This window comes from Nothobranchius furzeri, chromosome 2, assembly GCF_043380555.1.
Source record: "Nothobranchius furzeri strain GRZ-AD chromosome 2, NfurGRZ-RIMD1, whole genome shotgun sequence".
NCBI lineage: Eukaryota > Metazoa > Chordata > Actinopteri > Cyprinodontiformes > Nothobranchiidae > Nothobranchius > Nothobranchius furzeri.
Genome location: NC_091742.1, coordinates 62,827,993 through 62,882,536, shown reverse-complemented (window position 1 = coordinate 62,882,536; position 54,544 = coordinate 62,827,993). Strand labels below are relative to the sequence as shown.

The 54,544-nt window shown below is 42.3% G+C and overlaps 2 protein-coding genes across 2 annotated transcripts; one reads left to right on the top strand and one right to left on the bottom strand.

Moving 5' to 3' along the window:
- Positions 1-4,108: 4,108 nt before the first annotated feature.
- On the top strand, positions 4,109-36,084 carry igfbp2a (insulin-like growth factor binding protein 2a). Its single transcript, XM_015946687.3, has 4 exons — positions 4,109-4,679; positions 29,737-29,918; positions 35,352-35,492; positions 35,565-36,084. The coding sequence occupies exons 1-4, from the start codon at positions 4,124-4,126 to the stop codon at positions 35,721-35,723; spliced, it is 1,038 nt and encodes a 345-aa protein (XP_015802173.2). The 5' UTR covers positions 4,109-4,123; the 3' UTR covers positions 35,724-36,084.
- A 3,268-nt stretch (positions 36,085-39,352) lies between these two features.
- On the bottom strand, positions 39,353-46,926 carry igfbp5a (insulin-like growth factor binding protein 5a). Its single transcript, XM_015946688.3, has 4 exons — positions 46,365-46,926; positions 40,004-40,167; positions 39,807-39,926; positions 39,353-39,722 (listed from the first exon to the last, which is right to left on the bottom strand). Exons 1-4 carry the CDS (start codon positions 46,699-46,701, stop codon positions 39,585-39,587), a joined length of 759 nt encoding a protein of 252 aa, XP_015802174.3. The 5' UTR covers positions 46,702-46,926; the 3' UTR covers positions 39,353-39,584.
- Between the last annotated feature and the right edge of the window lie 7,618 nt (positions 46,927-54,544).

Here is a 54,544-nt window from a genome sequence, read left to right as displayed (position 1 = left end):
GGGATGTGTGCACTGTCATTTGGTAAACATTTCCATTCAGTAAGATGCTGCAGAATGCACTCGCCGTATAAAAACTCCTTTGCATCTCAGGTTCACCGTGCGAGCTTTAAAATGGTTTCTGACAGCTTGTTAGTTACAAAATGAGGTCATGGTCCAGCTGTGAGTGCTGTAAGTGTGACATGGTTTTATCCAGGCTCACTGATCACGTAATATATTTAACTTTTCCTCTGCTTGTGAAGACTCAAATCCCAACATCCACACAGTGGAACGTAATCATTGTTAGATAATATAGATGTATTTTTAAAGTGTTTCAGGGCACAAATGTTTCAGTTTTATGCAAAGTCAGATGTGGTTTAGATTTGTTCCAAATTTCAATGCAGGTGAAACTTGAAAAGTTAGAATATCGCACAAATCAGGCTCAATTGTTTAAAGTATGGCCAAAGATGAAATTAATAGAATAGAATATTCTTTATTAATCCCACAGTGGGGAAATTCACTTGTTATAGCAGCACAAACACTTGGAGAAGAGGAAAAAGAAAAAAATAACAAGATTGCAGGTAAAAACACAAAGGCAGTAAGCTACTGTTGAAACTTTCAACCACTAAAAACACCAAATAAAGGGAACAATGCAGCATAATGAACACAGACGTACTTAATGAACACATGAAACAAATATTAAACACACACTGAATATTGGTGTCGAATGGAGTCAGACAAGGCGGGATTCTGTCTCCTGTCCTTTCTAACCTGTACCTTGACAAGCTGTCTGTTACTTTGAATGATAGTAAGACTGGATGCTTGGTGGGTGACCGCCTTGTAAATCATTTAATATATGCAGATGACCTAGTCCTCATGTCTCCCTATAGCGCAGACCTGCAGCAGCTGCTCAGGGCATGTGCGAAGTATGGTGAGCAATTTGACATCCTGTTTAACCCTAAAAAGAGTGTGGTTATGATTGCTGCTACTAAAGGGGACCTGAAGCTTAATTTTCCATCTTTTAACTAAACAAATCAGGTCCTTGAAGTGGTAAGCAAAGTAAAATATTTGGGGCACATTTTAAGAAGTGACCTCTGTGATGACGAGGACATTAAGAGGCAATGCGGTAAGCTGTACATGCAGGCTAACACTCTGGCACGTAACTTTGGCAAGTGCTCAGATCCTGTTAAAGTGTCCCTCTTTCGTTCCTTTTGTACTCCTCTCTGTACAGCCCACTTGTGGTGCAACTATAGTAAGGTAGTAATGAAGAAGCTTCAAGTGGCTTATCAGGATGCTTTTAGAATCCTCATGAAGCTCCCTAGATGGACCTCGGCAAGTCATATGTTTGTTGTGAGTAACATCCCTACTTTTCATGCGCTTCTGAGGCTCTTCATGTATAAATTCATCTGCCGACTGAGTTTGTCAGCTAACGCTGTTGTTAGAGCACTGTCTTATTTAACTTACAGTGACACGAGTTACTCCTCAGTCCTTTTTAAACATTGGAACAACTGCCTATACGGTTTTTAATTAGAATGTGTTTTTTACTTGTTTTCTATTTTTTTATTCCTGTTATAGACATATCCCTTGTCTGAAATAAAGTTTGAATGAATTGCGTTGATGTTTTGTATAACAGGATAACGCCAGTACCAGTTAAACGGAGGAGTTATACACTCTTACTGCAGAGGGGAGGCATGACCAACGACATGTTTGGCGTTTGTGATAGAGATGCCTTCCAGCTACCAACACGATAGATTTTGATTGAATTACAGTAAATTTATCTGAGTCCAACCACATTTGCGCTGCAGCCGTGTTGATTTGGATAGATTCTTGCATTTCACTAGTTGGAGATGAGCTCCTTATCATATAAAACTCCACATGAACTACTCTGCACTCATCAGTGATCCCATACCGTCCTCTATCAATGCAGAGTTTATCCAGAGTTTGTGTTTGCTCAACGGCTCCAAGCGGAGGAATGTAAGGAACTGACCTTGGTGAGGATTACTTTGCACACATGGGCAGATCCCGCGGCCCGTTTGGACCATTAGCTAGTGACCATCCCAGACACGAATCCTTGCCCTCAGGGCTTTTATTTATAAAATGGCAGGCCTCCTCTCCTGCTTCGTTTCCATCCATGGTTTCACAAAATGACTCATGAGGTTCTATGTGCAAACAGCCCTCTGGGCATCCTCCTGACTCACGCCTCAGAGATGCAGCCCGCCTGCAAATGTGCCCATTCTCCATTTGTGCACCCCCCAAAGGTGAGCTGTGAATACGGCCAAATAATGTTAAATCAGGGTGCACCCACTAAACAAAATAATCTGCATTTATATCTGCGGAGTTAGGTTTCACATGCTGCATCTATTTCTGGTCCCCCTTGGATAAACACCTATTAGTCTACTGCACTGGACGGGGTTAATGGGAGCTTGTTTTGTGGCCAAGCACGACACCTCAAGTCTTGGCCTCACCGATCGATAGGAAAAATGGCCGTGAATGTGCACAGTAGCATACTGTACAAAAGTGCACAAGACGGTGGAAGCTGGCAAGTTTTTATTGAGTGTTAATGGACATTTGGACCACAGCGGGGAAGCGTTTCCATGTAAGGAATGGTCTGGACATAGACCTTTTACTTGTTTGTTTGTTTATGCATTCTCAAAGTCGGGGGGAGACAGTGCTGATTGAAATGAACAAGCTTCGCCATGGATGATATTACACTCTTGGAGAAAGTGGCTCGTATTCGCTGCAGTCATTTTGAGCACAAACATGTGTCCATTTGAAAGAAAAAACTTTAAGGGAAAAAAGATTTCTAAGATTCATTAAGCTTAATTCCTCCAGAAAAGGTCTGGTTAGGAGTGTGCTGGAAAGTGGCAGTCCAAATTACGTAGAGAAGAAAACGTGTGGACGACTGTGAAAGTTATGTGTTCATTTCTCATTTGGGATCTATTAGGATTGACAAAGTAAAAGAAAAACTCATCCAATTTGGAATGGGGCCAAGAGAGTCTCCTCAAAGAAAGGAAACAGCTAATTGTCAACTATCAAAATAACTGATAGGGGGCGCTAACTTTTGACCATCTCTCTAACAGCGTCCATAGTGGAACGCAGAACTTGGTCTGCTCCTTTACATAAGAGTTGAGTGTTTTCAGACAGCTGGATCAACAAACTTCATTATAACGTTTGAATCATTTGAGGTGCATGTGTGTTTTTGAGACTCTTATTGTGTAGGACTGCGTTTTGAGTTCCACTGTGGATGCTTCTAGGGAAGAAGCTAAAACACAGCTCGTCTTACTGATAAAAATGCTTCATTATTATTTCAGTATGACTTTCTTCTTCACTTTTTCTACTCTATTCAGGAAATTCCACTTTGAAATTCACCCAGACAATTAGACTTTGTCTTTCATTAAACTTTATTCTGGAGATCGCATTTTCATTAGACTCTCGAAATTTTTTGACATGTCTCATTCGACATTTCGTCTTTAATGTGGAAATGATATTTTGACATTTTATCAGACATTAGGACTTTAATCTCAACATTATCTTGGCTTTTCACCTTTTGTCGATGTGGCACTAATGTTCCTTTTGGTTCCCAAACTTTTTTCCTTGAAGACTCCCTTGCTTGTGTCCAAGACAAGCCAGGGCCTCCCAACCCCAACTCCACGCACATACACCATGGATTGTTATTGTTTACAAACTTTGTGCAGAGTTAAGGCATTTGTATGGAGTTTTGAGTGCATTATTAGGATATTATACATGTAATTTTTTCAAATACAATTTAGCCTCAGCACAGACAAAATTGTGAGGACCCCCTTGCGAGTCCTGGACCCCAATTTGGGAACCACTGCTTTATCCAATACAAACCTGGTTCCCCTGTGAGATCATCTGATCTCATTTTAGAAACAACTAAAAGTTGGCTTCACTTAGACTGCATTTCCAACCCAGCCTGAAACAAACAAAAACTAAGAATAATTGTTGAAATTATATATTCAGTCAGTGGGTTAGATGGCAACGTTTCCATGACAACCACTTAAAACAATTAGCTTGCGGCTGCAGCACTGAAACAATTTTAAATGCATCCTAAAAAAAATGTTAACACATTTCTTTTTTCATCAATCAAATGAAATAAAAACGTGCTGGAGTTCTGCCTCATATCTCAATGTCCAACTTCACCTCTTCTCCCCAATTAACTCCCATGTGCGACTCTATCCTAAATCTGGGATTTTGTAGGACCCAGCAGACCTCTCAGCCCCCGGCTTCACCTGTTCGCGTGCACATTTCTTCCCTTTTTTTCCCACTTGGGATTGCCTTCGATCGCCCCATGATAATGACCGACACCCTGAAGCCTAGAACGATGCTGTGGTTCTGCAGCCTGCTGCTCCTCTCCCCGGCTCTGACCGGTGCCTCCCTGGCCGAGATGGTGTTCCGTTGCCCGGGCTGCACCGCCGAGCGCCAGGCGCTGTGCCCGAAGCTTGCAGAGACGTGCGCGGAAATGGTGCGCGAGCCGGGCTGCGGGTGTTGCCCCGTCTGCGCCCGGCAGGAGGGGGAGACGTGCGGCGTGTACACCCCGAGGTGCTCCACCGGTCTGCGGTGCTACCCGACGCCCGACTCGGAGCTGCCGCTGGAGCAGCTGGTGCAGGGCCAGGGCCAGTGCCGGCGCAAAGTGGAGACCGAGGCGGCCACTTCCAGCCAGGAGCAGCGGGAGCAAAGCAGCGGTCAGTCGGTTCACTGGAAACCTGCCTTTCCTCAATCAATTTTTAATGACACTGTCTAGACTGGAGAACACCGTAGACATACAGTAGGGCTCAATAAGGGACTCTAGAATATTCCCTAAACTAGGCTTTTTTTATTTTTTTGCTGATTTAAAGGGTCACGACTGGTGCAGATGGTGTTCTGTGTTGTACTCGTTCTGACTCATGCAGGGAAGGAAAAGAAAGGGAATAACCAGCAGTTTAGATCAGCTGTGCACCAAACAGCTGGATCTCTACAGTTTCCCAATACCTCCCCAAAGGAAAAAAAGTCTTTGAGTCACTGCAACAGAGCAGAAACATTGTGACGTTTCTGTAGAGAAGGACACAAGCAGGGACCATTAATGCTGTACTGACTGGGGAGAAGGGGTATCAAGCAGCATCAATCTTAGGCAAGAAGAAGCTAAATATTGATGTTGACATTCCCTAGGAAATAATGCTTTTTCACTAATCTGCAGCAGAGTATGTGGCCTAAAATAGGCCTAAAGTTTTCTTGTTCTCCTGACACAAACAGATTGGGAGAATCAATGCGGCATGCCTCATAATGTCATATCTTGACTGCATGCTAGCTATGCTATTAATGAGTCCTCATTAGAAAAATAAAAACAACAAAAATGACTTTGTCGTGATGTAAAGTAATTTTTTGCAAAATAAACTGTTGTCACACAGGTGAAAAAAGCATTTGGAGATAATGTAAGGTTTTTAATCAATGCACAAAACAACAGCAAATATCTACTTTGCAAGTTACAAAACAATGAAACTATATTCAGCATAAGGCAATATGCGCCGTTCTCAGTCTCTCTGACAGATACAATGCAACATTTCAAAATATCTCTCAGATTTAGGAGATTGCCAATACATTTTCACACTTACATGAGCTAATTAAATTAAACTATTTAATTCAATATTTATCGAGACATTTAACTAGTTGCTTAACCATTACTTGTGTAATTAGTGTTTTTTATTCTAGAAATAAGACATTTTAAATGAAGTATTTTAAGGAATAATAAAAAAAACACAACCAATGTCATTGTCCCTGAACAGCTTGTGTTTCGCAGAAACAGAGTTTACATCCTTTAACCCTCTGGGGGCAGGCGTTGCAAATTTGCAACGTTAAAACCTACCTACCTGGTTACTCCACATACGTATTTCATGAGCATTTTTTTAACACAGAAGTACCCCTGAAGGACTTAGTTGTTCGTCCTTTTATCAAAACTTATTTTGAGCCTGAGAGGGTTAAGGGTGATGCAGTAAAGGCTAGTCTGAGCCCACTAAATATTAAAATGCACTGTTATTACTGTTACTGTTCTGAACTACAGTGGCACAGGAGTTAAGTCCTCACCCGTAATCGAAAGGTTGCAGGTTCGAACCCTGTTCAGTCTGTTGCTGTCGTTGTGTCCTTGGGCAATACTCTTAGCTCACCTTGCCAGCTGGTGGTGTTTGGAGGGACCGGTGGCGCCTGTGCAGACTCACCTCTGTCAGTGTGCTCATCACTACCATGGTGTGAATGCGTGTGTGTGAATGGGTGAATGACTGACTGTGTTGTAAAGCTCCTTGGGGGTTCCAGGACTCTAGAAAGCGCTACATCAAATACAAGCCTTTTACCTTTTACCGTTACGGATAAGTATAACTATAACATTTATTTGCCACTAGAGAAGATATTTGTTGATTTTCCAAATAAACAAACGTGGGGTAAGCACTCATCCCTGAGGAACACCCGTGGCTGGCAATGGGAATTAGGCTATTTTTAACAGGCTCTCATATTTTATTGAAACTTGTGATTTTATTTTGTTCTATTTATGTTTTAAATGCTATCCATACATGAAAACATTGGTGAATAATATACTGGCATAAAAAAATCAAAAATTTAAACACGAAATTTAATTGGAAATTATTTTTTATGTTAAAATTTAAGTAAGGTATCATTGGTAGAAAGAAAATCTTCTTTCAAACACCTGAAAGTTTCCCACAACTGTATTTTCCAATAATGGAAACCTAAATATATGTGTATTTAACTGTACCAAGTGGCTTTTTAGTTGCTTCCCTCATAACTACATCATAAATGATCACGAAGGTGAACAAATGAAACAAAAACTTTATGTGCCATCTGTTTTTTTAGGGAGTCACATTGTTAGCTAACAGTGATCATTTCTGTGTACCTGCAGGGATGCCTAGACAGATCCCACAGGACTGAAATAGCTCCGAGATAATCCCCCAACCCATTCTAGGCTGCTCCTCTAAAATCGGGTATTTGTGCCATATTATCCTGAGGCATCAACTTCGGACGCATGCGTGCCAAGAATTTCCTCAAATAACTTTCCACCCTACATTTGGGTCAATGATGGTTTAAGACTATGACAACATGAATAGGCTGCTGACACATGGGCATAGCTTTAATAAAGAAAAGTGTTATTAAAGTTTTTATTCTTGAAAAAATACTTTTAGAATATAAATGTATTTGGGGCATTTTATGTGTCTTAGTTAAAAAAAATGTACAACTTCACTTGTAGGCTGTAGCTGTGCTTCTTGTCTGTGAGGCTCTCTGGGGGAGATTGCAGAAACACTGCTGCTCTTTGAGATCATTTTAAAATCGTTTAACCGTGTTCCTCTCACTAAAAGTGCCCGAAAACTCCCCGTTAGCTTGAGTTAGCATGTAGCTAATCTCCTGCTTATCTCTGACCGAGGCGAAGCATGACCTCCCATTAGCAGCCTGGGTCCAATTGCAAATAATTGTATTTTAACAGCTCCACAGGTGACCAGCATAACTACAGCCTCGCATGGAAGCCAAGCGGCCGCGTGGTTTGCTGTCTCGTAACCCCTTCTTAGCTTCTTGGGTTAGCTAAGTTAGCTAGTAGCTACATTGGTTCATTTGTTCCAACCCTGTTGCAACCAGCCTCCCCCTCAGCTCCACCTTTTTTTCCTATTTTTGGATTGTCTGGGTGTGACAAGACGTGTGACATGGTCAAAATGGCATTGGTGAGAACTTTCCATTTTGTCTAAAAAACATATAACTCGAGCCTAAGAACATTATTTGTCCAGTATATAAGTCAATAGTTGTAACTGCAGAGTACAAGGTAAAGCTGCTGTTTGGTTTAATGACTCAGACTACCAACATTATTACACTCACAGTGTCATCAGAACCTAACAGAGGCATAACTTCTTTAAAAAAACCTTCACAATAAGAGTACTTAGCGAATGAATGTCCCAATACAGCTAGCTAAGATTGATTTGCAGCCTAAATTTGCATAAAAAAAAACTTAAAAACATATTTTAAAAGAACATAAGCTAAAGTAAGACAACATAATCAAATTGACGGTGTGTATTTTTTCTGGCGATAGGGGGCAGAACATACGTAAGTCATTGCAAGCAAGCAGTATTTTTATGTTCAAGTAAGACCTTACCAACGGATGGCAATGAGGGTCAAAAATCCCTGGGAGCGCAATTTACGTGTATTTCGTCAGATCATCATCATCATCATCTTCAACCTTTATTTATAGATCCCCTTAAAGGCATGAGGCATGCCACCAAATTGCTGCTCAGTAACAAATTAAATGAAAAAAAAAATCTGCAAAAACAATTCAAAACCAACACGTAACATTTTAATAAAATCATGTAAAAGATCAACACCGTCTAACCCACAGAGTTGAGAGCCAAACCATAAAAGTGGGCATTCAGCATTGTTTTATAAACTGCTACTGAAGAAGAGCGCTTAACAGATAAGGGAAGCGTGTTCCACAGTTTTAATTCTTTATGGACAACGCCCTATCCCTTCTTGTCTTTAGCCGAGCTCTGGAAGCCACCAGCGGCAACTGGCTCTCGGAATGGAGCATTTGTGCGGTTGCAACGACTCCGCTAAATATGCTGGAGCCAGTACATTTAGAGCCTTGAAAACCATTAAAAGGAGTTTAAAACAAATTCTAAAATCAACAAGAAATCAGTGAAGAGTAGCCAGAACAGGTGTCACATTATCAGACAACCAAGAATCTTGTTGCAGCATTCTGAACGAGCTGCAGACAAGCTACCTTGATTTTATGCCAACTAAGACAGAGTTATAGTAGTCTAGACGTGATGTTATGAAGGCATGAACCACAGTCCCAAGATCCTGTCTAGATTAAAATGGCATCACTTTAGCCAAGATTGAGACTTGGACTAAATTTTTTTTGGCTAAATGTTATGAAGCTGCCAATAGTTTTTTTTTTAACAATGGGCATCATTTAATTCATTTTCAACAATATTTTGATGGATTTTTCCAGAGATTAATGGTAAAAAACTACTCATTGTCAGTTTAATATAAAGTAAAAAACTGCAACTCTTAAAAATGGAGGAAAGAAAAGTATCGATTTATTATAATCTTCAACAACAATCAAGGGTAGAAACTTTACATTTTCTAGTATTTTGGTTAACATCTTCATCCCCCAATACTTCCTCCTCCAAGCAGCTGCCTGATTGTTGGAAACTTCCTATTGTCTTATGTCACATCATTTCCTCTTTATTGAGGCTATTTTCAATGACCAGTGGTGGCTCATCCATAGGGGGCACTAGGGCGCCGCCCCACCAGTCTCACAGGAAGGGGAAGAAGAATCACAAAATATAAAAAATAGACCATGAAAATTAAACCAAACAATTTCTACATCATACAGACTTTTAGTGTTGTGTATAATCTGCATTTAAGTATAGTTTAAAAATGTTATTTAGACTTCAACACTACCAAATCATCTTGTTACGTACCTGTTACTTTTGGGCGCAGCAATCTCTACCCTAGACCTATGCTAATTGGCACATACGCACTGGCACCCCCTCTCCAAAACAAAGAATAGGAGAGCCTTTGAGCGCAGGTTAAAGCGCCCGTGAAGACATCCAGGAGACCATCAGTCTCAGCTCAGGTCAGGACAGAACCGGATATTTTCCATGGTTCACCATCGTTGTAGAGCTGCTGAGTAAACTTTGTGGAGTTTAGCTTTTATGAAGAACCAGAAAATGATGGAATGTGGCATCAGAGGCTTTTGAACACTCTCTTGCATGTAAAAAAGTTGATTTTTTACTAAAACTATTACAACCTTAAACCAGCAAAGGTAAGACTGAGTTGATGCTTGTAACTTCATGAAATTAGTTTTCTAGGTTTTTTAAGATGAATCAGCATATATTGGTGAATATTAAGCACGTTTGTAGAAAGATTTTGCTGTTACCAGTCTGTCGGTGTCGCAAAAGAATGGTGATTTGGCGTTCCCTGATGGTGATGTGTGGATAACGCATCTGAATTTAGCTCAGTCGTCCCAAATGCAAATTTCAGACTTAATTATTAGAATTATGAGTGATGAGGCTTTTAAAAATACATTCTTAATGTGAACACTTTTCTAATCTGTGTTTCTCTTGAAAACCTTTTGTTTTTGACTAGAAATACGATGAAACAATAATATTTCCATTTTTGACATGTTTTATGTAAACACGTTAGAGACTAATGTTTAGTGAGTATATTTATATTATTTTTGTTCTGCCTGCTTGAATTTTGCTTTTGGTTTAAAAAACCAGGAATGTGACTCGCAATTACACATTTTTAAAAGATTTTTATTATAATTTTTTTCTAATAAACCATCATTTTTTTAATTTATCTGCCCATAAACCATCATTTTCTAAGAAAGCAAATTAATAAGAAACATGTTAATAGTATATATTTATTTAAAACCATCATTATTCTTATGCACCTTCTCATAACTTCTCATAAGTGGCTTTTCCGCACACCACTTGTTAAATTTTGTCCCACCCAAAAATTAATTCACCAGCCGCCACCGTCAATGACCACTAGATGGAAGTAAAAGACTACAAAATGGAACAAAACAGCAACATTGTTTAAAGGTTTTCATAACACTGTCAAACAAAATTTACATTAGCAACTTCGCTTGTCATTTAGAATCTTCTGGCGCTAAGCTACAGCTGGGAGCGACCTTCAAACTCACGAATAGGAAAAGTGAAAGTCACTTGTTTGTTTAGAAACAGGGACCGCATTACCCAAATCTGACCACAGGATGTCATTCTTACTTCATATACCTTTGAAACTGAAATAAGATCTTTTGGAGTTTAGCTGAAGTGTTAGAAAGTGCTACTGGTTGAGCAGTGCACCAGGCTAATAGCCTGGCCTGCCTGACTCGTCCTCTGTTTAATTCTGCACAGAGAAAGAATCTGGATACTCACAGGCAGAGAGGCACATGAGGGGCGGGACTAGCCAGCTCAAAAATAACCAATCAGAAAAAAGGCAGAAATGCCAACTGTACCGTGCAATGCTGTCATTTTTTTTTAGCGGTTGTCAAAAATTACGTCTGGCGACTGCATAAACCTCATTTAATTTATTTATTTTTAGAAGAAAGGCTTTTAGTGCTTCTACTTGTTGTGGTTTTAAAGACATGATCAAGTCATTTAGAACAGAGGAAAGAGTTGCAGTGAACTCCACCGCTGTCTTCGTTGTTTATGAGAAATTGAGCATTGCTGTGTGTGACGTCCACAACACTACTTTTTTTAGCTGTAGTCAAAAATGGCATATGGCGGCAGCGCAAACATCTTTCTTTAGAAGAAAGGCTTTGAGTGCTTGTGGTTTTAAAGACGTGTTCAAGTCATTGAGAACAAAGGAAAGAGCTGCAGCGAACTCCGCTTTAGTCGCCATGTTTTTGAGAAACTCAGCATTGTGGTGTGTGACATACGCTGCTCATTGATTGGCTCAGTTAGAATTCTCAGGGGGTGGGGCAATTTTAATAGGAGAGCTCTCAGCCCCATGCTTAGCATGGAGCTGGCTGGTCAGGCTACCAGGCTAAAGACAGAAGGTGACAGATAGTTTGCTGCTGTGGCCCCCAGACTCTGGAACTCAGTGGACTCAGTGGTCTCCTTTAAAAAGCAGCTGAAAACTCACCTGTTCAAGCTGGGTTTTGCGTAGCCTTCATCATCACCCTTTATTTATTCTGCTCTGTTCCGCCTTTCCCAAGATCCACAGATTTCCCTCTTTCTTATTTATTTTCATTCTCCCTTTCCTTATAATTAATGCTAATGGTGTCATGGAATTTTACAAATATTAGACTAAAGTAACAATGTTACTTACTTCATCGCTCAACACGGTGCCTTGTTCGAGCCGCACTCTGGCCCTACATCACTGTAACTTTTTTTTTCTAGTGAAGAGTTTGTGCGCGCTCTCGTGCCAGGCTGCTGTTACTCACAGCGCCGAGTGCGTTGCTAAAGAGTTTCGTTTCTTCATCCTGCCCCATGCTCCTTTAAATTGACTTTTTTATTTTTTTGTCAGTTTAAACACAATTTTTAATCATTAGAAAAATTTATTTTTATATTTTAAATTTTTTGTTTTGTGAAGCGCCTCATAATTTTTATCTTGAGAGGCACTATATAAAAGATCATTTTCTTTTGTAACATTTAGTAAGTGATTAATTTTAATAAATTGTTAATAAAATATTCAATAAAATGTTTTCCATAAAACATGGATTGTCAATATAATTGAACTTTTAATATTTGATTGATGATATAAATAGGTACTTTGCGTATGCCAAGGAACCAACACTATAATAATTTGACACAGAAGCAAAAATATAGTTTATAAAAATGTATTTAATACTATATTCCTAATATTAATGATGATGTAGAACAAATGATTATGAATGATGATTTAAATATTAACTGAGACAATGAATAAACTCTGATGAAACCTGATTTTAGATGTTAAAGGCCTAATTAAATGACTCAGAAAGATGTGATGTCTGGGTTTGTAAAATAAATCAGGTTGAATTTTATTTTGATTTATTTAGTTATCAAATTAATCTTAACCCTAACCACCCAATGCCATTGTGAAGAGCTTACGTTACCAGTGTAGTGGATGTTTTCGGAGATCTGGTCAGCAAGCAAAGCTGTCTCGGCAAAGCGAGCGAGTGGGCCTCTGATGTATCTGAAGGTCATAGGCCCCCTCAGGGGGCAAAAATCACCGGCCCACTTCACAGCAGAACTTCAGATTCCTGATATTTGGACTTCTTGTCTCAGATTGGATAACAGAAACGCGACTCTACCACTGACTTGCAACACTGATGTTTTACCGGAGGACCTTCTGCCACGTGTTGAAGTCGCTAATGCTAACGGTTAGCCTTGATTATTCTAGGTATTAGATGCCTTTTTTCTGGACGTTAAAACAACAATACTCCACCGTCGTGAGTGAAGATGATTGAGTCCATGAATGTTAAGTGACCGAATGGCATAGATCTGTCAGGGTTTTCATACCCCAGAGTTTCACCTTCCATTTTCTATCAAAAGCTAATGCAGGAGATAGGTGTAGGAGACATAATAATTCCGTTGAAGCATGGTTGAAAAACAATGTCTGACATTCATTGGTCACATTTCATTTCAAAAGGCTTCAAATTTTGCATTTCGTAGAATTTTTATTTACACTATTATTACATTCGTCAGAGTCAAGTGTTTTCTGTGACCATTGTGGGTTTTTCTTTATATAGATATACAGTATATTTCCATCTCCCAGTCCCTTGGCAGGCTAATTCTAGCCACACATCAATTCAAAACAATTATTAAGCATTGTTCCAAATATAGCAGCATAAGATAAAATAGCAGTAAGTTTATACCATGGGTATACACGATAGCCGAGCAAGATAATATTACAGTTTGCAAAACAGTCCTAAGATAGCTTTATAGGGTCAAGTTACACAATAATGATAGATTTAATAATAGCAGCATGAGGTAACATTCCACGTTTCATATAAACGGATCAATACAAACAATTACATTAATAGCAGTTAAGGAGGTCACCTACTGGTTCAGACATTTCATGTTGTGATCCTGGTTATGCAGATTCACTTACAGACTGTTTACTGCATTAATGTTTCATCCTAGAAACAGCTTGTTGGTTTATGTATGCACACACTTAACACACTCAAACCCTTGATGTTTGGAACAGTAGAAGATGGGACTTATTTGTTTGTTTGTGGGAGCAGATTTGGACATATAACAGCCTTAACTTCAGAAACTTACTGAAAGAGTCAAATATGCAAAGTTCACAAAATATGGTTGGAATTGCATTCCACAATGGGAAGGTGCAATGTAAGAGTACTGTCTGTTTATAAAAGGGACAGGTAGTCACTCCCAAGAACGTTTCCTAGCTCTTGCTGTTTTTCCCCTCTCTGTTTTCTAATGAACTCCTGTAAAGTGGTTGGGGCGAGCCTGTGTAAGATTTTGAACACAGAGAGCGAGCTACAATAATTGAGATCATAATTGTACATAAACCTTTGACATAAACCTTTTTCATAAACTATCCTTTTAAATGTTTTATCCTTTCTAAAGGTCATTACTACAGATTTTACAGGAAACTTTACCTCCTTCTATAATAAATGTGTTATATAAATCACATTTAAAATGTACTTCCTCACCACCTTCGTATCCTTCTCGTCTACAGCTAAAAATGATAGTTTCTGCCTTTGACTTTCTTCAAATTTGATGTGTTTGAGCTTGCCCCAGTTCCTGTCCTAATTTGTGTCCTGTAAAATTGCCTCAGAGTTCACCCTGCGGTGCCTGTAATGAGCTGAGCCTGGTCTTGGGTGCAGCGGTGTGTGTGTGTGTGTGTGTGTGTGTGTGTGTGTGTGTGTGTGTGTGTGTACGTGCCAGAGCCTGTGCAAAGCCTGCTTTTAAATGGGTTTTTCATGGCCAAAAAGTCTGAAAGGTACAAATGGATCTGAACTCTGCTGAGTTTGTGACTCAAGAAAACATTCCCATAAGGCCTTGTAATGGTCTATAAACAGCAACGCATACAAGTATTGCCTTCTGTTGTCTTCTTTTGGGGCTCTTGCCCAACTTAACATTTTTTTTGTTCAAATTTCCACCTCCTTGATAAAATTCACGTTTATGGATTTAACAACTGGTTCTACAGCTCTGATATTCAGTAGTTGTGTAACATTTAATTAGAAATAAAGTAAAAATGGTAATTTTTAAGTCATATGAGTATTTCTGATTGGAGAGACGGATGGGTTTCATGTTGAAGTTGAATTATATCAGTAACACTACTGGTAAATGTTCCATTACAGTTAGAATCATTGATGTTTGTATAATGTTAGAGATGGTTGGACATCTTGTTTTTGTACTTTACTGATGATGTCTAAGTTCTTGAAAAGGGATGAAAGTGTGAAGGACCCAAACATGAATCTAAAAAGACAAACTTTAGTCCTAAACAACGGAATATGTCCAAGACTGATCAGAGATAAATAAATGATCAGACCCAGACAGACCAAATAGATTTTCCTGCTGTATTGCTTTTTTTCTGATATGCTTTATTTCAACATTCTACTTAAGCAGCAGTGTTACCCTCTATCCCAAAACCACTTAAACCCTCCCCTGCATGATTCTTCACTGATTGGTACCTAGACATTATCTAAGTGCGACCAATCATAGTTTGAATTCTTGTGCCAGGACTACATCCGTAGATGCACCGTGGACTGGCATTGTCTATTGGGGCTGGCATACTGGCTAGCTGCTCTCTTGGATGGGTCTCCATTCATCCCCAGTGCATCTTTTTCTACTAAGAAAGGTGTTTTCCCATATAAAAAACATATTTTATTAGGCTTCTTCCTAAAATTTGACATATGGTTTGACATGATAGTAAAAAAAACATATATATATATATATATATATATATATATATATATATATATATATGTATATATGTATATGTAGATATATATATATATATGTGTATATATATATATATATATATATATATATATATATATATATATATATATATATATTAGGGATGTAAGAAAATATCGATATGGCAATATATCGTGACATTTTTCCCAGCAATATTATATCGATATTCAAAAGCCGTGTATCGGAAATATCGATATGGCAATATATCGTGATATTTTTTCCTGCGATTAATACATCGATATTCAAAAGCCGTGTATCTAATTCATGAAAGAATTTACATGCAAACATTTGTGTATTTTCTTTTCGTTTTGCGCAATTCAATCGCCACCCGCTAGTTGGCAGCAGTGTGCAGTGGGTTTTGTTTCCACCACTGAAATGTAAATCCCTCCATCATGGTTCAGATACCACATATTAAACATGTTACGTATCAGTTTGGACTGTTCATTGAACATTTTTACAATAAATTCAGTAAAAAAATAGCTTGTAACGTCTGACTGAATGTATCGCAATATATCGTGATATATCGTATCGTCTCCCCTGTATCGTGATATGTATCGTATCGCCAGAATTTCAAAAATACACATCCCTAATATATATATATATATATATATATATATATATATATATATATATATATATATATATATATATATATATATATATGCCTCGTCTCGTCTTCCTCCGCTTATCCAGGTCCGGGTCGCGGGGGCAGCATCCCAACTAGGGAGCTCCAGGCCGTCCTCTCCCCGGCCTTGTCCACCAGCTCCTCCGGCAGGACCCCAAGGCGTTCCCGGACCAGATTGGAGATGTAACTTCTCCAACGTGTCCTGGGTCGACCCGGGGGCCTTCTGCCGGCAGGACATGCCCGAAACACCTCCCCAGGGAGGCGTCCAGGAGGCATCCTGACCAGATGCCCAAACCACCTCAACTGGCTCCTTTCGATCCGGAGGAGCAGCGGTTCTACTCCGAGTCCCTCCCGAATGTCCGAGCTCCTCACCCTATCTCTAAGGCTGAGCCCGGCCACCCTACGGAGGAAACTCATTTCGGCCGCTTGTATCCGCAATCTCGTTCTTTCGGTCATTACCCAAAGCTCATGACCATAGGTGAGGATTGGGACGTAGATCGACCGGTAAATCGAGAGCCTGGCTTTCTGGCTCAGCTCCCTCTTCCCCACGACAGATCGGCTCAGCGTCCGCATCACTGCAGACGCCGAACCAATCCGCCTGTCGATCTCCCGATCCCTCCTACCCTCACTCGTGAACAAGACCCCGAGATACTTAAACTCCTCCACTTGAGGTAGGACCTCTCCCCCGACCCGGAGGTGACAAGCCACCCTTTTCCGGTCGAGAACCATGGTCTCAGATTTGGAGGTGCTGATCCTCATCCCAGCCGCTTCACATTCGGCCGCGAACCTACCCAGCAAGAGCTGAAGGTCAGAGCTGGATGAAGCTAGGAGGACCACATCATCCGCAAAAAGCAGAGACGAGATTCTCCTGCCACCAAACTCGACACACTCCACACCACGGCTGCGTCTAGAAATTCTGTCCATAAATATGATGAACAGAACCGGTGACAAAGGGCAGCCCTGGCGGAGTCCAACCCTCACTGGGAACAGGTCCGACTTACTACCGGCTATGCGGACCAAACTCACGCTCCTCTGGTAAAGGGACTGAATGGCCCTTAACAGAAAGCCACCCACCCCATACTCCTGGAGCGTCCCCCACAGGGTGCCCCTGGGGACACGGTCATAAGCCTTCTCCAAATCCACAAAGCACATGTGGATTGGTTGGGCAAACTCCCATGCCCCCTCCATCACCCTTGCAAGGGTATAGAGCTGGTCCACAGTTCCACGGCCAGGACGAAAACCACATTGCTCCTCCTCTATCTGAGATTCAACTATCGATCGGACCCTCCTCTCCAGTACCTTGGAGTAGACCTTTCCAGGGAGGCTGAGGAGTGTGATCCCCCTATAGTTGGAACACACCCTCAGGTCACCCTTCTTAAAGATGGGGACCACCACCCCGGTCTGCCACTCCCTAGGAACTGCCCCCGATGACCACGCAATGTTGTAGAGACGTGTCAACCATGACAGCCCTACAACATCCATAGCCTTGAGATACCCAGGACGAACCTCATCCGCCCCCGGGGCTCCGCCGCTGTGTAGTTGTTTGACTACCTCAGCAACTTCTGCCCCCGAGATCGGACAGTCCATCCCCAGGCCTCCCAGCTCTGGTTCCTCCTCGGAATGCGCATTGGTGGGATTGAGGAGCTCCTCAAAGTATTCCTTCCACCGTCCGACTATAGCCTCAGTTGACGTCAGCAGCTCCCCATCCCCACTGTAAACAGTGTGAGCGAGTTGCTGCCTTCCTCTCCTGAGGCGCCGGACAGTTTGCCAGAACCTCTTTGGAGCCGATCGATAGTCTTTCTCCATGGCCTCACCAAACTCCTCCCACGCCCGAGATTTTGCCTCGGCAACTGCCACTGCTGCACCCCGCTTGGCTATCCGGTACCTGTCTGCTGCCTCCGGAGACCCACAGACCAGCCACGCCCTGTAGGCCTCCTTCTTCAGCCTGACGGCTCCCCGAACCTCTGGTGTCCACCAGCGGGTACGGGGGTTGCCACCACGACTGGCACCGGCCACCTTACGACCACAGCTAGCAACAGCCGCCTCGACAATCGCAGAGTGGAACAAGGCCCACTCGGACTCAATGTCCCCCACTGCTCTCGGGACGTGGTCAAAGCTCTGCCGGAGGTGGGAGTTGAAGACCGTCTTGACAGGTTCTTCTGCCAGGCGTTCCCAGCAGACCCTCACTATGCGTTTGGGTCTGCCAGGTCTACGCGGCATGTTCCCTTGCCATCTGATCCAACTCACCACCAGGTGGTGATCAGTAGACAGCTCCGCCCCTCTCTTCACTCGGGTGTCCAAAACATACGGTCGCAGGTCAGATGATACGACTACAAAATCTATCATCGACCTGTGACCTAGGCTGCCCTGGTACCAAGTGTACCGGTGGGCATCCTTATGTTCGAACATGGTGTTCGTTATGGCCAAACTGCGGCTTGCACAGAAGTCCAATAACAAAACACCGCTCGAGTTCTGATCAGGTGGGCCGTTCCTCCCAATCACACCCCTCCAGGTCAAGCTGTCATTGCCCACGTGAGCATTGAAGTCCCCCAGCAGGACAATGGAGTCCCCTGATGGAGCACTATCTAGCACTCGTCCCAGGGACTCCAAAAAGGGTGGGTACTCTGAACTGATATTTGGCCCATATGCACAAACAACAGTCAGGACCCGTTCCCCGACCCGAAGGCGCAAGGAAGCTATCCTCTTGTCCCCCGGGGTAAACCCCAACACACAGGCAGAGAGTCTCGGGGCTAACAAAAAGCCAACCCCAGCCCTCCGCCTCTCACCCGGAGCAACTCCAGCAAAGTAGAGTGTCCAACCCCTCTCCAGGTCTCGGGTTCCAGAGCCAATGCAATGTGTCGAGGTGAGTCCGACTATATCTAGCCGGTACCGCTCAACCTCTGCCACAAGCTCCGGCTCCTTCCCCGCCAGCGAGGTGACGTTCCATGTCCCAAAAACTAGTTTCCTTGTCCGGGGATTGGACCGCCAAGGCTCCCGCCTTGGTCTGCCACCCGATTCACATTGCACCGGACCCTTCATGTTCCTCCTGCGGGTGGTGGGTCCACAGTTGGACGAGCCCATGTATCCGGTTCGGGCTGGGCCCGGCCGGGCCCCATGGGCGAAAGCCCGGCCACCAGGCGCTCGCTCACGGGCCCCAACCCCAGGCCTGGCTCCAGGGTGGGACCCCGGTAACCCTCCGGGCCGGGTACTCCGACTCTTCGTTTTCACCGCCATGAAAGATCCTTCGCACCGTTCTTTGTCTCACCCTTCACCTAAGACCAATTTGCCATGGTAGACCCTACCAGGCACTAAGTGCCCCAGGCAACATAGCTCCTAGGATCATTAGGGCACTCAAACTCCTCCACCACCATATATATACCGTAAATCCTCTAATAGGGTTGTCACGGTATGAAAATTTAACCTCACGGTTATTGTGACCAAAATTATCACGGTTTTCGGTATTATCGCGGTATTTTTTAAACGGTGTTGCATATGTTCAGAAAGCATTGATAGTCCTGTTCTACACAAACTGAAATAGTTCTGAAAAGGTTTAACAGTGTTTATTAAACCTAAAATAACACAAAGCCTTAGCAAAAGTGCAACTTTTCACAAGTAAAGGAACAAATAGCTTATTTTTCTGGAACTTGTTACAGTAGTCAGTGCAGGTTTAAATTATACAAATCCAAACATTCAAAACATAAACAATATGTAAACAAATCAAAGAAACACCACTTGTCTTCTCATATACTTGTTTTCTTCATTATCAAAATGAAAATCTAAAACTCCAGTCCACACTTGACTTGAGCACTGTACAAGTCAACCTTAAAAAATATGTATTTAAAATAAATATCCACTTTAAACAAATTACTAAAATAACTACTACACTATGTAATCAAATCCAAATGTTCAAGTATAAATGGCATTGAATAAGTAAACAAATCCATGACAAGGAACTAATTGTATATTTCTCTTCATCATCAACAAATAAGATGCTTCATCCAGCAACAGGGTGTCCGTGACACGGTTTAAATGCTGGCAGAGGACGCTGCGGCTGCAGTATATAGTGACTCGTTGCATTCTCCCTCAGCCAAAAGTCCTCACGTCATGCATTTCAGCTAAAATGCTAATGTTATCTTACCTTGCACTGGCTGTGGAGACGTGGGTGATGGTCACGCAGATGTGCCATGAGATTTGAAGTGTTGCTGCCTTCTGCAGACACTTGTTTCCTGCACGTTCTGCAAACGGGATAGCCGTCTTCTATTAACTGTCCCTCAGCATTTTTCAGAAATCTCAAATATGCCCATACTTCCGATTTAGTCTTCTTTGAGGGCTGATGGATGTCCTGGGCGCTGCCGTCGCCTCCTTCGGCCATTATTTCAGCTTCAAAGTTTTGGTGCCGTTGCAAATTAAAAAGTGCGTGTGCGCGCAGCGGGAACTTCAGCTGAAGCGACGGTGGCTGGTAAGGGTCATCGCGCCGAAACCGCGGCCACGGTAAACCCACCGAGATAATATAGTTTTTTAAAAACTGGACGGTTATTTTTATTGTCAACTTTTTTACCGGGGTTTACCGCTATACCGGTTACCGTGACAACCCTATCCTCTAATACAGACCCAGGCCTGTATTTGACTGAAGCTCATCAAGCTCCAGGCCTTTATTGGAAGGAGGGCCAGAATTAGAGGCAGGCCTCTATTTCTATTTGAGCAAAATGAACTAATGGTTCGCTGGAGTTTTTGACAATTAAAATTGCGCCCACATTTTCAAAGTTAAACACATTTCTTTTAACAATGGTAGTTTCTGCTTCAGCCCTCTCCCCCTCCCCCTGCGCAGCGGCCGCAAACTCACTGATGCGCCTGCAGCCTCTCGGAGTTCCTGCTGCTCTAAACATTAAAATAATTATTTCATTTTCTGTTCCTCACTTCTGATAACCTTCAATGGTGTCTGTTTGTTGCAACCACCAGGTACAAAAACTAACTTGTTTTTATTTGACTATTTTTCTGTCCTGCCTGTTTATTATCTTCCTGCATCTCCTCTCAATCCTAAAGAAAAACTGCTACCTGGGTTCATATATATTCACCTTATGAGTTACCTTTGAACTGCAGTTCTAAAAGATCTACCGACCGCAAAAACAGCGGAGTGCTCGCTGCTTGGTGGCCGCGTGATCGGTGCGTCACCGGATGACAAGGTGATGCGCCCTGCTCCACAGCCAAACGCAAATAAAAGACAGAAAACATCAAAGGAAATGAACCGACATGAACGATCACGTGTTAAATGTGGCGACACCTGATTGTTACTGTGGCCGTGCTCAGGAGGCAGATCTGCCGACCGCAAAAACAGCTGAGTGCTCCGTGCTTGGCGGGCGCATCAGTGATCGGTGCATCACTGGAGGACAAGCTGATGTGCCCCGCTCCACAGCATGCAGCGAAACACATCAGGTGCAAATAAAAGACAGAAATCTTTAAAGGAAATGAACCGACATGAACGATCGCGTGTCAGTACCGACGCTTTGGCACAGCCTCCTCTTCCTCTCCGCACGGTTAAAGTTACCCTCGCGGTCTATCACTGGCAAATCAAAAGTGAGACGATGACACAACTGCCCCCCGTACTTGCTTGTTACCACATTCCACCCAGCCACAATAAGAGACCGGCCTTTATTCACCTCCGCCGACTCCGGCACCGGCCAAAATTGGAGACCCGGCCTTTAATTGAATACTGGCCTGTATTAGAGGATTTACGATATATATATATATATATATATATATATATATATATATATATATATATATATATATACATATATATATATATATAGATATATGATTACATAAAATAAAATAAATAAATTAAAATATAAAATTCAAGTTGGGCTGTGAGAGTGAGGAGACCCACCCAATATGGTGGCAATGCCGTTATGCTCTCCAGCGCACAATAGGGCACCTACGTAGTCATGTCTCTGGCCAGGGTTGTATGTTCTGGATACATTGCCTCTGCTTACCATCCAGAACCCAGATACACTGCTCCCATGAAAATAAACCAAACACATCCTTGCTAAAAACCATTGTTGACCAATTGTGCTGGATTGTGGGTAATGAGCAGCCCAATACTCCCGGACTTCGCCAAGACTCTCAGATTTTCTACATCATCGCAGTGTCATCATCAAAGGGAATCTGCAAATCTGTGCACAAAATTTGCTGAACTGAAAGTGAACAGACTTCCATGATATTTTTTTTTCCTGTAATCCGTGCTGGAGGCTGTAACATTCCTTCAATCAACGGACAAGAATAGCATCATTGACTCAAACCACAAAACCAACAGGAATATGGTGCAGTGGGAATGTCACTTTCCTTTCCCAACACTTTCAACAAGCAGTCTGCCGTTTTCTCAGTTGACCAGAATCTGGACAATCAGACGTGTCACCTCCGTCCTATGCACCACTTGGGAATTTGACATGGATTAAACATAGAAAGGGGAAGCTTCTCGTGTCATTGTGTAAGGATTAAGTCAAGCAGCAGACTGGACAGTAGGCCTGCTGCTCTGTTGACTCTGCTGATCCTCAGCCCTCTGCTGTGGAGCAGCTTGTTCTACAGAGGCCTAGTGCCCCCTAAAAGCGGGATCCTGACCCTACGTGCTTGTATGCACGCCATAGTACGATTGCTGTAATGTACATTCATTTGAGTGCATTTTAGACCAAATGTGTCAGATTGCCACAGAAAAAAATTACTTTTTTTATCTGTGAATGTTATGTAAGACAGCAAAGGCTTCCCAGTTTGAGTGCTGGAAGTTTATCAACTCAACTTGTGCATGTGTGCACATGTGCAAGGACTCACCTGATTTCAGTTGACTTTTGCACCCCCACCCTACATTTTTTTTTCCTGTGCAAAGAAACTGTCTTGAAAGTATCCTTGAGAGATCACAGTGTGCTAACCCTAACTCAAGTCAAAATCTGATGAGCGAAAAGTGCCAGCATCATTACTTCTTTTGGAATTTCCTTTTCTCTCGAAGATTTTTCTGCCATCATTTAACTCAGATTACGTCCTCAGGTCTGAATATTTTTAAACAACACATTCTCACTCCCAGCGCGTCAAAAACAAACGCTTGGTCAGCCACCGTCCGCGTCAGACCCCTGACACCAAAAGTGCCCTTTTTCATCACTTATGTGCGAAAAGGGTTTTTTCCCTTTTCTGACTGCAGATCCCAATGCAGCGTAAAACGGACGTGATGGGATGTCCGCAGCCTTGGCACCAAACAAGCTCTTTGTACCTCACCCTAACCTTATCCTCTTGTTATTTAACCTTCCACTCACCCCTGTCCTAACCTTAACCATCTTGCTAGCTAACACGTTAGTGATGTGTTGGTCGCTGTAATAGCCGGTGTCGGTACAGGATCTGCTCGGGCGCAAGATCGGCTCGGGGTCCTTCGACTGCTGATGACGTCAAAGTACGGCAAACCCACTCGGGCAAAATACACTACACATCTATACTGTTGGAAAGAATTTAGCAGTTTTGTTATTAAAATAATGTTTCTTACGACGTAAGTTTGTGTTTATAATGGTATTTGTAAAATAAAACATATTGTTGAACTCCTCTTTGAGCACATCCCTTAAAGGATCATAGGTATTAGCAACACCTGTGAAATTGTATTTGCAGGAAAGAAGTGTGTCCCATTTATTGAAGTATTATGTGTTTAGAGTTTTTGACGTCTTGTCCATGCGTAGTTCAGTTACACTCATAGCTGCTAGTCAAAACTCTGGAGTTAAAAGTTTTCTGGCTTTACTAAAATACCTGTCTGTACTTATTTGATTGATGGTAGTTTTTTTTTTAACCGTGTCCTGTCTGGCTGTGAAGCAAACAGAATTGATGCCTGAATGCTGGTAACAAGCCTTACAGATTTACTGTCAGGTGGAGCATCAAAGCGTCTGCTTTTAATGCCACGCCTGATACTTAAAACTTTAATGTTATTGTTTTTGAATGCTTTGTAATTCCGACCAGACACAGAGTCAGAGGTGATTGATGGTAGTTTTACTTTCTATTAGACTCCAAATGTAATCATTTGGCATGTTTCTAATTCATAATTTGTAAGAATGTAATCGGTGACATTAGCATTAGCATTCCTATGGGTTTTTCCATATGTATTAGCATTGCACTAACCAGTCGCTGCCAAATTGCAGCCTTTGTGATTAGAAAATCTCCTTTTGTCACATCGCAATTTAATTGCACATGCAGTTAATCGTTCAGCCCTAATATACATGCAGCTCTAAGCTAAAAGTGTATTTTCAAAGAGGTAATGATGGATTTCTTTGTAAAAGTTGTCCATCTTTCTAACAGAAAAATTTGTCTGGACCAACGTAACGTGATAACAACGAAACGTGATTACGTAACTTCTGTAAGGTTCATGTTCAGCCAATCAACTACTTTGACGTCATCGGCAGTCGAAGTACCCTGAGCCGATCTTGCACCTGAGCAGATCCTGTACCGACACGGCTCTATGAAGTGAATGGCGGGAGCCGCCTCGTCATTGGTCGAGTTTGGACCTAGGCAACACAAGGGGGAGGTTTCAACTGCCAAGGTGGAGGTTAAAAGTAGAGGGTATTTGTAACCTCCCCCTCGCCAGATGGTATGTTCTAAGGTTCCCCTTGGGCGGCAAATACGAAAATTCACAGTCGGAATGCATGGGAAACAAACGCTTGATTACAGTGAGAGTAACGTTTTAGGTAGCAAGAGGGTTAAGGTTAGGAAGAGGGTGAGGGGAAGGTTATAAATAGTAAAATGTTAAGGTTTAGGTGCGGTTAAATGAGCTGGTTTGGTGCCGCATCAGCGGTTATCCCATCTTGTCAGTTTTATTTTGCATTGGGATCTGCCGTCAGAAAAGGGAAAAACCCCTTTTCGCACATAAGTGACGAAAAAGGGCACTTTTGGCGTCAGGGGTCTGATGCGGAGGGTGGCTTTCCCAGCGTTTGTTTTTGACGCGCTGGGAGTGAGAATGTGTTTTAAACTATCCCATTCCTTCTTTACTGACCTGGCCTGTGCCTTCTGTCATTTGGTTGCCCGGTGAAACTCTTTGGGGGGGGGGGGGGGGGGGGGCTAGATGTAGAATCTCTGACAACGTTTTAGCAAAATAAATCGTGATTGGTGTTCTTGCACATTTATTTGCTCTTTCAATTCAATTCAGTTCAGTTCAATTCGATTCAAAGATACTTTATTAATCCCAGAGGGAAATTAGAGTTTCAGTACACACAATTCTGAGATCAGACATACATAGGCAAAGACACGTGACAAGAATTGATGACTGTGGTCATTCGCAACCTGAGTCGCACTACCTTAATAGAGATCAGAGGGTTTACATAAGGATTGAGTCAGGTGGAGGGAAAAAAAGGCACTTCAGAGTTACCCTCCTCAGGGAGGGCAGCTTTGCTATGCAAAAAGCATCTCAGACAGAAATGCAACAGACTTCAGACATTACACAACATAAGTGCCCACTAGGTGGGGCGGTAGGGTTGGGGACTGTCCACACATCAGTGCATGCAGCCATGATAAGCTGCACTCGTCACCTTCGTTTTGACCGGGGGAGGAGGTCGTTGGGTTTTAGAGAGCACAGTGACTCCTGGAACGATTCAACGGCCTTCGGTCGCAGTCCCGCCCAGGCTGACATAGGGGGACACAGTTGCCATGGCGACAGCAGCATTCCACATTTTTTCTGAGGGGGGAGTATTCACTTCAGCCTCACAGGCTCAAGGGCACCAGACTCAGATAAGAAATTGTTTTGGGGGCCAGACAGAGATAATTTCCTCTCTGTCTTAAATTTCCGTTGGTCCTCAACCCCTCTAAATCCAATAATGGCATAATTAATCTATCCCAATCTGTGCTGATTAGTCAACTCGCTCCTTGATGGAATCCACCTTCTGTGCCAGAGTCTGAATCTCAGCCAAAGTTCCAAGCTTACGACTCATTTCAACAATTTAATGAGTCTGTGCCTTCACAGTGCGGTGTAATCCATCTCTGGGCTCCGGGATTGAGCCAATAGTCCCCGACAGCTCATTAATTTTCCGGTAAGCCAGAACCGGCTGTCAGGAGACCTGACACCAACACCACGAATATCCAGACGTCTTCAGAATCCTCTGCAGACAGTTGAGATAAGCAGATCACATTCCACTGTTTCCAGGAGTCCATGATATGCCCAACTGGCTCTGTCCCAGAGGGACACTCGGGAGCCCCTTCTCCCATTCTCATCATTGAAAAAATTTTGTCAGTTGCGGTGAGAGACCAACTGACCAGGTCCATTTTTAATAATTTCCAGTTTCCAGAAAATATACAGAAGTGCCGTACACCCAAAGACAGACAAAGAGCCTTGGGGATAAGATAGGGAGGAGAGGAGGAAAAAAGTGTCTGTACTCTCCAAGAGCCAGAAGGAGACAGGGTATCCGCGGGTCCTTAAAAAGTCTTAAATTTGCTTTTTCAAATTTAAGGCCTTAAAAATCCTTAAAAATGACAAATAATCATTAAATAGAGTTTCCAAAAGTCTTAAATTACCAAAAACCCAATAAACAAGATTGTTTTATTTCTATAAACATTTTGTGAATTTCTAGTTAGTATTCAGCATTTTTTGTGTATGATGTTGGCGTAAGCAGAACCATACACATTCAGTTGGTTGTGAAAGGGGGCTATTTTTAGATGAGCACATTAGTTGGTTAAGCTAGTGGGAGCTTGCGCCATGGGAAAGTGTAAGATTAATGGTAACTGGATGGCTAATCCCACGTTTGCGACGTGGTTAGCACTTGTTCCAGGCAATAGCTGGAAATTATAGCTTAAATTTAATTTTAAAAATTGCTTAAATTTGGTCAAAGTGGCCTTAAAAAAGGTCTTAAAAAGTCTTAAATTTGGCTCCCTTAAACCTGCACATACCCTGAAATATTTGTCCTTGCAGCTAAACTGAGCTGAGTTCTGCGAAAAATTATTTTCATGTACATTTTTTTTGTAAAACTAAAAATCAGCTGGCTTGGAGAAAGCCTCCTCCTCCTCTCCCTCTCTGTAATTTCCAAAGTATGCTCTGTTGTCAGGAACAACATGCTGGATCAGACATGATGGCCCCTTGCTTTGTTTGCACCATCTGTCTGAGGACTGATTTTCTTTTTTTTTTCATCTCCTGTTGTAAGTTCATGTTTAACAAGACTCAACAAAGAAGGGAGATGGTTCAAGTCATTTAACAAGGATATAGGCCAAGTGGAACCCTCAAGGACTGAAAGATTATTTGGTAAAATGCAGTTTCAAAAGCACTTTGGGCTCTTCTGAAAATTGTGATTTATTTTTTACAATCTAATTTAAAATTGACCACGCTTAAAAGATTCTGTGTTATATTTTAGGGTTTTTCATAAATTCAACTAAACAAAGAGGATATGTTGTCCATTTGTGATGAAAAACCTAAAGATTCAACCTAATATTCTTGTCATTACAGTGACAATATGTCGTTTTTACTATTAATTAGTTTTTACTATTAATTAATATCTGGAAATAACGTGGAAATGTTGAAAATGAATTGAATGATGCTCAGTTGTTGAAAAATATTGGCGGTTTCGTAACATACAGTGCTCGGCATAAATGAGTACACCCCATTACAATTGTCAGAAAAACCTTTAGTTTCTTTCCAGAATAAACATTTTCTATGAGATACCGTACAACAGAACACTCCCAGAGATGTGGGCCGTTGATTACAGGATTTGTTCATTTTCACACACAAAAGACGTGATTTTCCTAACAAATCCATTTACCGGTAAGCTCATGTCGCAAAATGAGTACATCCCAATTGTAGTCTTAGAAGAAAAGCCACACTTAAGACTCCAACATTCTAATTAACAGGCATTCAACCACAGGTGAGTCTAATGATTCATTTAAGAGGTGTCCATCAGACAGGTGACTATATAAGGGCATTACTTAAAGAAAAGCCCTTCCCATTTTATGCTGTCAGCAACGGCTCCTCATGGAAGAGAAATGTCAGAACATCTGAGAAAGGAAATGTACTGCTCTATACTGAAGGAGAAGATGCTGCCATCACTCCGTGTACTTGGTCGTCGTGCACTTTTCCAACACGAAAATGATCCAAAACACACATCTAAAGCTACTGTTGCATTTCTGCAGAAGAACAAGGTGAAGGTGATTGAATGACCATGTCTCCTGATCTGAACCCAATCCAAACCTGTGGGGATTTCTGATCTAAGTGATCTAAGTTTTATTATAAACCTTAATTTCACGTTATAGAGTTAAACAAGTGTTCAATAAAACCCAGCCTTGTTAAAATTCTGGAAATTGTTCTTTTGTTCATTGAGCTACTGATTAAATTTGTACTTTTTAAAGGTGTCACGGTCCGGGATGGTAGGACCAAAATGCAGAACCCAGGATGACAAGAGGCAGGAGATGATATTTAAGAAAATCTTTTTATTTGCAGGATGAGTCCAAAACAAAAATAAATCCAAAAGGCTGAAGCCAGTAATTCAAAATGTCCAAAATATAAACTAGAGATAAAAAAAAAAAACTAGAAATCACGAGAAGAACCAGGAAACACTAGAGCTAGGAACGAGAGACTGACAGAATAACCACAATGGACCGACACCAAACAGAGACAAGACAGGGCTTAAATACACAGGGAGAACAATTAAGGAAACATGAAGCAGGTGTGTGGAGTGAGGGCTGGAGGGAAGGCAGGTGACACAAATGATCCGAATGGGGAAAACAGAACCAATGGAGGGCAGATAAACCTAAACATAAAACTAAACCCAAGACTGAGGGAAGGACTCACACACACACTAAGCTGGGGAACAAGAGGCCAGAGCTACAACTGGAAGGGCAGAGGATAACTAAATGAACACCGGTCCTGAGGGAATGAGAAGAAGGCCTACAAACAGAAGACACATAATAGAGATGCAGACAAAGGACACATGAGGGTGCCATGAGACACAGAAGGGAATCAAGAGAGGATGGAGAAACATCAGGAGACACATGAAGGGAAGGACAGACGCAGACCATGACAAAACGGGGGTGTACTCATTTATGCTGAGCACTGTATAACCCAAATCCTTGGAAGCATACATGGAAGTGGGTCTCAGTCTCTGGGTGACGCCATGTTTCCTCCTATGTGTGCCTGGGAGGAAAAGATGCATTTATAGATTTGTAACAAACGATTACAAAACTTTCTCCATTCATAAATGTTTTACACATTTACCACTTTGCTTGTTGTCAGTGATGAAAGGGAGTCTGATGTGCTTGTCATTTTGCTGGAGGTTGAACGATCTGACGAAGTACTTGTTTGAAAAAAGGGATTTTTGACCCTAAAGGCCATCCATTGATAAAGTATTACTCAAACACAAAAATACTGCTTGCTTGCAATGATTTAGGTATGTACAGCTCCCTATCGCCAGGGAAAGTACGCACCTGATTTCAATCAGCAGGTCATTAACAGGCATCTGCAGAGCCTGATGAGCTGCTGCACGGGGGATTCAACCAGTGAATCTTGTGTGTTGGACCAGATAACCACTCAACCTGCTGGATACCGGTAGCCTAGTGAACTAGACCAAATTCTTGCTTTGCAAAGAATGGTCTAGGCATGCTCCATTGGAACCTCAGCAAAAAATCACCCAGAAAATGTTGACCAAATGCTTGTTCCCTGGGTTTGGTGTCATTCAGAATACTTCCTTTTACTCAATACAATGATGATTTTCTTTTAAGGTGAGGCTTTGGAGCAGCAGCCCGATGTGGCCGTGAGCGAGATCCCAACCATCCGAAGGCCCACTAAAGAAACCATGTGGCTGGGACCCAAAGAGAGCGCCGTACGCCAACACAGACAGGAGATGAAGACCAAAATGAAGACCAACAAGGTGGAAGAGGTGAGACCTACTCGGCCCAAACAGGTGAGTCTATGTAAAACAATTGTACAATTAGTCAAACGTTACAAGTTTTATATTTAATCACTGTACACTACTACTACTACTACTAATAATAATAATAATAATATTTTTTCTTTAGGTAGAACAAGTTACTGGTTCTTCGTTTAAAAAAATTGCAAAGCAGCACTGACATAACACCAGCGTTATTTCTAATCCATAAAATACTGTGGGATGCAAAAGTTTGGGCTGCCTTGTTAATTTTGATGATGTTCCTAAATTAATCGTTGGTTGTTATGATAAAAAAAATTCACACAGTGAAATTTGAGAAGTGAAACGAAGTTTATAAGATTTACAGAAAGTGTGCAATAATTGAACAAAATTAGGCAGGTGCAAACATTTGTAAACTGTTTCACTTCTCAAATATCACTGTGTGTCTCCTATTGATCCTTTGCACCGACGTCACCTAATCACGTGGGTCCACCATGCTGGACGATAAAAGCCTGTAAACAGTAGTGACACGATTACTAAACAAAGGGAAACGTAGAGCCTGAAATTGTTTTTGCGATCAAAACAAAAGCAAAACTCCTCCAGCATTCCTTCAACTACTTCATGCCCAGTTCAGTTATCAGAAGAAGTAGTGCATCTAGCGGGGGCTCACATAGAGCGGTATGTTAACTAGCTTACCAACGTTAGCTTACGTTCTCTCTGCAGCTGTTCACCGATGTAAACATGTTGCTGACTTTGCCTAAATTCACCCCTCTGGATTTATAACATTATGTTATAAACAGCATTTCACTTTACACCAAAGCTGATTTTTAAAAAGTCCGGATCCCTACCAGCTTCTGTTGCTGGTGGTGTTACCGGGTTCAGCTGCTGCTCTCACACCGGAATGAGAAGATCTCTGAATGCCGACGCTCATATAAATAAAAAACATAATTTTAACACACGTAATCATACATCGGAGCTTTAATATTGTTAATAATTGTCTCGCTTTACACTACAGTGGACGGAGCGCAGCCTCCGTGGTGAAATACCCATCCATCAGGATTATCAATAACTAGTATAAACCAAGCCCCCACAATGGAGCTCTCAAATTGAGTCAAACCCGGAAGTACCATAAATTGCAGTTCCACCCTCATCCGCTAGCGGCTGGTGTCAGAAGCGAGCAAATACTCATTGACTCCCATGTTAAAAATACCAATTTCACAGCAGAAATAAACATGTTTACAGCCTAGTACCAAAACATGTTTTAGGTTTAATAGATCTAGTTTACACTCATGACAACTCTGAGGGGGGTGAATATTTTTCTCACTCTTCTGTTTAAGTGTATTAAAAGCCTAAAATTCTGTATAATTAATGAGCATCAGACCCACGTGACCACAGAGCTAGCTCCGTGGAAAGGCCTCAGTAGAGCCTCGGTCTGGCTTGGAAACTGCTCCGGGATTTTGAGTCTCTGTGTTTGTGTATTCTTTTTGGATATTTTTAGTGCAATTGTTGAACAAAATGACTTGCTGTGGCATTAATTGCACTAATAGAGCGTCCAAGGAGTCTCCACTTCATTTTTTTCGGTAAGTAAAATTATATTTATGTATTTTAGGTCACTGCCGAGCTGAGCTTAGATTTTAACATGTACTGTTTAACCATGAAATTTAAATGTAATAGGGTAAAACCCAGTGCATTTAACATAATGCTGCACGTTAGAAAATGGGTTGAAATATAACTTGTTGGTGGAGCTGGGTTCTGACTATCGGCTTGTGGAGCTCTCGGGAGACCGATGTTTTCCACCCGGTTCTCCCCTTCCCGCAGCTCGGCGTATCTCTGTCTGATCGCATTTTCTGTTTGATGCGCCGGGCTGCCGGCTGGGTCTCCCTGCAGCTCGGCGCATCTCTGTCTGATCGCGGCTTCTGTCTGCTGCGCGGGCTGACGGCTTGTGGAGCTCTGGGATGGGAACCTTTCCACCTGGTTCTCCCCAGCGGCAGCTCTGCGCATCTCAGATCGCAGCAGCGCTTGTCTGCTGTGCGGCTGCCAGCTTGTGGAGCTCTCGGAGACCTCTGTGTTCCACCCGGTTCTCCCCAGCGGTCAGCCCGGCGTATCTCTGACTCAGAAGCTCTGGTGTTGTGCACAGTTAACTCCGGTTGTAGCTAGGTTGCTACCTCCGTTAGCTTAGCTCCCACCTCCACGTTAGCTTTGGGTTAGCTTCAGGTTAGCTTGTAGCTAGTTCGACTGGGTGTCGTCAGTTGATCCCAGCCTTACAGCCCCACCCTCAGCTCCTCCTCTCTTCCCTTTTGTGGAATTGTCTGGGCTTGACGGAACCTGTGACACGGTCAAAATAGCGGTGGTGGCCACTTCCCATTTGGCCTCAAAAACGTGATATTGGAGCCTATGGAAAGGAGATGTCCAGTATATTTATGTCGATGGTATAAACACATCACATTTATCCCTGTCCCTGTCTTCCTTGTGAAATAAATGAACGTTAATCTTACCCGTTAAAAACATGTTTGTTGCAAATCTGACGCCTGCTAGTCCGCTTGATGCAGCAGTTTGTCTCCGTCCTCAGTCTCCATCAAAGTTATTAAAAAGAAAAAACTAGTTGAGTTTACGTCCTTGTCTATTAGTGCAGCCAACCACACAGCAAGCTAAAACCATTTTACTGTCAAATCAACTAAATAAAAGCGATAAAAGGCTACAAACTGGCTTGTTTTGACTACCTCCACTGGAATTTCTATGGGTGTAAACGGTCTTTTTGCCGTCTATCATGGCGAAGGGGGCGGTCACATGAGTGGCGTGACGTCACGTGCAAAGGGTCAATATGATATATTTCACTGGCATTTTTTATCATAACGACCAACGACGTATACAGGAACATCATGAAGATTAACAAGGTGGCCCAAACTCACATCCCACTTTATTTTTGTGTGTATGAAACTAAAAACTAGAAATTCCAATTTTCTGATGCTATAATGATTGTGATGAATAAATTTTGAGTGATCGTTGAATGAAAGCTCTAAATTGTGATACGTTAGCCAAACGTCCCCCATTTAAATGTATTAAAATTACATATCCCTCTCTGCTGTTCTTCAGAAGCTTTCCTTTTAAAGAAAGACTCATCAACAAAACTTGGGTCAACAATGGGAATTTTCTAGATTTTTCCAATCACTGCTAACCTCACTGACGCTAATAGAGTTAGCTTTGGTTTACTCATTTTTGACTTAGTAACTACTGGTCCCATTGAACCTGTGGGGTCAACTCGAATTGTTGCCCGTTTATTTAAATTTTCATTAATTCATTGGGTTTATATGATGTCCAGAGCATCCAATTAGGCTATGTCCTGAATCAACTAAATTTGTTCTAAAATATCTAAAGCATTAAAGCTGCTTTAGTGAATTTAAAGAACAAGCTAGGTTTTGATTGCAAACATGGTCGCAGAACACTCACCCCTCTCCTTGGGTATCTTCCCTGAGACGCTTATGCAAAAACCCAGTTTAGACGTCCCACTGACGTGGTCTGGACTGATGGATTCAATATAGACATGATGTGCACATCCATGCGACACTGACTGTTAGCAGGGTTATGTCAAAACCAAAAACCCACTTTTCAAGAGGAAACAAGATGGTGCTAAACACCAGTTGCTGTTTTCTAGTTCCAAATGTCTGACTGTTATTATTTGTTTGATGTTTTATAAGATCACTATGTTTGTGTGTGGGTGAGTAGGTGTTGCTTCCAGTGCTCAGACTCTTAAAAAATACAACCTGGCACCTTTAACCCTCCCACTGTCCTAATGGGTGTGACCCCACGATAAAAGTTGACCATTGAGCAGGGTTGATGGTTTATCCCTTGGGTCCATGTGGCAGGGGGGAGGACTGGGTACCACCTCACCCCTGCCACGTGGACCTCAAGGGATAAACTATCAATCCTGCTCAATGGTCAACGTTCCTTGCGGGGTCACCCATAAAGACAGTGGGAGGGTTATGCCAGAAATCATGGCTTCTGTTTTGAAACGCTGAACTGTCAACAACTCTGTCTAAATTTCAAATACTTTGTACTGAATTGGATATAATTTATTAATAATTGAATGCTTTTGTGAGCCTTAGGCCTATGGAATGCAGTTCCTGGTCCAAATATGGCCCGAGGGCCACCAGTTGAGTCACTGGGTGTTTCTCAATGCCAAGGAACCTTGCCTTGATGTCTTGGCCCCGCCCCGGTTGCCTAGGAGATATGTCATCGGGAGCTGCCAAGACGTGTTCTAATGTTAATTTTCTACCGAGGCGTGTGTTCTCCGTTTGTTAGCCGTTTAGCTAGCTGAGCAAGGACACACGGCAGGTGTCTTGTAGCCTAGCCTTGGTCAAAAATTACCCAGAATACACAGCGGTATTTTCAAAAAGATGACAGATCAGAAGCCGTCAGCTACTTCGGAGACGAATTTAAAGTTTAAATGTAAGTCAACTAATTTAAAATGTTTATTTTTAGATCCAAAGAAGTTATCTGTGGTTGGTTAGTTTTTTAGTAGTTGCAGCTTCGGTGGCTCGCGGTTAGTAACTCACTTATATTTTTAATTTAATAAACATATACACAATTTAAAAAGTAAAAGGCTCATTACATATTTATATTGAAACTAATACGTACAAAATATAACGTTATCTCCCATGTCACGTGACGTTACGTGACCGCCATGGAAGCCGTGGTCACGTGATGCAAGTCTGTTCCATTTAACCGTTTTCTTTGACCAAGGAAGGACAGTGTCCTCGTAAGTAAGGCGCCTGGCCTCGCAAGACATCACCTCGCAAGGCCAGGCGCCTTGACATTGAGAAACACCCACTGCTTTGAAACATGTGAAGTTTGCTCTAAAACAGCAGATGACTGAGAGCCAGCATTTTCTGCTGTATCAGCCTCTAAATGATTATTTGGGAATAAATGATTACAAGCAGCTGGTGGTCAGAAAAATGCTTCAATTTTACATTTAAAATAAAAAAATTGTTGTAGGTTAATGAGTTGGTTATGAAAATGATTTTATCCACCTAAAGGTCAGTGCATCAAACCTAAACAGCTTTACCTGCCCCCAACAAAACAGTTTAATGGCTATTACTCTGGTTGTGCAGCACTGTGAGGTAAACCTGAGGTCATTGGCAACTTTTTATTCAACTCTGGCAGGAACGGGAATTTTCTCAGCATTATTTTGTGGATGATGTTTCTTTGCATTTCATAAAGCTAGTTAAAAATTGAGCCTGTTGCACGGCGAACAGCCTGGAGCTGAATACGTTCTTGCCTAGATGGAGCTTGGGTTCTGCCTGAGTGAAAAATATACATATTTCTGCTTCAAATCAGTTCATAAAATCTCAGAAAGTGGATATTTGAACAGTTTGTACAGAACTTTTGGTGCGTCAGCTGGTCAGGCGGCTCCAGCTCACCCACATGCCTCTATGTGGACATGAGACTTTTGTTGTTTGTGCTTTTTTTAAGACCCAGTGTCAGCAGGAGCTTGATCTGGTCCTGGAGCGAATATCCAAGATGCCCTTCAGAGATAACAGAGGTCCACTGGAGGACCTCTATGCATTGCACATCCCTAATTGTGACAAAAGGGGGCAGTATAACCCCAAACAGGTAATTTAGAGCCTGTACTGACTAAACATCCAGGGATTTGTGTCATTTTAAACACAAATATATTTGTTTTAGTGCAAGATGTCCCTCCATGGTCAGAGGGGTGAGTGCTGGTGCGTTGACCCCCACACCGGCCGGCGTATCCCATCGGCCCCGACTGTCAGGGGTGACCCAAACTGCACCCAGTACCTCACAGGGCTGGAGCTGGAGCTCCCCGACCCAGACCAGGTCTAGTGTGGCAGAAAAAAAACAAACAAACCAAAAACTTGGGGAAAAAAATGAGTAAGCTATTTCTCTACGTATGTCTGTCTCTAGCTCATCTGAAGACGTTTTAAACAATTTAAATGATAGAATCAAAGATTGAACTTCAAACTAAATCTTAGACTTGGGTTTTTCAGAAGGAGGGTCCGTAACAAAGCTACTAACTGTGACTGCTCAGTTTTTGGATGTTTTTAGTTCTTTTCTTGCTCTAGCTTGCAGACTACTGTTGCTCCCTGTGTTCTACTCTAAACCTGTGAGTGTGCCTGGCTTTTATTTTGAAGTAGAAAATGTTCAGAGAAGGAACATGATAAAAAATAAAAGATAAAAAAATCTACTTGTGCTTGTTTTTATTCTAATGGATATGCCACACTGCCCTCTACTGGTGATTCTACTACAACTTAACAGCAACCTGTCTGTTTTTGCTTACTACCAGAGATAGAAAACACCCACAGGGCGAACCACACGTTTATCACCAAACACACATCTGACTCAACATTTTACCATCAAAGTGCAGATATGACAGATATCATATAAGTGCTGACGGGTAATTATGTGAGTACATGAACTTTATTTAAATAGTGATTTGTATAAACATAAAATAATGTATACAGTTACAGTATGGGGTGCTGATTGTAAAGTAATACATAAAAAACAAACAGCAAAATTATTTCACGTTTAACTTCAAAAAGGTCAGTGTAACAGATGTATTTTTTTTAGAAAATCCCAATGGTATGACCACATTTTTAAACATACCCAAAAAAGCATTTAGGTATTTATCATAAAACGTTACATCTAATTGAAATGTACAATTTGTAGCAATTTTAAACAAAAAATTTAGCTAACATGTTTACGCAGACCAACATAAAACAAAAATATCCTACCAAAATAAAAGCTTAGACTAGAAACCCTACGACTTAACAGCTAAGAGTAGGTTCAATAATTTATCACTGTGGGTTCTCTGCATATTAATGATTGATTCAAAGTTAAATCAGCTCACACTCCTAACATCAAATGTACTGGTGAGATAATTTATCCAGACTTATTTTGAAATACTACTTTAGTTTTCAGAATTAGCATGTTAGCAATGAATAGGCTAGCAAATTGATTTAGATTTCAACATTTGGAAATTATTTTCGAACATATAAAAATGTAACGTCATTTAGTTTTTATCCTAAACATTATAGTTGAAAGACTACTGTGGTCAAACACACTGAAATCAGAGTATTCATTTACAAATATATTACCCAATTATACAGGCGTGATAAACATTCCCATCATAGAGTTCACATTAATCTGTTTTGACTGAGATTCTGAAGTGCTGAACATTTCTGCGATATGTTTATATGAGCTTGAACTGACGGCATAAGAAAAGTGTTTACTAGAAAAGATATAGGCTGATGTGCCACTGTCAAAGGAGGCGTTAATATCTAAAATTATACTAAACATTAGGAATATAACTGAGAACAAAATTCAAACCACAGAACACAATGCTGTCCTTTGTCAATATATGTTTAGCAGCGCTTGACTGGAAGATCACGATAGACTGTCGAGAAATCACATCCACACCTTGAACTGATTATCCTTTTTTTTATTTGCTAAGGTGTCCCTCATTCTGCAACACGATGGACCCACATGCAAATCAAGATTCAAAGTAGTGCGGGGCGAAAGGCACTTGATTTACATAAAAACTCAGCAACCTTGCTCTTTGTGGGAGAAAGGACCCGATGAACCCTGCGAGCAGCCTACCGTTTTGCATGTGTGGTGGCAGTGAGGACCCTTCACATGGAAACATAAACAGCACAGGGCCTTTGCATACAATTTGTGTGCAAGCTGTGAGAGAGAGTGTATTCACACACTGTGTGTGCTTTTTAAGTAGAGAGCTAAAAAAAAACTCAGGCCTTGCATGCACGGTTTTTCTATTTACAAACAATACAGAGAGATTTTGGTAACACTTTTCAATAAGGGTCCCTTTATTAGGGTTACTTAATCCATCATTAAGCATTAATAAAGAAATGGTCCCTTTATTAATGTTACCATTGTTAACTGTAAGTGCCCTTAAAAATGTGGTTGACCGAAAAACCGTTTTATAAATGTTTTTTCTGATCATAAGTGGTCACTTAGTTTTTCATGCAAGCTGAACATGAAAAAAGTCTCCTACACCTTCGCATTAGCCTCTGATAGGAAATAGACGGTGAAACTCTAGGATTTGAAAATCCTGACAGCTCTACGTCAGACTGTCACTTAACATTCACTGACTCACCCATCTTGACTCACAACGGGGAATGTAGCAAGCTACTTTAAGCTAACCTTTAGCATTAGCAACTTCTCCACATGATAGAAGCTCCACCAGGTTTGTGTTAGTTGTTGAGATAAAACACCCATGTTGCAAGTCAGTGGTAGAGTTGTGCTGCTGTTATCAATTCTGGGCGAAATGTCCCCCCGCTCTCACATTTGACAGCATTCCCCCACCCCCTGCTCTGAGGGCCTACGGTCTGTTGTGTATACTTAATGTAATAGTTTACTAATGCAATAAGTAACGTCAGTAATGGGACTCTCATTGTAAAATGTCACCAAGATTTTTCTTCACGAGTGAGCTTTGCTTATTTTGACTTTTCTAATGGCTGGTACAAGGGATGCTAGCAACAGGTTAGTGCAAGGAAGCTAAAAAAAAAACAAAAGAGGTAACTAAGACAAATGTGAAAAACAGTCGTCTAGATTGCCTGAAGAATTAACCCTCTTGATTTAAGTCACATTTTTCAAGCAGTAGCTCGCAAGTTTCTGCTGAAAGTGGCAGAAAGAGGAGCCAAAGGCTACAGCTAGCATACTGTGGAAATGCTAATATAGCATGCACTATTGGAGATAAATTTGGTAAAACATTAAGCCTTGATTTAAAAAAAGTAGGCTTGTTTTATAAAAAGATGAAAGAAATGTAATAAATTACAACTTCAAAAAGTGGGCAGATTTAGCTAGCTGCTTTTATTCAGTCATTATTTTTCATGAAAACAGACTTTTTTTAAATTTGACTACATGAAATGATTTTAATCACTTTAATGTGTTTTTTCAATTCTATAACTTTTTTTTTCATTCACGTGGTCCTAGTTGTGTAGCTTTGGTTGTGAAATCCCTGTTTGACAGCTTGAAATGTTTGTTAGCTTATCTTATCTGTTCTCCTGAGTTTATTTGCCATTCTGGCAAACACACAAAGTTAATATCAACTTACAATAACTTGTAAGGGAAATGCTGTACTGAACAAAAGTTGAAAGAGGGAAGTTGGAGCTCAAAAATATGACTTTGAACCTCGACGCACTCAAATTGAGAGATTAGCATGAGAACCTAGATTTGATGGGAATTAGTCAATTTTTCAAGGTCAGTGTTAAGAAATATTTTCAAAATCATGAAATTATTTAAGTTTTTCCCAAAGATAGAAACTGGAATTTTCTTAGGAAAAAAAATCCCAAAATTTAACAATAGTAAATAAGAAAAACCTCCAGTTTAGACTAAATTGACTCAGTATATATGAATGTCTGTCTCTTTGTGGCCCCACTTCCTGTTTTACACAAAAACTGTGTGCCATTGTGAAAATGTGTCTTTCAATGACTTTTTGAAGTGAATTTAGCAGAAAACTGGGGTTGCTAAACTCATATTGACAGTGGAATGCCACAGGTGTAAATTTTCACTGAAGCAACCTTTTCTGTTTGGCTCCACTTCACAATGAACAGCGCGGTCCATCACACTCTACCACATATAAAAAGTGTTTGTGCTTTATGCTCCTGATTGTCAGCCATTAAGAGTTCTCGCTTGTTTGGCAGGATTTAAGAGGAAACTCGTTCACACTCATTCGTTGCTGTTGTTGCCACCGTCCAGATCTTTACATTGCAGTCCTCCACCGGCGTAGTTGATGCTGGGGACTTTATCCCCGAAGCGGTCCACGCACCAGCAAATACCACGTTTCCGACCACGAGATGGCTTACACTGCAAATGGAAAGAAGTTACAGAGAAGTTGTTTCATTTTAGATCAATTGTGGGAAAATATAGAGTTAAAAGATTAATTCAAACCTGTTTACGCTTGAAGAAGCCCTTTCTGTCACAGTTGGGTAAGTACAAAGACACTGCCAACACCCGAGAAGAGTCCTTCATGTCATGAATTACACTATCTAGTTTTCTCTTGCAGGGTCCCTACACAAACAGATTTAAGCCAGTATGTTACAGAGTTTAAGCTAAACATTTTTTAACACAAATTTTGATCGTCTTACAAACTCTGGCTCCAGTTTGTAGGGGCTGGTTGGCGAGAGCTCTAGGTTACCAGTGGGTCTCAGTCTGGCCAAATGGTTCATGCGATCCTTGGCTTGCCTCATTGCCAGGTCCTTGAGTTTGCTGACGTGACCTATATGTAAGGGCACCCTGGTTTGTATTGGCTCTTCAACACATCAGGGTGATTTTGGGAAGACAAAGACAAACAAGAGAAAAGGGATCTCATTAGTTTTCTTCATTTCTGGCAACAAAATTTTCTTTCAAAATGTGTTATTTTGAGAATTGCAAAGGCCCAAAAATGTGCAATTCTTCAAAGTTTAATTCAAATGAAAACCAAAAGAGACAAGGCTCAAATAAAACTAAAGAAAGAAGCAACCTACACTTGATTCATGGGATTACTATTATCAGAGAACCCTTCCTGCACACTGGTTGGTAATTTTTACTGAAACAGTGCAAATTACAGACGACTGGATTAAAACACCCAGCGATACCAATTCTCACCTCACGAACTTAAATGAAAAGAGGTGTAATATTAGTCATTTGCAAGCCAAGCCTCAAAGCATTTTTCTGCTGCTTTCATGAGATGGTTTATAATAAAACACACCGCCACCTGGAACCGTAACAGCAGAAAAGGCTGAAATTAAAAAGCAAAGCACACACACACACACACAAGGACACAAAGCAAGAGAAACGTCACAACCCAAGGTGATGATTTCACTGCGCTGGTTTGATGCTTATTTAGCACACTTAGTGGCGACTGGCCAGTTTCGGGCTGAACGTGTTGACATAAGGGACAACACAGCCTACATTTATGGCAAGTTAGGTTGCCACTCTGGGGTATATGTAGACCAGAGCTTTTAAAACTTTTATAGCAAGTGACCCAAATTAGATATTTAGTCTCAGCCTGGCACCCGGGTCTGTGCAAACATACTATTACTCTTGTCATGTGGCAAGCCACCAGAAACAGCCGCAGCCCATTTTGGGTCCCAGCCCCCTATAGAACCCCTTGTGTGCCTTTGCAAGAAAAAAACAAAATAAAAAAAAAAAGCTCTATTTCTTTGCAAAAGTTTGGGGGGCCACACCAACCTCGGCACTCACCTATTTCTCTTGTTACTCCCACCCTTGGCTCATGCAACCACAGCTGGGGCTTGCCATCCCTGAAGTACTTTAAAAGATTTCGTCCAGCCCTAAACACGCATTAGCCTTGTAAGCCACGGCCGACCCAGTTGCACTGCTGTGTCACGCAGCAGAAAGCCATTTCTGCACTGATGTAGTCGCTAAGCTACTAAGCTAACAAGAATGGTGAAACAAGGTCATGGCCTTGATGGGAATGGCGATATCATCCATCCTTTCCCTGGATTACAGTTCTGTCAGAAGAAAATAAAGGATGTGGGAGTGTCCAACCAAGTCTTCACTTGCTAATCCTCTAGGTTTTTTTTTATTCCCAGCTGTGCTGACTGATCATAATTTTCCCTTGAGAGCAAAGTCTCTGTATTCTGCAAAAACATCCGCTCTACTTTCCTTGATGTATTTTCCTTTTTCACCCATAATGTTTTTTTACTGGAGAATTAGAATAAATATTTTCAGCTGATATTTGAGCATGTGTGGGCGATGTATGGTTTGAGGACTGGGGGTGTCATGTTCTTGTGTCTCATTATGTTCCCCAGCTCTCTCTAGGCTTCCCTCATGTTTCCCCCTAGTCACTCCCTTGTAGTTCCTATTTGATTTTGTATTAGTCCTCCTCTAGTAATTGGTTGTTTATATTTGCCCTTAGTCTTTAGGTTTAGTTATTCAGTGTTTTATAGGTTAATGTTTATCTTCCCTCCTGCTTAGTTCTTTCCCCCATTTAGGTTATTGATGGCACCTGTCTTCCCTCCAGATCTCACTCCTCACACCTGTCACCTGTTCCCCTGATTACCTCCCTCTGTGTTTAAAAACCCTGTCTTGTCCCTCAGTGTTTGTCGGTCCGTTGTCTTTTGTCAGCGTTGTTTTTGTCCCCCTCCAGTTACTATAGATCCTGGCTCACGTGAGAGCTTTTGTTGTCCACAGAACTTTAGATTTTTGACCTCGTGTCCTATAGTCTTTGTTTTTCAGTTCTCATTCTAATAAAAGGGTTTTTTATTTTAAACAACCTCTCCTCAGAGGGAAATTGATTGCTGTAGTAGCTCAGAAAAATAACAATAATCAAGTCATCAAAGAGTTATTGTATATTACAATGGCTGTTGGCAGGAAGGATCTCCAGTAGCGGTCAGTGTTGCAGCGAAACTGAAGAAGCCTCTGACTGAAGACACTCTTCTGTTGTCGGACAGTTTTGTGAAGAGAATGCTCAGGGTTGTCCATAATTTTCTTGATTTTCTGGAGAATCCTGCTTTGCATTATCTCCTCCAGTGGTTCCGAAACTCTGGCTGAGTCCTTGAAAGGGCTTGGAGTTCCTCCATCTTGTTGGCCAGTGATCTCACATTGCCATTATGATCGATGGAAGAGATGGTTTGAATTTCCTCTCTCACTGTCTCCATTTTGCTCCCACACTGCACCCACGCTTCTTGCGTTTTAGCTCATTTGGGATTTGCGGCTTCAGTTGAGGTATTATTTCAGCCTTTCCAATGTTAATCAGCTGCTCCCAATTGTAAACCAGCTGTTGCCATGGTTACGCATCATAACGAATGCTCAAAAAGTGAAAAAAGCTAAAAATAGCAGTAAAAATCCTCCAAGCTTCACAGCACCAGAAACAGAAAAATAAAGTGTCCAAAAAATACCATTTTTCTTGAGAAACTAGAATAAAAAATGTCCAAGAAAAGGCAAAACTTACATATAGTCAACAGAGCTATTCCAACATGCAGCCGCCCAGAGCAGCGCAGTGCCTTGAGTTGTGGTGTTCTGCATTTTGGGTCCAATCCTCCTGCACTCGCAGCGTGACAGGGGGCAGCCCCTGAAATATGACAGCCTGCCCCCTTGGTGCCCTCAAACAACTTGACATGAATAAAAGATAAACCATAATCACATATACTAAAGGATTATTGTATTTTCTTGACTGAGCACGGTAACTATACCACAAACCTGTCCTGACTGGAAATAGAAACAAACAACAAAAGCCCTGGAATGGTCTTACTGAAGAAACATATGTTAACAAAACATCCATCCATCCATTTTCTGAACCCGCTTTGTCCGCTCGGGGTCGCGGGGAGGGGCTATCTCCAGCGGTCAATGGATAATCAGGCGGGGTACACCCTGGACAGAGAGCCAGAGACACACAGGACAACCACTCATGCACACACACACACTCACACCTAAGGACAATTCAGGCCTAGTCCACACGTAGCCGGGTTTTTTTAAAACGAATAACCGCCCCTCCAAAAACTTGCATCCACACCGCCTCGTTTAAAAAAAAACTCTGTCCACACGTACCCGGATAAATACGTTGTTAAGGACATGCCAGACCTGTAGGCGGCAGTACTTCCCCCGTTCTTAACCTCGTCCTTTGTCTGTGGTCTTCCGCAAGGAGCAGTAATTCTGCTTGCAAAAACAAACAAGCAAAAAGCGCTTGGACAATTGATAAAGCGAGCGCAGCTCTGAGGGCATCCATGCTGTCGGCTAGTGTAAACACAGGTCGCACACGTGATGTCAGCATTTTTTTGTCGCGGAAAGTGACGTTGCGGACCTTAAAATTCCGGTTTTGTCTGTCCACACGCAGACACCCAAAACGGAGAAAACACAGATCTTCACTTTGGCCGGAGTTTTTAAAAAGATCAGTTTTCGTGTGAAAAAACTCTGTTTTCGTGTGGATGACAGGCCAAAACGTAGAAAAATATCTACGTTTTGGCAGATCCATGGCTACGTGTGGACAGGGCCTTAGACAGACCAATCAACCTAACAGTCATGTTTTTGGACTGTGGGAGGAAGCCGGAGTATTCGGAGAGAACCCATGCATGCACATGGAGGACATGCAAACTCCATGCAGAAAGATCCCAGGCCAGCATGCGAACCCAGGACCTTCTTGCTACAAGGCAACAGCTCTAACCACTGCGGCACAGCGCCGTTAACAAATCAATCAACAAAAATCTAACTAGTGTTGCCATAGAAGATAATTGTTTATTTCTGTCTGCACGTTTGCAGATGATGTGATGATTTACATAAAACCATTTCAGCCTTTGCAGACTTCTTCTCATTTTGCAATTTTGTCTCTTAACATTTTGAGATTAGAAAACAATTTTTAATATCAGTCAGAGATAACCAGAATGATGATTTCCTTTATTAAAGAATAAAAAATGCTATCAGCGTCCGCCCTTACGAAAAAGTCATTGATCCTTCACTGTTTCAACTAATCTAGATTTATGGTTCACGGTAATGGAGGAGTTTTGTCTAAATCTTAGTTGCAACTCACATTCACATTCACATTGGAGAATTTTTCAACATAAATGGTCTGTTTATGGTCAAAGATCAGCCATTCTAGCTAGCAGAATTCATTGTTCGATCATTACACTGCAGTGTTTCTCAATTACTTTCTGTGAAGCCCGCCCCTAGGATGCATTTTATGTTTTGCGCCTTCTTGCAGGAAAATTGCAGTGTGCGCACTTTGAACTTCACTTAGTATATCTCGAACGGGGGTCAGGGGGTGCATGGTCTCTCATGCACCCCCTTGCCCCTCCTCCTGCCTGCACCCCATTAATTGGGAAACACAGATTTACATGAAGCTATCCAGGTCCTGAAGCAGCAAAGTAGTCCCAGACCATCACTCTAGCACCCCCATGTTTGACTGTTGGCATGTTTACTGCTCATGTCACACTGTGAGGACTCCAGAGAGATGGTACACTGTATGGTTCAAGATTTCAGTGAGCCAAACTGCATGACGTCTTGCTCTAGAATGACGTACTAATGTCAGAAAAGGGTTGCGTGTTGCCTTGGTAACATGCACCACAAAAAGCTGAAAAGAGAAAAAAGCACTGCCGTTAACACGTCTTTTATTGGACTCCGAATCGAACAACTCCTGCGTGTAGCTTCTTCTGTTGCGAATTCTGTCGTATTGCACTCCCCACTTGTTCTTTGCATCATTCCCTGGGTGTTTTTTCGTTGGTCGTTTGCAGATGGGGGTCGTAGGTTTTCAAGCAGTGCTTGAAGACTGTTGGAGGCTAACTTTTGTTGTGAAGGTGCTCATTAAGCTGTTGCTGAGCCGGCCACACTGGACGACCACAGACGTGCAAATCATCTCCATGTTCATCCTTTTTTGTCATGATTCTGTTCAGTGAGAGATTTGTCTGGGATGGCCAAAAATGCAGTGTGGTCTGGCTTTAAAGTTACTTCAGATGAAACCACTCTCTCTCTCTCTCTCTCTCTCTCTCTCTCTCTCTCTCTCTCTCTCTCTCACACACACACACACACACAGACACACACACACACACACACACACACACACACACACACACACACACACACAATCATGCTGGACCACTAGTTTCCATCCCTCTTTGTTGGAGCAACAACTGTATGAAAACACTGTGGCAAATTTGAAGCTGAAATTGAAGTCTGAATGACAGCTAGTGCTCAAACATGCATTCCGGAGTGTGTGCACGTGTTTTTGGCTCAGATTCAAGATCCCTTCACGTGTTGATAAAGTCAGTACTCTCAATCCTTGCGTGCGTGTCTGAGTTTCTATTTTTTTTAAACATTATTTTGTTTGCGGACAGAACGCCCAGCAGGAGCTGCAGAAAACTGGCTGATGGGCAGACAGATTGGGGGGTGGTGGTGGTGGGGGGGGGGGGGGGGGGGGTCGGTAACCCACGCTGCAATCTGCTGAATCAGTGCACAGCGTGACATGATGGGAGGAAGGAGGGTAGCAGGGACTGAAAAAATGGGTGCAATCGGCAAATATCTCCACTTATTTTGCAAGTTTGGCTGAAAACATCAAAAATAACCATTTGTGTGGCTTGATTACAAAATCCATGAGAATTTTTCCGTTTGGGAATGGGGCGGGGGGGGGGGGGGACGGGACAAAAGTGGAAAAGATGAAGAGGAATCATCGCCAGATGAAGGAAAGGAGAGAAAAAGTGAGATCATTGAGAGGACAAAAAGGTGGGTTGGATGTGGGAATGGGGACAGGTAGATGTGGGAAAAGAGGATCAGAGGAGGGGATGAAGAGTTTCTTAGGACTCAGGTTCCTGTTCCTGTTTGATTAGCTCTCTGATAGTTCAGAGGTCATGGGGTCATAATGACAGGTGCTTTATTGTGAACTATACTTTAGTACTGATTCTGCATTTGACTTGTTTTGATGAAAATGTTATAAACATTACTTCATTTGCAGAATTAAATGATGCACTTAGAAAAAAAATCACATAATTCGGGTGTTTACATGCAAGAAGTAGCGATTACCTTTCGGTGGATGCAGCAGCCTGTACACCTTCTCGTTCCTGCACACCCCCCGGCCGTGCAGGAGTGCGTGCAGAGGCTTCTCCTCGCCGTTCTTGGGCAGGCAGCGGAGCCCGCGCGTGCACGGCCCGCTGTACACACCGCACGACTGGCCCTCTTCTAGCGCGCACGTCAGGCAGCAGCCGCAGCCAGGCTCTTTTACCAACTGGCAGCCCACCGGCACCGGTGGGCACATGGACAGGGCTTTCTGCTCGCAAGGCTCGCACGGCACGTAGGACGCGCCGCAGCCGGTGATACTCAGCAGTGGAACCAGCAGGAAGGGCACGCGCAGCAACATCATGGGTGCGCTTCTTCTTCTTCTCAGACTCCCTGATTATCCGCTGAATCCTTTATTCAGTAAAAGTCCAAACATCAGGTGTGCAGCGTCCAGGTGCTCTGAGCGGCAAGGTGGAAACAGCCTATCACCGCATTTGGTGCGTCAAAATCCACACCAAGAATTTCAAATAAACTATATCCAGGAGGAAAAATGTGTTTTCCCTTCTGGTTCCTGCAAGCTTCTGCAAAAGTGGGAATAAAAATCAAAGAGTTTTCCAGCCGATTTCCGCCTCCACCTCTGAGGGATGTTTTACCCACACTGACAAGGAGCAGAATGATCATCTGTGGCTGTCTGCACGCCCTTTTAAAATAAGAAACAGCCAGAGGCGAATCCTACAACGATGGGCATGTCAAACGGCGGGAGGCGCACTTGTCGGATCTGGGATGCAGATTTGTCAGGGCGGGGTGGGGGCCTGGCGTGAGTCCAGATCTAGCAGATAGCGATTTAACCTTCCCCTCACCCCCATCCAAACTACTTAGTTTCTTGTTCGAAATTTCCCATTAGCCATGTTTGAGAGGAACAATACAAGAAGAAACACATTTTTTCTTGCGCAATTGGGTTAAGGTTAGGATGGGGGTGAGAGGAACGTTAAATTGCAAGAGGGTAAAGATCACAGTTTGCTAAAATATCAGTTTTACCGCAGACATCAAAAAGAGACACTCTGGCACATTGCATTGCCTCCCGACGCGTTGGGGCCTCCAACGCGTCCAAAAGAAGCACTTGGTCACCCTTTGTCATTTTTAGACACTAGGTGTGAGAACGTGTTGGTCCAGGAAACAACAGAGAACATCTCAGTTAATAGAAGCTAACTGTTGGCATTAGCGACTCCACTTCACAGCAGAACTCCTCCAGGCTTGTGCTATTTGTGGAGGTAAAACCTCAACAAAGCAGAGCAAACAAGTCAGTAGTTTTGTTGCCGCTAGCCAATCAGAGGACAGACGTCCAAATATCAGAAAGGAAGACTTAAAATCCTGCCATCTGAGGCACACCTATGATGTGGGTCACTTCTACTTCCTGAAACTGGTGCACCAGAGCTTTGTTTCCTCAGAGGGCATTCCTTCCTACTAGAGACCACTGCAAATATATTGATTAAACAAATGCCCCAGATCTGTGAAAGTACTAACAAACTATACAGACATAGTTAGAACTCTTACACAGATTTTTGAATGTACAATTGTGATTTTATAAATGTAATTAATTTACAAATATAATCTTGGTAACCTCACAACTTCAGCACAGAAAACATTGGTGGGGGACCTCCTTGAAGGACTGAGACCCCTGATTGGAAACCACTGCTCTAGGCTACCTGTTTCAGCCACATATGTCCTTGAAAATAATTAGATGTTAGCACAATGCAACATTGATAAAGAACCAATTGTGGATGGTGCAAACCAATAGGGTGTCAGAATGGTATGTTTACCATCCTATCTGTAGATAGGATCCAACACGTTCTGACTCCCAGCACGTCAAAAACAAACGCTTGGTCAGCCACCCTCCACATCAGACCCCTGACGCCAAAAGTGCCCTTTTTCGTTACTTATGACTGCAGATCCCAATGCAGCGTAAAACTGACGTGATGGGATGTCCGCAGCCAGGGCACCAAACAAGCTCATTGTACCTCACCTTAACCTTATCCTCTTATTTAACCTTCCCCTCACCCTTATCCTAACCTTAACCATCTTGCTAGCGAACATGTTAGTGATGTGTCCATCACTCTAAAAGCCGGCTCTATGAAGTGAACGGCGGGAGCCGCCTTGTCATTGGCCGAGTTTGGACCGAGCCAACGCGAGGGGGAGGTTTCAACTACCACGGTGGAGGTTAAAAGTAGAGGGTCGCTACTAGAAAACATTGTTGTTTAAATCAGCCTCTCCCTGTACGTGGGCAGTTTGCATATGTTGGTGAATATCAAGCATGCTTTTAGAACAACTTTGTTGCCAGAAGTGCTCGTAGACCCGGTACTATGCCATTGGTTTCAAATTATGTGAAGTATAATGGGCTTGACACACGGGAGGCGACATCGCCTCTCCTCCATTCATTTTCAATGAGACATGCGCAACAAAGCGATAATCGCGGGTCTCCCTCCCACCAAACGAAACGCGAAAAACGTGAGTGTGAAATTTTGAGCTTGTGCACGTGTCGTGCACAGGCGAACCAGCGACACAATCCCAGAAAGTTGAAATATTTTCAACTTGTCATCACTGTCGCTCGGACGAGGACCAATCAACGGAGGTTTCATTCACTGACCAATGAGCGGGCAGGATGCTCCGCACATCTCCGAGCAAACATGAAGGAGAAGTTGATTATTATGTTTTATGTAGTAAAATCAGAAGTAAGACTTCACATAACTCTAGCAGTACCTTGTGAAACATCATATCTACCACTTTTTAAACTCTGAACCACTTAAATAACCTTAATTCCCTCCAACCTGACACAGCCAAACAAAACAACGGAAGTTTTGATTTCGCCATGGAACAGAACGCGTAGACGGCGTTGCCGCTGGCCGCTGCCGCGGGTCGCCTCCCGTGTGTCAGGTAATAAAGCAACAGCGACGAATTTCTCTGATCGCGGTCGATTGTCGCCTCCCGAGTGTCGAGCCCCTAAGAATGGTAATTTGGTGTCCCGCTAGCGGTGATATGTGATTAGCGCATCAGAAAACTGACTTGCAAAACTACATTCCACTAAAAAAACAATTTCACCTGCTGCCACCGTTTTAAACTATACAACCGCAATGATTTACTCCATATGGTGTTTGCTCTTTATCTGGAAACTTTGTCTTTGTGCATTTTTTAAACAATGACAAGACTAAATAAAATCTGAGTAACAAGAGTTTTAAAATGGAAAGAATAGAAGGTAGAGATGAATGCGTAAAGATGTAAAGGGTAGAATAAGAAGTTGGCAAATAGATAATTATTCAATACTTATGTAAAGTAACTAAGTATTTGCACTCTGTTACTTGACACCATTTAAATCTAAGCAAAAAAGCAACATGAAGGTGTACATAAAGTCTAAAACACAGCGTACAAACTAAAATGTCTTGCTAAAGTACAAAGGTAACCTAGAGCCATTGGCAAGCAATTTGCAAGAAATTCCTACAATTGGGTTCATGACAGTATAACTACTCATACAATTTTGTGTTTTCTGATGTCAATTAGCTCTAAAATAGATTGCATCAGTGAGTTTAAACTACTGGGTTGACCAAGCATCATCCATGACTCACTTTGCATACAAACTGATTGAATGAGATCTTTATTTAAAACTCTGGTATTACCTGTTGATGTTTTGCCTACTTTAACTGTTAGCAAAATATCTCAAAAACCATTTTAACAACACTCTCAGAAAGTAATCACTGTAAATTGACTTTTATGTTTTGAAAATGGTGATCAAATTCAGGGGCAGCATCCTTAGAAGGACCTGGCCAGTGCAGTTAGCATAGGTCGGGCCCTATGTTGACTGTGAAGATTAGAAGTGAGTGGCTGTGAATTTGGACTGACTAACCTTCAAATGTATCACTACTACTGGAAGACAAAGTGAACTGTTCTCTACAAGGACTCGGCTCTCATTGTTTACTTTGAGAACCCATTCAAAAGATTTGATTTGTTCATAAGTGTCACATCACTGAACTCCTGTTACCTTTGAATGACCATACTTGTGGATTTTCAAAGGCTTTTGTGTTTTCTCTCTACCACTTCTCAGATTTAGCTATAAATCAAGTTAATCGAGTGAATCTACTGAAGTATTGTGGTCATTGGTGTACAACTGTATTAAAGGTAAAGTGTTTACCCTCTCCCGTATGTAAAAGAACCGGGTCCATATGGAAAACATCTGGCCACAGACCAGACCCAGTGGTTGTAGAATCTTACAAGCTCTAAAATCGATGTTTGTTGTAATTCATTTTCCAGATGCTTTACTCCAAAGTGACTTAAAGTTTAACCAAAACACGTTTTTTTTTTGGAAACCGATAGCCTGGCCAGCCATGCCGAAGCTTCCTTATGGGAAGCATAGGGTCCTGGGAACTCTCCTATTCAAATAACCCCACCCCCTGAGAATTCTAACTGAGCCAATCGGTGCTGAGCAGCGTACGTCACACGCCACAACACTCAGTTTCTCATAAACAACAAAGATAGCGCCTGAAGCGGAGTTCGCTGTGGCTCTTTCCTCTGTTCTAAATGACTTGAGCATGTCTGTAAAACCACAACAAGAGGAAGCGCTGAAAGCTTGTCTTGTAAAAAAAAGATATTTGCGCCGTCACTAGACTCCATCTTTGACTTTGATCTTTTAAGGCACAGCAGTAGCTCAGGAGGTAGAGCGGGTTGTCCGGTAGTTGGAAGGTTGCAGGTTCGATTCCGGCTCAGGACAGTGAATTCTGGTGTTGTGTCCTTGGGCAAGACACTTAACCCACGTTGCCTGCTGGTGAAGGTCAAAGGAACCGGTGGCGCCTGAGCTCGGCAGCCTCGCCTCTGTCAGTGCCCCCCAGGTTAGCTGTGGCTACATTCACCAGTGTGTGAATGATAAACGATACACTGTAATATAAAGCACTTTGGAGTCGTCCGACTCTGAAAGGCGCTGTACAAGTGCGTGTCTTTTATCATCATTCTGATCGGTTATTTTTAAGCTGGCTAGTCCCGCGCCTCATGGTGCTTTCTGCCTCTGAGCATCCAGTCTTCTGTGTAGATTAGGCAGAGGGCAAGTCTGGCAGGCCAGGCTAGGAAACCGGAGTACTGGGAGTAAACTCGCGTGAACATCGGGAGAAGATGCAAAGTCAACAACAAAAGGGATAAAGGTAGGATTTGAGCCTAATTTCACAATGAAAGTATCGACGGCAGCGGAGCGTCACTGCTTCAGTTAAATCCTTTATCGTCTATGGGCTGTTTCAAACCAGCAGCGACACGACAATTTCCAGGCGCGTCCCAGAAGCGGCAAGCCACGGCACGCCAAGAATAGGATCAGATCAGGTTCTGTTTTTGCCGCGAGCCACTTCTGGGACGCATTTATTCCGCAGTTAACATAGGGCTAGACAGGAAATCACACACTGTTTTAGCGTAAAATCCCTGGCAAAGAGCTCAGCGAAGAAGCCGTGACACTGCCAAGAGTCTCCCGGATTGAAAAGGACCACTTTGAAGTTCGTGAATAAACCAGTCTGCTGCCGTTTCGCGCCACTGATGCTTCCAGCGTGAAACCGGGGTAAGACCTTTGAGGCAACAAGGCTACCAACTGAGTCACCGTGTAATTTTTTTTTTCAAAGCTACTGAGCTATAACTTGATGTGCTAGGAGCTGAAAGCGAACTGATTGTGCAAGATCTGTTTCAAACAGTGGTATCCAATTCCTAAATCACTGGAGAACTCTAAAGACAGAATCATTGGGTGTATGTCTCAGAGATACCCAATCAAAGATGGCCTCCTCCGCCAATCAACCTTATAATTCATCCAGTTCTTAATAGACGATGCTAGGCTTTAATCACATTTTTAGCAACATGTCTTGATATTTTCCTTTTCCCATTGTGCTTTTTTTTGTCACTTAGACACCCAAAAGTAAGTTTGATATGCCATCATCTAAATTTGACCCAACATTTCAACATAGATTTAAGTTTGAAGATGTCAACTTGAACAGTTTGCATCTGAATTAAACTGCAAGAAGATTAAATAGTTGATCTTAATGGGAATTCTTGTACAATAAGACCTGTACAGGAGGATGAGAAAATCTCAGTTTCCTCCCGTGTAGCTGCCATTTGGATCCACTTTAAACCCGACTAAACCAGACACCCTTATATGTCTTGTCAGAATCTGTTTGGTAAAGTTTAACTTAAAATGCTCAGAGTGTTCCAAAGTTAAGGGTGGGTTTCTGCATGGGAAACACGAAAGCTTTATAATTCCCCTCAGATATCATTCAGTCTCGCTGTTCTGCCAAAGTATTCCAGCTTTAAACATTCGAGACATTCCATCTTAAGCATAACAAATTCTCTTAAGATGTGCTCGAAGTTCCAGATCGGGCCTTGCGAACTGCACTCATGGTGACCTCGTTTTATGACTCGGTGAGGTCCGGTGAGATGAGTGGTCATGAGAGAGCTCATAACTCACTTGGTGTTTTGGCAGACTGTAATACAAGTATGAGGATTTCAGATGATGAGCACGTTAGCAAACAGTCTCCAAAGGGACCAAGATGAATTATTTTATTACTTTTGACCCAGGTCATGTTCTTTCTCTTGCTGCTGTTATTTCCTAATTATTATTTTTATTTGCTTCCAACATGGTACTGTAGTACCATGCATGTATAAACCCAGTGTCAGTGTTCGTAACCTCAGCCAGTGCAGAAACTGACCTTTTAAACCCACTCTGATTAAAGCTTTTATTCTCTTGTTGCGTCAAGTTTCACTTCCTCTTTCTCCCTGCAGCACCCCCCACCCATTTGAAATGCTGCCTGCAAATTCTCTTCAGATCATTCGACCCTTGTTTGCCTTCAGTCTTGACCTTCGCGCCGTATCAGGTGGCAGACAACGTCACAAGTGACGAAAAGGTCAGTTCGGTGTCGCACACTCAACCGTTTCACAGCTCCCGTTACGTCCAGGACCTCAGAGGCGAAGAAAAGAGCCTTACTGAACATTTTTCAGTAGAAGGGTGGTTTTTAAAAGTATGAGATGATCACCGAGTTTGGACGTTGTAAAACATAAAAGGATGCTGAGCTGGGTTAACAGATGGACTAACGTAGGTGGGAAGAAAGAGAGACATACAGTCAAAGGGCCACTTTATTAGGTTGCTAGTACCTGGTTGGACCCTCATGCCTCCACGTCCATGGACAACTGTGGATACAATGAAGTTTAACATCACCAGTGTGAAAATGAGTGAATGACTGTAGAGTGAAGCCAGACCTGTCCCTTGTGGGGACACCTCACAGAAGATTGGTGATTGGTTGATGCCAACCTGGCCACTAGGTGCCTTATGCTTGGTGCATGATGTGCGTGGATGAAACCCCAGCACTAAGTGGCAAGCTTTGGAGTCTTTGGCATTGATGAAGTGTTATACCAGTTCAGCCTGTGTGAATTTCCAGTTCCACCACCACCCAAAGGTTCTGGACTGGACTGAGATCTGGTGACTGTGGAGTCCAGTGAAATCATCCTCATATTCTAGAAACCAGTTAGAGATGATCTGAGCTTTGTGAGATGGTGCATTAGCCATCAGAAGATGGCTCCACTGTGGTCAAATAGGGATGGACATGGTCAGCAAGAATACTCAGGTAGGCCGCGCTGTTTCAACCAGGTCCAGGTGGTACTGAAGGGTCCACAGTTACATTAAACCACCAGCAGCTTGAAGAGTTGATACATGGCAGGATGGATCCATGCTTTCATGTTGGGTGACACCAAATTCTGACCACACCATCTGAATGTTGCAACTGATGTCCAGACTAATCAGACCAGAAAAAGTTTTTCCATTCCCCTTTTCCTCGCTGAACAGTTCAGCTAAACTTAGGTCGGCTCACCTCCACAAGGGTTTCTGTTCCAAGTCAAACGGAGACACGCCTCTAATGGGTCTGTGTGTCATAAAGCTGGGGGGGGGGGGGGGGGGTTGGCTGTGGCACCTGTGGTGCTTGCGATCTTAACATAAAAGTAGCGTGAGGTGATCTGTATGCTACACAGAAACACAACACAGCAAAACAATGGTGGTGATCTTGAAAATACTGCTCAATCTTTGGCATTTCAGTCTCTGAACCCAAAAATGGCTGCAGGCAGAAATCTCTGGAACAACAGTGACTCCCTTCCCTAGCCAATCAGTAGACGTTCTGGGGAAAACACCAAACCACGGTGTTGGAAAAGGC

Coding starts and splice junctions, on each gene's coding strand:
- igfbp5a (XM_015946688.3), bottom strand. CDS start 46,701: ATGATGTTGCTGCGCGTGCCCTTCCTGCTGGTTCCACTGCTGAGTATC. Junction 40,168..46,364: donor GCTGCTGCATCCACCGAAAG/GTAATCGCTACT, acceptor GATGTGTTGAAG/AGCCAATACAAACCAGGGTG. Junction 39,723..39,806: donor GCTTCTTCAAGCGTAAACAG/GTTTGAATTAAT, acceptor TTCCATTTGCAG/TGTAAGCCATCTCGTGGTCG.
- igfbp2a (XM_015946687.3), top strand. CDS start 4,124: ATGTCCAACTTCACCTCTTCTCCCCAATTAACTCCCATGTGCGACTCT. Junction 4,680..29,736: donor GCAGCGGGAGCAAAGCAGCG/GTCAGTCGGTTC, acceptor TTTTCTTTTAAG/GTGAGGCTTTGGAGCAGCAG. Junction 29,919..35,351: donor GACCTACTCGGCCCAAACAG/GTGAGTCTATGT, acceptor GCTTTTTTTAAG/ACCCAGTGTCAGCAGGAGCT.